The sequence below is a fragment of the Salarias fasciatus genome, chromosome 6 (genome assembly GCF_902148845.1).
Source record: "Salarias fasciatus chromosome 6, fSalaFa1.1, whole genome shotgun sequence".
Classification (NCBI taxonomy): Eukaryota; Metazoa; Chordata; class Actinopteri; order Blenniiformes; family Blenniidae; genus Salarias; species Salarias fasciatus.
In genome coordinates, this window is record NC_043750.1 from 33,648,959 (window position 1) to 33,721,047 (window position 72,089).

The 72,089-nt window shown below is 44.3% G+C and overlaps 2 protein-coding genes across 5 annotated transcripts in view; one reads left to right on the top strand and one right to left on the bottom strand.

Annotated features, from left to right (window-relative positions):
• Positions 1-191, top strand: part of LOC115390823 (tuberin-like) — a 25,744-nt gene extending 25,553 nt beyond the window's left edge. For 2 of the 4 annotated variants that reach the window (XM_030094836.1, XM_030094837.1), the window contains one exon: positions 1-191. This exon is cut by the window's left edge and continues 107 nt beyond it. In XM_030094836.1, coding sequence (XP_029950696.1) covers positions 1-61 — 61 coding nt within the window. In that variant the 3' untranslated portion in view covers positions 62-191. The other 2 variants (XM_030094838.1, XM_030094839.1) reach the window with 1 other exon arrangement.
• Positions 192-2,633: 2,442 nt separating this feature from the next.
• On the bottom strand, positions 2,634-49,611 carry LOC115389838 (polycystin-1-like). The gene is made up of 55 exons (XM_030093406.1): positions 49,520-49,611; positions 49,312-49,380; positions 48,386-48,457; positions 45,935-46,098; positions 45,130-45,383; positions 44,103-44,363; positions 43,262-43,439; positions 40,640-40,817; positions 37,865-38,079; positions 36,254-36,375; positions 36,017-36,167; positions 34,020-34,282; positions 33,490-33,870; positions 32,302-32,784; positions 32,069-32,200; positions 31,550-31,725; positions 30,598-30,728; positions 27,043-29,660; positions 26,401-26,595; positions 26,010-26,309; positions 25,460-25,890; positions 24,989-25,139; positions 22,659-22,811; positions 22,431-22,571; positions 20,384-20,705; positions 20,072-20,288; positions 19,646-19,805; positions 19,396-19,548; positions 19,166-19,310; positions 17,646-17,987; positions 17,409-17,497; positions 16,537-16,858; positions 15,783-15,960; positions 15,295-15,559; positions 15,013-15,208; positions 13,981-14,151; positions 13,645-13,788; positions 13,347-13,557; positions 13,136-13,262; positions 12,923-13,033; positions 12,764-12,813; positions 11,433-11,647; positions 11,133-11,211; positions 10,897-11,012; positions 9,984-10,186; positions 9,511-9,705; positions 9,077-9,216; positions 8,500-8,630; positions 7,795-7,909; positions 7,544-7,669; positions 6,289-6,460; positions 5,900-6,190; positions 5,623-5,757; positions 4,587-4,913; positions 2,634-4,497 (listed from the first exon to the last, which is right to left on the bottom strand). The coding sequence occupies exons 1-55, from the start codon at positions 49,609-49,611 to the stop codon at positions 3,532-3,534; spliced, it is 13,725 nt and encodes a 4,574-aa protein (XP_029949266.1). The 3' UTR covers positions 2,634-3,531.
• Positions 49,612-72,089: the final 22,478 nt, after the last annotated feature.

Sequence of the window (72,089 nt, forward strand, 5' to 3'; positions counted from 1 at the left end):
GGCCTCCGGCCAGAGGAAGAGACTGGTGTCCACCGTGGACGACTTCACAGACTTCGTCTGATCACGCTTCTCGACCTGGCTGACGCACTCGCATACACGCACACACAGACACGCTCCAGCACGGCTGCGTTTGTGTGTAAACCGTGTATGTAATAAACAGAATTGATGGAAAAGAAGAGTGAGATTAGTCTTTATTGTAAAAATTAAAACCATAACATTGTTTCATTCAGCTTGAAGCACCTATATTATTTCTTAGTCATCTATTAGAGGACTGGTTGGAGAGACGAATGATCCCGTAAATCCACGGTTCTGCTCAGCTTCGCTGGGTTTTATTGAGAGTTTCGGCTCTTTGTTCAGTTTTTCGTCCAGTAGTTTTATGATTTGAGTCCAGCCTCAGGGTGCTGCTTTCAGCCACTGCAGGATGATTGTTTTCAGTGAAAACACTCTTAAAACTTATTGAACACAACTTCCCAGAGCCAACAGCGTGCGCACACACACACACACTTTTCTATTTCCAGGTTTATTTTTTCCAGGAGCTCAGACAGGCCACAAAGTAATTAAAGGACAATAACAAGAGGACTGGGAACTGTACTGCAACTTAATGATAATGTCTTTCACAAACAGCTGCCTGCACACTTGCATGACTGCATATCATCCTAATCCTGTTTAGTGTTCCTGACTTATTAATCCTACTTTTAGATGTAAAGATAATAAGTTCTATGTTCTAAATCCTCAGTCATAAGCTCAAAACTTTGTAATTTTATAAAGGTCAAAACAGCATTTTTTCGTTTTGTTTTTTTTAACATTGAGGAAACTGTCAGTCCATCTTGATACCGTCCACTTTAACTCCGGCTTGCCGGGCGCCACAGCCAATCTGAGCTGAGGAGACAGGCCATCAGGCTCAGCACAACATCACAATTCACACTCCAGGCAATTTGTAGTTGTCGTTTGACCCCGAATACATGTTTTTGGTCCAAAGCTTTGAATCAAAGTGGATGCTGTAGCCGTGAGCCTCAATTATTCAGAAAGCTGAATCGACAGATGAGTTCAGGATTAACGCAGTTTTCTGAGTCATTCGGGCTTGGACAATAAACCATTTCATCACCCGGAGTTCAGCTGTCAAACCCTTTATTTGACTTTGTCAAGTGCAAAAGCAGGAGAAGTGCTACAGCTGCAAAACGCAAATTTAAAAAAGCACTGATGCACATTTTCAAACCTGGAACATTGATGTAAAACAAAATACAACAGAAGATGGAAGAAGACAGAGCAGGAGCGTAAAGTGAGTGAGACATAGATTACAGACTTGCTTGGAAATGTCAGAGATTAAATAGATTAAAGGGTTTTGGATGCACCGCTTCAGTAAAACCAGAGAAATGTAAAAACTTTGGAGTTTGCAACACCAGTGCTTGACCGATCCACGTGTCGCCGCAGCATCAGCAACACTGATTATGGAAGCAAAATATATACATCATAAAGCACCAAAATATACAGAAATCTACACAATCGAAATAAGATGGGTGTGTTTCCTTCTCAAACCTCTGAAGACGTACGGTGTCGCACCATGCTCTGAAGCACTGGCTTCATGTGGAAAAACAGATTTTGAGTGAACCTTACATGCCACTTTAGTACCAGTTTTTCATATTTAGTGATAAAAACAAGAAGCCAACGTGATGCAGATGGTTGAGAAAAGAAAGAAAAAACCCGGGCAGGTGAATAATGTATCAGTTCTGAAAAGTTTTGCACCCAGTTTTGGTTTTCCTGGACGTCTCTCCAGGTTTTAAGGAAAGGGTGGGATCCCTGAGATCTGCCCACTGGACACACAAGTGCGCATGTTGGTAAAAAAACAAAACAAACATTTAAAAAAAGAGCAGACAAAAGTACAATCAGCGACGAGCTAATGCTTCAATACTGTGATAATAATTACTAGGACATTATTTTTAAAATGATGTTGCCATAACGATACAACTTGACACATGAGAGTTAAATACGGTGTTGGATATCAGCTCCATTTAAAAAAAAAAACAAAAAAATAAAGTGCAAGTACAAAGTGATGGAAGGAATTACTTGGCATGGTAAAACGCACAATGCATAAATGATACAAAAGCTTTGGCAACGTTTATGATCACGATACAGTATGAGTGAAGCTTTTCTTTAATGGTTTGGATACCAAGCTTATAATTACTTTACAACACACCTCATTTAAAAAAAAAAAAAAAAAACACACACACACAAACAATCTACATCGGAACAAAAGTGCTTGTGAACGCCTCCTTTTTCAAACAACAATAACATTGAAAAATAAAACTCAAAAACATCAGGAGAGACACTCAGACTGGTTCTTTATAGCTTTATGATGGGAGAACTAAATGCTCAGCACTGTGGAAGTGGAGGAAACATCCTCCCAGGTTTCTTTACCTCTTATCTACTGTCTGCAGCTTCATCTGTACCTTCTCTTCTGCTCACTTCAATCTCCGTCTCCTTCTCCCGCCACCCTGGCAAACTGGCTGCTACGATCCCATTTCATAGAAAGTACAAGAGAGCAAGTATCAGCGAGGGATCTGAAGGGCTTCAGTTACTGTGAAGAACACAACCTCCCTGCAGAGCTCCTCTGAAAACCCGTGGAAGACATCAAAGATCTCAGAAGATCCATAATTACTCATCTCGCTTTTTTTTTTTTAACTGACTGAGAAACATTTTTCTGCTTTTGCAGCATTTCATCACAACTGCCTGAAACTTTCTGCACAGTACTGTATAGGTAGGTATGGGTGCATTTACAACACATTATAATTTGTTGACATGTGATTTACAGTGTACTATGTGACTATCCGTGTGTGTGTGTGTGTGTGTGTGTGTGTGTGTGTGTGTGTGTGTGTGTGTGTGTGTGTGTGTGTGTGTGTGTGTGTGTGTGTCCCGGCATGTGCGTATAATCTGTGAGCACCTACATGCGAATTTAGGTTCATAAAACACGACTTAAGACAGGCCGCAAGTAGCCACGCTGACTACAATATAAAATAAAACAACACATAAACAGACAACGTCACTGAGAAATCAACAGTTGTTTTTTTTTTTCTTCTGACGTACACTGAAAGACCAACTGCATAGTCTGCTTGCATTTCCTCGAGTCCTCTGGTGAGCACGCGTCTGCGCTCCTGTCAAAAACCCAGTGTGACCTCCAGGGTCACAGACCGGCGAGTTCGGGTTCAGGGTTGGGGATTAAAAGACCGTTTCTTGATTTGACTCCCCCCCCCCCCCCCCAACCAGCTCAGTTACTCTGCGGCGACCAGCACCTCGTTTCAGTGAAAACTGAGTTGGTATTCAGACGGTTGACAACTTATAAACCTGCTGAGTCTCTGAGTCTTTTCTCTTTTCCCCCCCAAGACTCTGATGCTTCTCCTTCCGTCTTGTACTTGCCTCAGTCCTGTTCAGGGAGGAGGATCTGGGGACAAAACCAGCTGCCCCCGTCCTCCACCTCCTCTCCTCCGGAACCCAGCTCCATGTTCCCACCGTCCTCCTCTCCTCCGTCGTCTCTCTTTAGGTGGGGTGTACCTTGTTCTTGAGTGGCGGCGGTTTGCGTTTCCTCTTGTGTGTGGGGATGGTGGTCGTGTGGGCGGGGTGGTTGAACAGGCTGGAGGCGGACAGGCTCTCCCGCTCCGTGGGAGGATCCCAGTCCCGGGCGGCGGGCGTGGAGCCGGGGAGGGACGGGGTGGGGGCGCGGGTATTGTTTTTTGGCGGCAGGGTGTGAGGAGAGAGGCTGTTTGCTGATGGAGCAGAGGAAGGGTCGGCCGCCGCTGTGGGCGGAGGAGCACCGACTGGTTTGGATGATGACTGGATGGAGGCAGAAGCAGGGCGGGGCTTTAAAAAAGGCACGGGTGTAGCCACGGGGGTCTTTTTGGGGTTGGTGGAGGTGCTCCCACAGTCTTTAGGAAGTTCCCCTCTTTCAGTCTTCTTACTCTTCCTGCCTCCTTTAGGCTTCTCTTTGCTCCCTTTCCGATCCTTGGAGTCTTTACTCTCGCTCTTCCTGCGGTGTCGTCCCTCGCTTTGCCCCGCCGGAGCGTCGTCTCCCCTCTCTCTCGCTCGCCGCCTCCTCTTCCTCTGGGCTCGCTCCAGCCTGCACTCCACGTGGTAGACGTCCTCCGTGGCCACCGTGACGCGGTCCAGCTGCTGCAGCAGGGCGTCCAGCGTGGGGAGGAGCCTCCTCAGAGAGGCTTCGGTCTCCGCCCTCTCCCTCCAGCTGCTGCCCCCCACCACCACGCCGGGGCCCAGGCCCAGGCCCAGCCCCAGCCCCAGGCCCAGGCCGATCCCGGGGGCCTCCGTCAGGCTGCAGGGGCTGGAGGAGGCGGGCCGCCACGAGGCCTCGGAGCCGGCGTCGACGCTGTCCGGGGTGGGCGGGGAGTCGGGGCTGTCCAGCGGCGGCAGGCAGAGGGACTTACAGTCGCTGGTGGAGGAGGAGCGGGATGGCGGCAGCTCCATGCCTTCAAATCGCACCTTGTGCCGAAACTGAAAAGATGAGACAAAAAAGACTCAGAGGAAGCGAAGACGCACTTCTTTGCGTTGCAAGGTGTTTAAATACGAGCCAGGCAGCGTACCTCCTTGGCCCTGCTCAGTCCCATCCACATCTTGAGCCGCCGGAGGAACAGCTCCACCATCTCGTAGTCCTGCAGGTCCACCGCCGGCCGGTACAGCTCGGCGCGGGCGCGCCGGTAGTTCCTCAGCAGCACGGCCGTCACCGCCCACAGCAGCGCCAGCCGCAGGACGGCGAAGCTCACGTGGAACGCCAGCGAGGAGACGGTGCTGGACGGACCGGTGAACGTCCAGGCAGGGCGCCACGACAACAGGCCACGCCCACCGGCCCCCAGCAGAGACAGGCAGGTGGAGGCGACGGTGCCGTAGCCGTCCAGAGCGGCGTGGAAGAGCTGGAGAGATTTGAAAACGTGAAAGGTGAAGCAGCGAGACGGCGACATGAGGAAGAATAAATCTTTAAAGGCTCGGTCTCTGGAGAGTCAGCCACAGCAGAATCAGCCTCCTTTTAACGTAAGATCATTACTGTCACCATTTTTTTGCTTTTCTTGTAGCCTTTTCCATTTAAATGTGAGACTTTTTCAACTGTGTGGAAATCTTTACAAAAAGCAACAAGAAGCCAGACAAACACACTTAAACCACGTCCAAAGAGGCATTTCATGAACCACATTCTAACAGCTTGAGTGTGTGTGGTGTCTGTGTGTCTTAGCTCTGTGGTGGACTCGCCATCTGTCCCGGGGGTTTCTGGCCTTTGGCCCTTAGCTAACGATCTGCCCCGGCGCACCGCGACCCTGAACTGGATGCAGTGGCTCAGAGGATGGATGGATGTATTATTTATTCCACCGACTTGAGCAGCCGCTTGACAGTAAATTGATCATATCGAGCGTCTACAGTTAGTCTGTCAATATGTTTGGCTGCTCAGTCAATACAGACGAGACGCTACTGTCACAATAAAGACAAAGCTGCACGCACGACGGGAAAATACTCTATAGAACAAAAACTACTGTATTTTGACAATGGAAGGACATCTGGTTTGTGTGTGTGTGTGTGTGTGTGTGTGTGTGTGTGTGTGTGAGAGAGAGAGAGACTAATGTAAAGACTGACCAGGTGTCCTGTGTGTGAGTAGGCCAGCACCAACACCAGCAACGCCAGGGCCACCCCCAGCAGCTCCCAGACGGACCGCCGCAGGGCCCTGCCAAACACGGCCCACTCCCGCAGGAAGCGCAGCTGGTGGGACGCCTGCAGATCCAGAGGGGCGCCGGTCAGCGCAGACAAATCGCAACAAACGTGACGGGATGAAGACCGTCAGTGTTTCAGGTCTGAATCTCGCAGAAATGCGAAGATGTTCACAGAGAGCTCGGATTCCACCGTTCGCGGTTACCTTGAGCACGAGCACGAACAGCAACATGGCCGACATGACGGTGTAGATCTGACTCTGCCGGGCCAGCGGGTAGAAGTCTGTGAAGGCGTCCTGCGGGTGACTCAGGTACGACGCCCACCTCTGCCTGGCCATGACGTAGTGGCTCAGGTGCAAGCCGCACACAGAGGCGGCCAGAGACAGTTTGCAAATCCCCAGCAGCCTCCAGGCCGACAGCAGGTACCTGGAGCCCTCTCTGAGGAAGCCCAGGATCCCTCGAACCAGAAAATACAACACCAGGCCGAGGAGGACGATCTGGGAAGCAGAGCAGTTTGATCCGAGGGAAAGGTTCAGACGCGGCTCAGGGGTCAACGGTTTTATTGAGCGTGCGTTATCGATCGGCCGGGGGTTACCATCAGAAGCAGCTGCAGGTCCGGGCCTGTGATGGGCCACAAAGTGATGACAATGAGGTCGAGGCTGGACTGAGCACGCTCAGAAACCGGGAAGTCGAACACGAAGGAGAAGACGGCCAGGAGGTCCGTGTTGACGTTGTAGAGCGAGAACTCGACAAACACAGCGCGAGTCCTGCAAACACGCGAAAAGAGATTTAGAAGAATAAATCAGACCGACGAGGCCAGGAGCCGCCGTGTTTCACACCCTGAAATCCGCTGAATCCAACCGAAGTGGATCACAATTGCATCTTAAGGAGGTCACGTCTGTCTCGAGAGGAGAAACTTTAGTTTAACATCAGTTAAATAAGACTTTACACTCGTTTTATTTTCCCATAATGAAAGACTCGGAATGTTTTTATGATAAACTGTAGACGAGTGTAGCTTTATGAAGTTAAACCCACCGTGGCGGCGCTCTACAACTTCCTCCTAATGGATTACAGATATCAGTTACTACTTTAACGAGCAGTAAATACTGATTACTCATCAAACAAAATCATCAGAATTTTGGCACTTTCAGAGTAATGCCAAAATTATTTTACAAACTTAACTTTAAGTTGAAAATATAAAAAAATAATAATAATAAAATTAAAAAAAAGGAAAACATCATCACAACCCTCTTTGATAATAACAGGTAACAAGCCTATGTTTTTTTGAAATATTTAGCAAGAAAAAATAAGTAGAACCCTACTAGTGTTCTCATTTTAAAGATGAAAGTAAACTTGGGCCCATTAAGCACTTCTAAAGCTGAGTGACTGTATTACACAATGTTTCTACTCAGTTTTCTCAACAACAACAAAAAGAAAGACTGATCACTGTTTCTCCACTTTGGAGAGAATCTGAGGATCTGTTTTTAATCACAGAAATCCCCCCCCCCCCCATCTTTGATATTTTAAGAAAAGCAATGTGCAACTTCTTAATGGCTGTTTAAAAGCTGTACTTGGAGATACAATAAAACCGAAACACTCCCAAAGAGCGCACATGGCTTTGCTTAGTTTCAGTCATTGTGAAATTTTGTGCACATTTATCTTCAGTCCAATTTCTATCAACTGTCCACTGGAAAAACTTGGAGCAACAAGCTCTAGAAAGATTAAACCTTCATATTGACAAACCTGCCCTGACCTCTGTATTAGTACCTTCCAAAGCACAATGCATTATTGTTTCTTTGTCATTCCTTGTGACTTGGCCTGACAGTGTCTTCACACATGACTCATGGTACCTGTGGTCCAGCCAGTGGAGCTGCTGCAGCCGCCGGACGGACCAGCAGGCCTCCTCCAGACTCCTGTTCAGCTCGTGAAGCACTTCTCTGTTGTTATACGCCCCGATGTGACCCAAACGCCAAACCCTACAAAAACAAGTGGGAGGATAAAAGAGGAGAAAAAGAACACCAGATGTTCACAACATGCTGAGTCTGAACTCCAAGCTAACAGGTGACTTTTCTAAAAGCAAGACCTTCCGTGTTGTTCTTACCAATCTGCACTGTTTGAACCAACATCTGTCATATTGTCCATGGTGTTAGCCGAAGACGAAGAAAAGTCAGTTTCCCACACAACTGATCCATTTTCCACCCTCGCAACACCTGCAGCTGACAGAAAAAGGAAAGTCTTCTATATATATGTGTGTATATATACAAGTGTGTGTGTGTGTCCAGAAGCATCCAAATGGTGTCACACCTGAATACATCACATAACTTAAATGCTGCATATAAAAAAAAAAAACACAGAAGCAACAGAAAATACATAATACAGTGAAGAAAACTATGAACATGCAAGGCAGCTGACACGGTAACAGTGTAAGACAGACGTGAAGGAGAGCGTATCCACCATGAAACAGAGGCTCTGTCTGCATGACAGCAATAATGTGATGAATGGGAGTAATCAGACTTTTATAACAATCCCATCTGCCCTTCAGAAATGTTTAGCATGATTATATTTACATTGTCAGGCGGGTTGAGCTGAGGGTTATTTTCTTTTAAATGCAGACAAATTAAATCAGAAGGTTGATTCTGATTGCTTGTATCTTCTAAAGTATAAGATACATCCTGATTAAGCCTGAGTAATCTAATGTCTAGATTAGCGGGATCATGACCAGTTCATGTAAATGTGCTCTGGAGTTTAAAGATCTGACCACCAGGTGAGATCAGTACAGAAGTTGAAGACGGCGAGCGCAGCTCACCGTGTTTGTCTCGGATCTGTCGGAGCCGCAGCGTGCCCAGCAACACGCTTCCCGTGTCTCTCAGGAGGACAGACTCATCCAGTAGCCGTGGCAACAGCGACCCATTCAGCCACGTCAGGACATCTCCACGGCTTCAAGACAAAGAAGACTATTGTCTGACACTTGGAAAAAGAACGAAAAAAAAAAAACCCACATACACACACACACACACACACACAAAAAACAGCAAACATACAAAAGTGGCTTGCACAAAGTGTTGGACAGCACAATGCGGTGCGAGAAAAGCAGAAACGCTTCATTCTATTCAGTCCTGATCTCCCCAAAGTCAGATGAAGGTAAGTTTAAAACAAGACATTCACATGAAGTTTGAAGACAGGAAACACAAAAAGCGGAGCTTGACGACGAGTTCACGCAACACTTCATTCTTCTCCCCACACAAGACAGTCTGCCAGTGTTTCTCAAAGTGATTCAATAACACCACTCAGCCTTGAAATATGAGAGCAGTTATTGTATGAAACAACGATGAAAAAAACACAATGACGTGTGTGTTTTTGTGTGTGTGTGTGTGTGTGTGTACCTGCTGATGTTGTGGTACTCGGGTGTGTGCAGGGCTCGCTGCAGCTGTGTGCGTAGTCTCAGGCTGTGCGTGTCTTTGGCCGAGTCGGAGTAGTTTAGGAGCAAAACGATCAACAGGAAAAACATGTAAACCAGGAAATTCTGAAAGCGAGAAGCAAAACAATCAGTTGAAAGTCAGAAGCAGTTTAACTCTTGATCAGATGAATCACGACACGGCAGGAGGTCATCGAATGATCAGAGTGAGGATGGAACACCTCTGTGTGCCTTTCGCACAAGCTAAATCACACACATTTAACATGTTTCCAGCTTGCAAAGTCTCTAGACTGTATATTTTGGTTTATTATTGAACAAAACCGTCTCACTCTGTATCGTTTCAAAATAATGGACCCAGCACTGTTGGAGAAACGTTGTTCCCATTATTTCCACCGACCGTACCTTCAGCATGGTGTGCAGCATGTGGACTTTGCGGGCCTGATGCCGGGCCTGAGACAGAGCGAAGCCCTGCGGCGGTCTCACTCTGTGGACTCGCTGGACCACCCTCTCCACCCGCGGGAACTCCACCAGCACGTCCTGGTCCTCCGGACGCAGCCGGCGCACGCACAGCGCGTAGTAGACTCCTTCACACAACACCTGCGTGACAGACTCGGGAGGTTTACTCAGCTGAAGACAAACTGTGTGCTTTAGACTGACAGAGGATGTTAATAAGCCTCACAAGAGATTCAAAGGGCTTAATTTTACTGGAGTCTGCTGAAGGTCAAGTAAAGACCAAAGGAAGGAAGGAAGGACGTCTCTGACTCCTGGACGTTGGCTGTTGGCTGAAACTGCTGTTTTCTCAATAATTAACATTTCTAGTCTCGAAATAATGATTAACGTAGCTCATAAAAAGCACTGAATGTTGTGTACGTTACCTTCAAAGGTTCCATGACCAGGCAGGAGCACAGGAAACTGGCAAAGCAGGAGATCAACCACATCATGGCCACGCTCTGGCTGAAGCTATGGCCGGCCCAGATGGAGACGGCGCTGGCCACGGCGATCCCGGCCCAGCTGCCCCACAGGGCGGCGCGTCCACACCAGGGAGGGAACCGTCTGGGACGGCACACGTCGGTCACGACTGGAGGGAGGAGACCAGTCCCACACATAAATGATCGCTGCAACGCCAGACATGTGAGGGCCACATGCTAACCCGCTAACGGCTTACTTCACGAGTATTATGGCTGCTGAAGTAGTGTAACTGAAAAAAATCAACATGCATGCAATCGAAAAAACAAATGTTAATCAAGAGATATTTGGAGCGAGTGTGTTTAAAATGACTTTTCTCCTCCCTCCACCGATAAAAACTGACCTCTTAATTCTTATAGGTTTATCAAGAACTTGCATGTGGAAAAATGACACTTTCAAACAGAAAGATGTGTAATAATGAAAGTGTGATTAAAAAAAAAAAATACTCTAATTTCACAACAAAACTTAGCTGTAATGACTTCATCACAAAGTTCAGGGCTGATTGTCCTCTCTTGTTTTTGAGAGCAATTACCAAGAGTATTGATCCTCATCTTAGAAACAGGAGGGAGCGATTTAAGTGACAGTGTCTCTAATTACACCGAAAACAAAACAAAAAACAAATCGAAGCACACAGAGCATTGGAATCATCTCATCTAGGGGGTGACTGAATTGATAATGTGCTTTATGTTGGGTTGTATGAGGTGAAATAAATGTTTAATTTTTGAGTGGTATTTTTGCAAAGTGCTGCATTACACAATGGAATGAAGTCACTGCGTCAATGTAAGAGGCTTTTGGTGTTCTATTGTACGTCTCAAAACTGACCTGTGTTGGAGGTGAAAGCAGTTTTTGGAGGATCTCTTCTCACGGATTCAAGAGGAAGCGGCTCATTCAGCTTCTGGAGGAGAATCACTTCAGTCTTGTCTCCGAAAATACTCGACCTGTAACACGAGGAAACGCTCATGAGCCACAGTAAACCCTGATTCTGCTCGAGCATTTGAAGTTGTAGATGAAGAGACTTTTTTTTTTTCCTCTTTCTTTCTCAGAAAAAAACAACTTACAGGTCGGCCATCTCGCTTTCATCTGCTTGAGGAAAGAAGTTCTGTCCATCAGTCAGGATGTGCTTGATGAGATCTTCGTCTGAGGAAAGCAACACAAATCCAGTCATTTATTATTTTAGAAGCTGTGATGAATGTGACACTTCCCAAATAACACAGTATAATTATATACAATTAACAACATATCCAATCTCAAATCAACTTTATCCTCAATACTAAACTTCATTGCCAAACTCGACGAGGCGGTCATGTCATAATCTAACAGACTCGGCTGATTTAACCCGATCTGTCCTGCTCCGTTACCCGATGAGGTGAAGTATTTGTTGCGCTGGTCTGCGCCCTCCTCGTCGTCGGGGTTGAAGGTCATGTCCACGCCCAGGTGCCTGCTGCCCTGGCCCCTCTTCAGCCGGGGCATCCCGGCCCCGTGTCCCGCCCCCCCCACCACCGACGCGTCGCTCAACAGCTCCGGCCAATCCCGGTCCTCCACCTCCTCCTCCGCCATGCCCCAGCTCTCCTCGCTGCGAGCACACAGTGAGAGGTTCGTCATGGAGTGTAAAATATTCATCTTGTATTAATACCGAAGACGGTTTCATATCAAGTGTGTCTCAGTGGGATGTAACAGACTGTCCTGCTGCCGTCGATGTGCGCTGATTATGGAAATGTGAGTGGTTGAGGTCACAAAGTGTGAGGAGAGCTCGCGCGTGTAGAGACAGAGAGAAGAGAGTCATTATCTCGGTAAAGTACAACTTGTGACTGAGATCAGCCCGATCGTGAGCAGCTTCGGTGGGTCGCGGATGTGCCGCAGCGCTCAGACTGAGCTCCTGTTTCCACCTGAACAGTATATGAAATGTTCAAAGAAGTTACATAGAGCCGTTTAGATAGGATCAAACAGGAGGCTGGTTCCTCAAAGGTGTTTTGAATCAGGTTAAGGTCAAAGGATTGTTGAATCGTATTGTACTTTAATAGTTTATCATTATGTCACGGAGCAGAAATCAGAAGCAATAGCGCACAAAAATCAAGGGAACAACTGAGTCCACTTTGGAAAATGTTGCTTTCAGAAAGGCACAAGGTGCAGCAGAGTGCAAACAGACACGGTTCTTTGAATTCATTCAGACAGAGAGAGAGAAGCACCTGTGACCAACGGCTAACCTGCTGCTGCAGATATGGAACATGTCATTATTGTCACAGATGGAAGAGGCGCTATATTAAATATTGATTGAATTCTGAACAGTGGTTAAATTTCCGCCTGAGCCGCACACTGCAGGGGGCCAGACATGATAACGCGAACATCAGAGAGTTGGAGCGTGAGCGTTCTGCAGCATCCGGGATTCAAACTCCAACATGCAGAGGATTCCAAACAGCATGACTCACCTTCTCAATATCAGGCTAATTAAAGTTTAGAAAATTGCAATATATGAATACAAAACACCTGATCAAGTCCTGTTAAACACACTGAAGCCAGAGGAGAAGCTTGAAACACACACCGATACTCTTTTTTTTTCTTCTATGCTCATTTATCTTCTGTTCTGTTTCATGGGATTATGTCTGAAAGCTGTTTAATCACACTGGGTGCTGGTTTTCCAAAATATTGTCTTATTATCTACAATAACGATCAAGGCAGCAGAGTATGTTACCTTTTGGTGGATGGAGTGGGCAAATCCACGTTGGTCTCCTCTGAGTTGGTCTGGGAAACAGATGAAACCACGCAGAGATAAGACAGAAATGAATGATTTCACATGAGGGAAGAAACCCAACAATTTCTCACGACAGCTTTTAAAATCTCTCAGTTTTACCTCGCCGTTATAAAAGAGGAAGGAGCTTCCTGCCATGGAGTTGTCCAGGAAGTCATCGATCTCCACCGACTCCTGGTCGCTCTGTGGCGGCACCTGCTCCACCGTCACACACTGACAGTCACAGCAGCACACACACATTCACGGAGAAAACAATCAGCTTCATGTTCGAGCAGAGCCTGGACGGAGTTGGAGTTTTGGGAGTTGCTGCGCTACCTTGCTGCGGCTCATTCTGAAGACGGTGAAGACGAGCAGGTAGAGAGGGTAGACGACCAGACAGCTCACCACGCCCGCCGCCACCGTCTCTCCGTTCAGCGACAGAAACCTGGACACGGCTCGGGGGCTGCGGGGCAGAACGCCGGTCAAATCCCCCACAGCGGAAACGGGAAAACTCACAACAGGCGGTAACTAACTCCGTGTCCTTCACCTGTATCTCCTGTCCACCACGACGCTGTGCCACAGCGTGTTGGCCAGCAGGAAGAGCTGCAGCAGCACGGCGCAGCAGGTGGCTCGCTGCAGGCGGGTGAAGGGGCTGCGGGCCGGCCTCTCCCACAGCGACAGCCACAGGTGGCTCTCGCACAGCGCCCTCTGCAGCTCGCAGCGCAGGAGGCGGGGCCTCTGCAGCAGGACCGCCTCCTCTGGAAACAGACGGGAATATAACCGACGGCTGCAGCGGAAGAACAAGGTCTTAACCTGTACCGCGCGGTGTGACGGCGGCGCCTTACCCGAGGCCTCCACCTCCATCTCCACTCGCCCGTCAGTTCTCTCGTTGTCCACCGACAGCCACTCCTCAGCCAGGAAGTAGTAGCTGCTCCCAGTCTGCAGGTCTTTGACCAGGACGTACTGCAGCAGCCACGCTGGAGACAGACCTGAGAGACGGGCAGCAAGGGACGCACTTTTTATTTTTATTTAACATTTTACCAGGAAGTCTCTTCTTTAAAATAGACCTCAAATATATATAGAATGGATCTATATGAACACAAATAATTTACACGATTTAAAGCACGTTGTGCATCGCTTGTAGCCCTCTGTGATCGCATGCGTTCACGGTGTATTTTTACCCTTGTTGTCGTGCCAGACTCGTATTTTCCAGATGCTACCCAGGCTGGTATCGGTGGCGATGTGGAAGATGTCGAGCGCATTGCGTGTGAAAGCCCCTCTGCTGTCGAGGTGGCGGTGTCCGCTGCGGCTCTCCCGTCCGTACAGGCTGATCCCGACATGAGCCGTGGTGCCTGCAGGGAAAGACGGAGGCCACAGCTTGGTTTTAAACATGCAAGCTGGGATTTGATTCCTTGGCTTCTTCGAGCACTGCAGCAGGTCTGGGAAGTGAAAAATATCATCGCTTGTGCGCTTTGGCACATATTTCACTCTGCAAGCATGCTTCAGTTGGAGGACAGTCTTCAGTGTTTCAGCTCTGCACAACATCAGTACGGATTTGAACCATAAAGAATGTGCTTTGTGTGTGACATTCAGTGACAACTCATACAATCGGTTGTGACTGCTACAATTTACCTGTTTTACAAATAAGAGCTGGAAGTTCATTCTATGAGCATATCTTGATTGTTTCACAGCTTTTCTTACATAAACTGCATTTGTTAATACGGTTGTGAAGGTTTTAACTGACAGCGTTATACAACAACAACCTTGGCTTCATGTTTCTGGCTTGTTGAGGCTTCAGACTCTGTCGGATGGATTCTGCCTGACTGTTTTTGAAAAGAATGAAATCTAAAGACGACCAAAATAACGAATGACTTTTTGACTTCTATCAAATAGTATTTAACAGTTACGGCTAAGTAATTAAAAAAAAAGGCTGTGATTCAGTATTTTATTTCAGTTCATTTCTCAATCCTTTTAACTATTTTTCTTTATTTCTATTCCTATTTTCTATTTTTTGGTTGTTATATTAAGGTTGTTATATTCATTTTATTCACTTTGTTTGGTTGTTTTTAATGAGCTTAATTTTCTAATATTGCCTTTTTCTGCCCTTTTTAGTTTTGCATTCTGATGTTAAAAGTTTAGACTTACAGTCTATTCTTGATCTTTGATGAATGTTTTTTTCAATTGCTCCAGGGATTTAAATATCTTCCTCTCACCTGCCCCACGACTCCAGCCGGTTTTGACTTGCACCTCGTACTTAAAAAGTCCATCGCAGCCGCAGAGAGGAACCACACCGGCCCGCCGCAGGTCCAGCTGGTCCAACTTGTGCAGAATGGCCGCAGCCACCACATAACTTAGCAGGCCCAGCACACACACCAGCAGCACGACCAGGCTGGGAGTGCCAGAACGCTCCTGCGGGAAGGAGGGGGAAGTGTCTGAGCGTGCGTCTTAATTCTGTAAATTTATGCGCAAACATGGCGTGTTTACGAGGTACTGACGGGCACTTTGAAGCTGATGGCGTTAGTCGGCACAAAGAGTCCGGCGGCGAAGGCTGTGAGGTGCCTGGTGCGGCAGACCGCCCTGCTGGAGTTGGTCTCTGCCAGCGGCACCATGCCGTCTGTCCGCCACTGCTTCTCAGTCTCACTGAAGTACTGGCAAAGAGACGCAAACACCCCGACCTCCAGGCGAACCCCCACGGGGGGAGCGCTGGGCCGGCAGGGCGCGCTCACGTTGATGTAGTAGTCCAGAGTCGTGTCGTAGAACCTGTGAGACAAACGAGACAAGAACAGGAGATGAACTCATAGTAAAAAAAAAAAAAAAACCTGAAAGTTCCAGTTCGGGTTCAGTTCTGGTGACAAATGTTCGTGCTTGTTTAGTGCAAACCACTACACCACCGTGCATTTCCCATTCTTCTCGTATTGTTTTACAGCACTTTGTGAGTGACTCATATCTGTTTAAAGAGCTATTTAAAAAAAGATGTTCTCACTCTGGCGACAGGAAGAAGGTGTATTTCCTGTGATCCGGGTTTTGCCCTCTGGTCATACTGAGTGTGATTCGCTTTCGCTCAGTGCAGTTAAACTCATTGGGCCGCTCATGGGAGTGGAGGTAGGCGGTGATGTACGGCTCCTCTCCTTCCTCTTCGGTTTTATCCTTCGCATTTGCATCTGGTGAAGTGGAGAAAAATACAATGGAATCAATCCAATCTCAAACACAAGAATCAACTGGGTTTTCGAAGGAAGTAAAAGTACTAATTTCACTAATCATATAGAAATGTCATGTATGTATTATTAATTTTACTGTAACATATTATTAGCTGTATCTCAATTGCAATGACTTGCAGTGGTGACTCCCAGTAAAAAAAAAAGAAAAAAAGAAAAAAAAAAGAAAGAGCAGCTGAATAGACTCTCTCAATCTCCTTTATCATTACATAACTACTCAGTCATCATTTTTCCAAAATAAAGATATATGCTGAATCAAAACTGACATTGACAATCTCTTGTACTGCTATTAAAAGAAAGCAAGTCATAACTATTTATTATTTGTGGCAGTGAACCACATTTCTTTCAATTACACAGAGACCGAAGTGGATATAAATTACACTGAGTGGCTCTTCACTGAACCCAGATGTGAAATTGCTGAATTACAGCTAATTAAACGCATCACGGCGGCACAGAGAAGAACGTCTCCGCTGAGAAAGCGGCAGCAGCCAGTGCATGTCTGCGATGAATGCCAGAGCTCACCTTCCATAGAGGTGAAATTGAGCTGCACAAAAAGCCCGGCCCGCCTGTTGCTGTTTCCCGTCCTGACGCTGACGGTGACGGAGTCACAGTGGCTGATGTTCACCGGTCCGGCCGTGGGGACGCCTCCGCCGCCGCCGCCGGAGCCCACGGCGCCCACTTCTCCACCGGTGCCATTGTTTACGGCGACAGTGATGGCCTGGCTGTCATCCAGCCCTGAAATTGGGATCTGGGTGCCGTTTTCAGTGCGAAACTCCATGGAAGCCACCTCGGTGGACACGGTGTAGTTGGCGACATAGTTGAAGGGGAAAGGGTTGGACTCCACCTGGAGACAGAACGTAAAGAGAAATGAGGACTTTTGTTTAACAGCAGATCACTGCTCCGACTGAAATCCTGTGTAAATAAGAAAGCGCGTGCTGTGAAGACTGCTGCAGAGCTAAATAAAAAAAAAAAAATAGATTAAATGTAAGTCAGAAAAAGTGGAACACAGGTGTGGTGAAAGTTGCACTGACAAATGAATTTCGCTTGTGCAGCACATTTTCATCATGTTTCACCTCACAGTGCTTTACGCTGTGGGTCACAAGCAGCTTTTCCCACACAGTTTACACACAGCAGCAGCGTTCAGCTGGGACATTCCTGTACATCCCACTCCATCTGCTGAGCCAAAGCAGCCCCATGACCTCCTGTCATCAAGTTGTTTGCCAATAGCACAAAGGTAAGGCAACATTTTAGAAATCATTAATGCCTTAGTAACAAGTACAAAGAAATATGTGTCAACCGGTCTGCATGGATAAAAAAAAAAGGTCCACTAAAAGCACTGTAAGCCTTTGACCTTGGCTCAGTAGTTTCCATCATTTGAGATATTTTCTCATCACCTGAAAAAGAAGCTGCATGATGCTGTTTCCTGCTGCAGCTCTTCCCAGACTTGTGTTGAAAGCCCGAGGGATGGAGAACCGCTCGCACTCTGGAGGTGTTCAAAACACAAACAGGTGGCAGGAATGACAAGATGAAAATAAAATTCTTCAGAGTCTTGGTTATTATGACGCTTGAACTGATGAAACGTATCACAGAGAGAAAAATAAGTCATCCTCTCAGGAGGCGGACAAGCAGACCTGGGCTGTTGTTTCCATGGTAGCAGAGCAGACTCTGCGGGTCCGCCAGCTTTCCGGTGGCGGCGATCTCGGCCCCTCTGAGGACCAGCGGCTCCTCGTTGAGCACGCGGGCGTGCATGAGGATCAGCATGAGCACCGAGGACAGGCTGTAAGCCTTGGCGGCCACATGCAGGGGGTGCGGCTCCAGGGGCGACGGCGCCGCTTCCAACAGGGCGTTCCCGTGCTCCTCACCCGGGGAAGGAGAGGACGAGGAGGCGGACGGGGTCAGAGGGGGGTCCACATAGCCCGGGTGGAGCTGGGAGGAGTAGGAGGCCGACTGGCTGACCTGATGGATGAGATCACCTGGAGAGGAGAAGATGTTCCACGGCGTTACTAACTGGGAAGAAAATACTAAAAAACATAGATACACATCACGCTGGATAACTTCCTTTGGTGTAGTTTCTTTCAACCTGCAGTCATGCTACTTTTTCATTATTAAATGCAGATACAATCATTCAAGGTTTTGCGTCTGAGGGAAAACACATTTCAACGATAACGCAAATCAAAGTGCTTCACAAATACAGACATAAAAAGAGAGAAAAACAATGACACAGGTGAATAAAAGCAAAGAAATATGAAAAGACAAATGCATTAGAATAAGAAAAAAAAACAAAGAACAGGCGAAAATAAAACACGTCAAAGCAATTCAAAAGAAAAACATTTAAAATAAGAGCTAGAGTAAAAGATGCAGCGCATCACGAGATAAATATTTACTTTGATGAAAGGCAGCAGCAAACAGAACGATCTTCACTCAGAATCAGCCTGACGTTTTCAGGTCATTTGTTTCAAATATTTGGAGCCTAAAAATTAAACGCAGCTTCTGGATGTTTTGGTTCAGACTCTGAACAGAAAGCAGGTTTGATCCAGAAGACCGGAGAGCTCTGAAGGAAACCATTCAGAGCTTGGTGGATCAGACACAGTGCAAAGACCTGAGGCATCTTCTAACAGCTGCAGCTGTCTGATAGATTTTTGTTTTAGGAAAAGCTGTAAAGACAGCAATCAAGGCAAGAGAAGACAAATGCATGGATTAGCTTCTCTAAAGTCTTTAACTCTTGCTCTATTCGTCAGGAGGCAATAAGCCGTCTCTGCGGTAGTTTTAATGTGGCTGCTCAGACTCGGGTGACACAGAGATTTCTGGCTTTGTCACTGCTTTTAAACCTCACACTCTGAACCACAACATTCACTTTTAGTCTCTCCTATTTGGATTAAAAAACAGCTACTTCAGTCTTGTCCCTCTACAGAGCCTTTTCTCAGCCTTATATTAAACTAAGACACAGCCAATAATTTCAAAAAGGGAAGATGTTTTCCTCTTTGTTTCAAATGTTCCTCATTTACAGACAGAAATGAAGCAGCATTACTGTTAAATGCAGATAAATATGCACAGATCCATGCTCCTCTGTAATTATTGTTACACTGACTTTTTCTGGAGAGTTCCAGGTCAACATGACCGGAGACAATCGCAGCCTTTCGATGGTTCTTACCCATGATGTTGAGGATGTTGTCAGCGATCTCTGTCGGGGTGACGGTGCCCTGCTTGGTGTCCGTCTGCAGGATCTCCAGCATGGACTCCAGCTTGTTCAAAGTGCTGTTTTGACACTCTTCACAGATAAACTCTCGACTCACCGCCTGCAAAACACAGTTACAACCCCTAAGTTCCTCTCTTTTACGTTGATCCTTGACCGTCCACAGCTTCTCCAGGCGCTTCACTCACCGTGCACTGGGCCAGAGCGGCGGAGGTCTGCTGGATGTCACTGACGGTGGTCAGGTCCAGTGCGGTCAGAGCTCTGGTGATGTTGCTGCGGACCCGGACTCGGTAGTTGATCTCCTTCGGAGACACTTTTGATAACTCCCTGATCTGCTCATACTGGAGGGAGACACAGAATACGCCTCATGTAAGCTGCTGACGAGTGACTGGATGGGAGAAGCATGAATGAACGCAGGATTGGGAATGTCTCTCTCACCTCGTTCAGCACTGTGATGAGAGCCAGCGATACTTCTCGGACCCTCTGGGAGTCTCCCTGCTCCAGCAGCTTTTTCAGCTTGCTGTCTGTCAGCTCAGACAGCCAGTGGGGAAGACTGCTGAACTCTGGGGGAGGATCTGGCAGCCCGACCTCGATGGTCCTGGAGACAAACACAACCAAACACACTGGTGTCAAGTTTTAGTTCAAGATTTTTCATATTCATATTCCAAACTAGGAGAATAATAATATACAGATGTTCTTTCAACAAAAAATGAAGTTTAGTCAGTTAGAGGATAAACTTGTAGAAACATTTCTTTTAATCAAGGTCTTTTTTCCCAGTTGTGAAGAGATCCAGATGCAGATGTTGGTACAGATGTTCTGTTCGTCTTCTGGCTTTTTTGTTGCAAGTGAGTGAAATGTCCTCACTTGTTTTGTGCGATGATGGCTGCCCCCTGGTGGTCTTCCACTGTGATCACAACAACCACGCGGTTCTGTGCGACGGCGAATCCCGGCGGCAGGAAGGCCGCGTGCTCCGGACTGCTGCCCTTGTACACACAGAAGTCCTCGCAGTAGTCATCTCTGCAGCGTGTCACCAGCAGGCTGTAAAGCAACGGCGTCTCCGAGATCCCACGGTCACGGTAACCTGCAGGGCGGAGACAAATAAGAAAAAGACGACGCTCACAGAGACTTTCTTCATAGCAGTGAAGACACTAATGTTACGTCTTGGGTTTTTCCTACCTGAGCAGTTGAAGTAGACCCGGTCCAGCAGCGTCCGGATCCTCCAGCCATCCTCCTCTCCGTCCCCGTACTCCACCCCGGCCTCGCCTCCACCTCTCAGGTGGCACTTCCCACCCGCCGGCGGCATGTTGTGGTGCAGCGTGATGGAGGCGGCGCCTTCGCCGTCCAGGCTGCTGTCGGTCACGTGCAGGGTGAAGATGTAGGGGTCGTTGTGGCGCAGGACGCCCTGCCGCAGCACCAGATGCATTCCGCCGCTGCCCGTGGTGGTGGAGGACAGGTCCAGGACCAGGGTCTCGTTCTGCAGCGTCACGGCACTCCAGCGCTAAAAGACAAGAGGGAGGAACAGAGTTCAGAGTTCACGAGTTACCTGAGCAGCAATTAGCCAGCCGGGAAGTTCTATTACGGGCAGGAACAGGATGCTTCCTGCTACAAAATCTGTTCTCTTTTGAATAATTTGATAAAATTGTTGGAGCCAACAGGCACTTCCAGTCAGACTCATGAATAGAAAGATCCAAATAAAAAAGTTATTGTTCTGTTGAAAAACTGATAGCTCATCTACATACTGGGCAATAAAATTGACCAGTATGAAAATGGAAAGAGAAGTCTGCCGTGTCCGTTATAGCCAGAGAACAAACAAATGGTGAGCAGCAACCTGCAGATGCTGTGCTGCAAACATTCTGCTGCAGTACTGCAGAGCTGAGAAATTAAAAAATGCAAATAAATGCCTAAATATCACCCCGGGGTGTCAAACAAGGTCCATTTCATCCTGGAGGATGACCTACAACCAGAGCATTAACTTGATTTTTCAATAAAGGTAACTGCTGTTTCCAATTTATTCAGTGGAGATCACACTGTTTTAATTGGAGTAGTGGACCTCGCACAACACCGAGACATGCTTAAGGTTCAATGGCACTACGGTGGAGGGAAAAGCCCTTCATTAGCGTCTGATCCACATCGTGTTAGTGAGTTTGTGAAAACAAGCAGAAAAGTGGCAAACCCCCGAGAAGCAATATTAGTGGGACGAGAAACACCGTGGTAGATATAAATGAAGATGTTTCTGCAGTTTCTGAAAGTCAACAAAAGAATAAAGAAAAGTAATTTGTCTTGGATGAAGCTACATTTGAAAAAGTGTAATATACAAAGCACGGGAAGTTTTTGGACACGTTACTCTATTTTATATTGTATGCAAGACAAGCATTGTGGGAAACTGCATCATGTTAAAATCTGAAAAGTTCCTTCATTATATTTTACTTACAACGCAATAATTTAACCGTTAGGCCACTTAAGATCAAATTGAGTTGTTTGCTAATAATACCGTTAAATAATTAATTTGAACCTTTGATTTTTAAAGGAGGAAAAAAGGGGGTTTCGAATAATATTCTCAAAGGTCCTCAAAATCTTTAGCAACTTTAACCTAAAAATTCAGGATTTATACTGCGAATAAAGGACGTCCTACATGCTCCTTTTGATATTTTAAAACAAAAAATAACCCTGAACTCTGAGAAATGTCCTACATTCATAAACTTTATTAAAATAACCCATTATTTATGTGTTCATGCTATGTTTGTCAGCACTGTTCTTCACTGAGTGCTTCAGTGAGAAGTGAATCATAGTTTTAACCCGAGGACTACTTTTTCTTTTACTTTTCTGAGAGCACTTATGTACATTAATGCATGTGAAGGTAATCACATGTTGTGTAACGATGATGGACTGACTCAGGCTGAGCAGCAGTTGGTAAGTGCAGTTTCAGCTCAAGTGACTCAACAAGTGTGGATTTTTTTTTTGAAGTGAAATTGTTCCCATACGTAAGTTTGAACAGAATATAATCGCTCTGGCTCCACTCGCACGATGACCTTATCCTCACTCCCACACACACTCCTGCAGGCCTCACCAATCCCAGGGAATTTCTGAAGAAAGGAGGATGAGCAGGAGAAAACGGACGGGAGGAGAGGACCTGGAAAAGCTTCTCTCATCATGCAGACACACAGGGAAGCAGGTTGTGTGTCTGAAGCATCTGGGTGTGTGTGTGTGTGTGTGCACGACTTACCCCGCGGTGGAAGCCCTGGCAGTTGGTGCAGGTTCCTTTGAGGTAGACGTACGAGTTCAGGCTGACCTCGAAAATGGACTGAGCCTTACAGGACACACACTCCAGGTACACCATGGGGATGCGTCCGCTCTGGACGAGCACCTGTCGAGTACGCCCAGAACAAATCAGCGGGTCACGCCAGAGGCTGCGAGGCATTCGACATGAATTACGCGAAGAAGCTCGACTCACGGTCTGCGTGACGGATTCTGGGGCCATGCCGTCTTTGCTGATTTTCAATTCGAAGGTGTATTCCACGCCTACCTCCAGCTCGGAGCCGGAGATTCCCAGAACGGGGTCGTTGCGTCCCAGACCGAAGTTCAGAGTGGAGCAGTGCTCTGGGCCCTGCAATCAAAAGTCACACACACGTTTGCTAAGCCTGTTGATAAAGAGGCGACATATCCTGATACAGCCAGTTAGTGATTTATTCACACACAGTCTGGGAGTCCCAGAGCCAAACTCAGCTGGCTCTGTGTGGAGGCAGTCTCCACCTGGTCAGCCCATCACAGGACCACCACACACACACATTCACAATTTAGAAACACCGCTTCACTAAGGAAGCCTGTTTCTGGAAGAACATTCAAATTTGCTCTTATATTATCAAAACGCAACAAATGAAACAAAGAAGAAGGAAAAACAGACTCCAAACTGCTCCTGTTTGCTGCAGCATTTGGTTTTGCTGACTGTACCATAGAGAAAGAAACAATATTTCATCACACCGAGCAGACGTACAAGAAAATATGAAAGGAAGGAAAAAAATGTGCACATTTTTCTTCCGTTTTTAAATCTCTACCATCATTTATTCTTCAATTTGTCCTGAAGGATGAAACTGTGCAGGAGATTTGAGAAACAGTTTCTGAAGACTTCAGTCCACTTGTCATGTCTTTTTGCCAAACGGTGTCCTCCTTTCTCTTTATCAACAGCACTGCCCAGCTGTGTGTGTGTGCGTGCGTGTGTGTGTGTGTGCGATGTTGTTTATGAGTGTGTAATCATCAGGGTGGAGAGCAAAGCACCAGCTGTGGAATGCTGAGTTGATCTCTGAGCGTTACATAACCCTTGAAATGCCTGCGCATGTGTCCAAAACTCACTTGCTCGGAGCTGTGAGGTCCAGCTTCACAGCCATTTCTCTCCATTACTGTAACCTTGACCATATGAAAGTCCTCACTCCAACTCTATCTTTGAATATTTTCCTCTAAAACAATCACTCAGTAAAAGGGAGACGCAGTAAAAACGAAGGAAAGGACAAATAAATGACTCACACTTCTAAAAGAATAAAAAAAAAAATAAATAAAGGTTGAAAACCTTTGCTCATAAAAATGGACATGCAAGCGTGCACACACGCTTTACCCTGCTGGACACACCCATCCCGTTGAGTCTTACACTGTGGTGTTTTGCTTCTCCAGCAGAATGTGTTCCAACCCAGCCGAGGAAGCAGTGTGTGTGAAAAACACTAAATGAACACCAACATACTCGCAGACTTTTCAATCCCACATTCATTTCCTGTAGAATTTGACCAAAGCGTAACGTCACGACAAGGAGTCACCTTAGAATGCAATGATTTTCCGACCAACAGCTTTTTGTTTTGTTGTCTCCATGTGAGGATGTAAACATAATTTACCCATCATTCACTTTGTGCAGAATCACTGTAAACTGAAACATAAATACTACTTTTCTGGACTTTCTCCCAATCACAACTAACCTTAACCTTAGTCTAACCTTAAAACATGTCTGAACCTAAAAATGGAACATGTTTTCTGACTAGGATGAGACTAATTTGTTACTACAACAGAAAACAACAGGATTAAACCTCCCTCAAGTACGTTTTACCATCAGTGCAGCCAAACTTCCCCTGAAGCCAGTTACAGTATCCAGGACCAGATGACCGTTACATAATTTTTCCACACTATCCTAAGGAAAAAAAAAAAAAAAAAAATCTGTCTGCCAAACTCTGTTTTATGAATCTGACAATAAAAGAGCGCAGTAAAACTCTCTGAGAAGGGAGCTTGGTTGACAGTTTGATGCTCTTTCAGCAGCAACACATGGACAGAAGATCCAGCCTCATCACAGGAACGAGGGAAAAAAACCAACCTGAGAACAGTTTTATTGCTCCCTTTTCTTCTTTACTTAAAATCGTATTTCTAGGAAAACATCTGTTATTAATATAATGTGTAAAAATCTGCTGTTACTATTACACACAAATATTTTTCACATTAGATGACAGTATATAACCTACGTACAAAAAAGTGACGAAATGTGTGGTTTCTTTGTTGGAACAATGCTTTTCTGCAATAAATCTCATACCATTACGAAGCCTGTTGATTTCCTTTGTAAGTGCTGCCACGTTGGTAAGGAACATGCATGTGTGGGATGAGCAGAGCAAATCTTCCCTGCTAAAGCCAAAGACCAGTTTAACTTGTTGACATTTCCTGATGTGCACAGCTTACTTTAATTGATCCTCTGTTTGCTGCATTTAGGACGAACAGAAAAGAAGTAAAAGCAGCCTGTTTCCTGGCCGTTCTTACCTTGGAGGTACTTATACAGTCCCAGTAGTAATTGAGCAGCGACTGGCTGTCTGGATCCATGTTGGGGTCGTAGGACTGCTCTGCACTGAGCTGAAGGTCCTGGGTGCTGGACCACACCCGGTACGTCCCCCCTTCAATGATGGGCACCAGCCTTTCGACAAAAAGGGAAATGCAGGTTACGCTCTGACAAGCCAGGGTCCCTGAGCATGCATGGGATCACTCAGAAAAGCCACTGAGAAAAGATTCAAACAGGAGATAAGAATGTTCATAGATGCAAATGCGAACAACTACATCCCAGCCATGAACTGCTAAAACGATGTCACAGTTTCCAATTACAGCACAACCTAAAATTCACCCAGAATAAAGTGTCCATTGTTGTCTCATGACTGAGTATTACACATGACTGAGGGATGTATAATCTAGATTAAATAAGTGTCCCACAGCTCGACTGTTTGGTTTTGCTCTGCTCACCTGGCAGCCATGACACTGAGCTGCAGACAGGCGGCCTTCCTCAGCGGCACGCCTTCGTACGACAGAGAGAACACCAGGGTGTAGTTCCCTGCTGCTAAAGCCCTCTTTGGCAAAGAAAGCTGCAGCCGACGCACATCCACATCCATCGGGAGGCGGATTAACTGAGGAGACCGAGTCCCGGCTCCAGGGGCCGCAGGGTGGTCTTTCCGCACTTCATCATCACAGGAGGATGCTGGGACGATCTCCCACAGGTACTGCGCTCCGTAGCGTATGCAGCCCTTCAGGTCCACGGTGGCCTCCACCAGAGTGGGCTGGGAACGCCAGATGGCCAGACGCGGCGCAACCTGCACTTCGGGTTCTTCACACTCCAAAACGCTGATGCTCACCTCCACCTGGGCCCACACCCAGCTCACCAGGTTGCTGCAGTTTGCCTGCCAGGAAGGAAGCGAGCTGGTGAAATCAGAAGAACTGACAGGAGGCCAAATACAACTTCTATGAGTTCGCCTTGTCTTAGAATTACAAAATATTTCACAGCTTCACAGAAGCATACCTGGACCAGGTAGTGTCCTGGGTATTTGTACTCATAGCCCACAGTCGGGGTGTCGGTGTGGACTGGAGTAGAACCATCACCCAGATCCCACAGGCAGTGAACAGAGTTAGATCTGGGTGTGACCGAAGCCACCAGGGTCACTGTCTTATTGACGAAGGTGTCTCGTGGCGTTGCAGACAGGCTGGCGGTCCTCAGCAGGTGCTGGACCTGGACGTACCTTGTAATGTTCTGACCATGCAGACTGTTCAAGGCATTCAGGTAGATGGTCAGTAATCCTGCTACTTCCGGGGTGTAGCTCACCTGGAGAGCATCATTCAGACATTACATCATTGTATTATAAATGTAATTATTAGTGTTAACAATTAATAAGATTAAAAAAAAAAACACAGACCTCTTTTCCCAACTGTGATGCTTTGAGATGCTGCAAATCGAAAGCCCACAGGAAGCTAACTGGTTTGCCTTTGTCAACGCTGGCCTCAAAGACCTTCTTCACACCCACAGGGATGGCTGCGCAGCATCCCTTTATAGTCAGTCTGCGCACCGGCTCCATCACTTCCACCTGGTGGTTCCACCTCATGGAACTCACCTGAAGTGTTACACCGAGACATAAAATAAGTTTCGCTTTAGAAATAAACGTATAAATAGAACAACTATATAGACACAATCAACATTTACGAAGTTCGATTGACTCGATCCATTTTAAGATACACTTTAGTGAATTGATTTGTTTGTTTTTTTTCTCAAAATTTTTTTTACTATTGACTTCTTCAATCGTAGCAAAGTGAAATATACGCTTTGGGGTCAATCAAAGCTTTTCCTATCATAAAAAATTCCCAAAATATCTTTGTGTATGAGAAGTCAATCTATTTGGATGCTTCTGTGCCTTTTGTCTCATGTTTGAAAATAGAGTTACAGAATTTCCACAGTAAATATGCAAATTAATCTATAGATACCTGATAGCAAAACTGGACAACTATACAGAAAAAGCTCTTCATTTGTTTTAACTGGACTTCAGGGGTAGCCTTGTTGTTACCTTGTTGTAGGCGGTGAGATTCACCATGTAAGTGTCCACTCGGGTGAATACGTGGCTGAAGGTTTGGTTGGGCTGAGGATAAACCGTGGCGTCGCCGGTCATGCTGAGGATGAGATGTACGTCTGAACCCGCCGTCATGGAAATGGTGAAGTCCACCCTCTCGTTTACTGCGACAAGTTTGGTACTTGCTTTCAGCTCTAATCCCTGAATTTTGTCCTGTACAAAGACCTCCTTGGAGAACACTCGACTGCTGACGTCGTTAGTGGCATTCAAAGTGATATTGGCCGTCTTTGGTTCATGGAAGATGACGGACGTTCTCTTTCCTGTTTTTGTTCTTCCGTCTAGCAGCCACGTCCAGGTTACATTTGTCCCTGTCGCTGCATCCCCCTCGAGCGTTACATTGTCGCCTGTGGCGACAAAACTCTGCTCGGTCATGTTCGTAGCTGAGAACGTCAGCCCTGAAATGACTTCCTGAACACTGACGATTCCCGACGCAAACTCTGAACTGACTTCGTTAAAGACCTCCACAGAAACGGTTTTGTCCCCGTGACTGCTGAAGGTGTGCGTCCTCCAGGGTTTGTTCCACTGCAGACTCTTCCCATCCACAGACCAGCGGTACTGCAGGTCGGAGCCTTCAGCTGTCTCCACTGTCAGGTTTGTCGGAGCACCAACTGCAACCGGGTTGTTTGTAATCTGCAGGGACACTCCGCCGGCTGGTTCAAAAAAGTAGATTGTTTTGTTGACGACCAGCTGGCCGAGGAGGTTGACTGCCCGGAGAAAGATATCACATGGACCCGGCTTGGAAAAAATCAGCTCCACAGCCTTTCCCGTTTTGTTTACTGAGCTGGCAGGCTCCAGCTGTCTGATCAAGTTCCAGGTGAACGTCATGTTGGTGCCTTCTTTTAATCCCGCTTGCAGGTGGAGAACGCGGTTTGTAGGGAAGCAACAAGCCTCCAATGCTGTGAATCCAGCTCCTTCCACCTTCTCTGCTAAAATCTGCAAGTCCTCCAGTTCACGCTGGACAAACAGGAAGATGCTGGCTTGAGCGGTTCCTACGTCATTTTCTGCTGTCACGATGATGTTGAACGTGCCAACAGATCGGAAGGTGTAGAACATCGTGATGATCCCTGGGATGGAGGTGCAGCGGTCACACAGAATCCAGGAGAACCGGACATTGTCTCCCTTGTCCATATGAGCCTCAAAGTCCACCGAGGCATTAAGAGGGACATTTATCAAGCTGGCGTTCACCGTCAACCCACGAATCGGTGCCAGCACAGTAACAGGCAGCACAGTTTCATTCTGGCTGACGGAGTTGACGGCTCTCAGTGTTATGTTGTACCTCCCGGAAACGTTGTAGGTATGGAGAGTATTCTGGCCAGTCAGCACTTTTCCATTTCCAAAGTCCCAGGTGTAAGTAACACTGTCGGCCAAGGAAGAGGTCATGAAAGCATAAGGAGCTCCAACTGTCAGATTGTTGAACTTTGTCCCATTGTGCTGAATAAGAACTGGTCCAATGGGCCTCAGAACCTCGATGACGGTGCTTGCGTTACTGGAAGAAATGTTGTTGGAAACACTGACTGTCACGATGTATGAACCTGGAGTTTCGTACGCTGTGACAGTGTCCCCAGAGCCGTAAACCAGCCGAGGGTCTTCCTCTCTAGAAAAGTCCCACTTATAGGTGTAGTTAAAATGGGGCTCGGCTCTAATCTGGAAGTGTATTTCCTCTCCCGTGGCATAGTGGGATTTCTCATGAGAGAGGCTGATATTGGTCAAGGCAGGCTGAACACACACCCAGCTGAAGAAGTTAGGCTTGAGTGCCTTGTTGACGCCACTGGAAACAACCAGAGAGAGGTGGTAGTTTCCACTCGTCCAGTACGTGTGTGAAACCCTGGGGTTTCCCTGGTGAGTCTCATTGGGGCTTCCATCCCCAAAGCTCCATTCATAAAGGTGGAGTGATGTGTTACCAGAGACCCATGCCTGAAAGTGGACGGTGGTCCGCTCCTGGACGCATCCTGACGGCTCCATTCGTATAACTTGGAAGACAAACACCTGAATTGGGAGACTTATGGAGGCGGAGCTCACAGCATTCACCGCAGTCACATTTACTGTGTAATTGCCTTCTTTGTCGTAGCTGTGTGACACATTAGATTCAGATGTATTATAGATGCTCCCATCCCCCATTGAGAAGGTCCACGTGATGTTGTTACCCGAAGAGAAATGCGCCCACACCTTGGTGGGACTGTGCAGCTCTGTGGGAGAGGAGCTCTGAGCTGTGAGATTCTCAATCTCCTCATACACAAACATCTCAGCACATGCCTCCTTGGCGCTTATGGTGTTATTCACTGAAACACAGACGGTGAAGTTTCCACTCTGTGCAAAGGTGTGTGCCACTCGGCGTCCCTGCTGCTGGGCAGAACCATCTCCAAAGTGCCAGTCATAGTGAATGCCGTAGGGTGAGGGGAGAGGATGGGCTTCAAAATCAACGGATTTGCCAACAAGGAGGAGTCGAGGCTCTGTTTGTATATCCACACGGGTGAGGATGCTGTAGACACTCATGTTGATACTCTGACTGATGTTCTCGTATCGATTGGACACCGACACAACGGCTGTGTATATACCTGAAGAAGGAAGGAGGGAAAAGAAGGAGAATAAGATGCTATTTGTTATTACTTTCCTGTAGCCTGCAATCAAAATTGAACATGTCTTGAGTCTTTACACTCCTCTAACTTCGGCTGATTCGTTGCTGTTGTAAGTATTTAGAGTGAAGTTCAAAAACAAAATACTAAAATTGGAGTTGCAACATCGAAGCTGTCACCAGTTTTCCGATTTGAATCATTTTTGACATTTGTTTTGAGATCGGAATCAAAATGAACATAGTTGTTTGGAACAGAATCGATGCTAACAGAATGGAAGCTGCTGCCTCGATGCAGCGCAGACTGATCTGACACCTCTTAAGCATGTAAAGATATTTTATGCAAACAAACTTCTCATGAACTTGTTTTTTGTTTTACTGTGAAGTGAACTGTTTTCCATATAAATAAACTTTTCCTACTTAAAAGCTAAACGCAACAGTGACTTAGAGAAGCATCTGCAGGGATTTTAACAGGTTAAACTCTTGCTTAGCCAAACAAACCAAAAAGCACACACACAAAAAGTCTAATAAATGTTAACTTTTCATAAACTGTTTCTCCTCTCCACACCTAAGGTGTAGGAAACATCCAAACCACTGAAGTAAGAGATCCAAATGTTGATGAGAACTGTTACTGCAGTTCCCAGTGGCTAACATCTGTATTTACTTTAAGTGTGACTCATGACCAACTGTTTAAAGGTTCACGTAAAATTAGCTTTTGTGCAAAGCTATCACACTGTCTGCATTGTTGATGTGAGACTCTGCATCTTGTTCAACACCTTGCCAAAGCCAGGCTGACTTATATACAGTACCTACACAATACAGTTCATTAGACCTGCAGCACATCCAAACGAGCAAAAACTCTGCTAAAAACATTCTATCTTTGCATAGAGACGTTTTCACAAGGTTCCAGTGATCATGGTTACCTGGCTGTGAGTAAATGTAGGTGATGTTCTTGCTCAGGAGAACTTGATTTGGGGAGTCTGGGCAGAGGATGGAAGACGGGTAGGGAGGCTTGTATTCAAACTCCTTATATCCACCATCACCAAAATGCCATCTGCAGCAAAACAAAGAAATGTTCAAGCACGAAAAAGGCAATCTTCAGAGAAAATGTGCTGTTTGTCCCTTTTTGGTCGCTGCAATGTGATTGCATCAACATTTTAAACCCTCTCTAAAGCAATACTAGAGCACGCACAAAAACCTACGCTCTGAATGGAAAGCTGGAAAGAGAGAATCTTTTCTGACGACGCAATACAGGGTTTGGAAGAGAAAAGCTGGAAACTCAAAACTCAGGAAGCCTCGCTGGAACCAGAATTGTGAGTATGGAGAAACTAAATAAAGGAGTACTGCAAAGCCCGGAGGTTTGGAATTAAAAAAAAAAAAAAAAAAGAAAGAAAGAAAAAAAGGATCGAGGTAGCCGAGCGAAATAGAGAGAGTGGAAGAAAAAAGTGCAGGGGAAACAGCCGCGCAGAAAGGAAAATTCTTGTCAGCAATGTTCCCAAACCACACGGTTATAAATCGAAGGCACTGCTTTCACTTTGTTCACTGTGTGCTGCCATTACGGCACACGGGAAGACAAAAAGAGAGAGGAGGAAAACAAAACTAAGATTGAGGAGGAAGATAGTCACACACAATCATAAGCAATGTGTGATGAGCGAGCGCTAAAGCTCTTAACTCTAAAAGAAACCAGCAGCCATTGGAAGAGGCGTAAGCTATTATTTTCAACTGATCAACCATGTTGTTAAAAACGTAAAGAAATAGTGTCAAACATACGGCATGTGGGCCAAAACCAGAAGTTTGGTTGTCATTAGTTCTAAGTTATTATGCCATTAGGATCAATGTGTGCAAGTCAAACTCCGACAATAAAAACGCTGGTACCTGAATGTGGCGGCAACGGCCATGTCTACCAGGACGGAGGTGGTGAGAGTCTGAGTGGAGCCCTGAGGGACCACATCCGGCACGCCTTTGACCGTGAGGTTGGCCATGTGCTGCAGGCGGTCCACGGTGACGTTGAAATGCTCTGTGAGCGTGCTGACATGGTTCATGGCCGTCACCTGGGAGAGACGGTACAGGAAACGCACAAAGTTAGCAATAGCAGCAACAAGAAACTGATACAATATTCCCTAAAACTCAATGGGAGATTAAAAAGTACAAATAATGACAGTTACATCGTTAAAAGCTTTGCAGGTTTTAAGCTATTCTGTATTTTTAATCCATTCATTTAAAGACACTGTTTTGTAATGGTCACTTCTATAAACATTTCAGTCCACAATTAAGGTTCAAACAAAAAAAAATCCTTCCAATTACATTTTTTCCATCATTTCTGGATGCTTCCATGGAAAGTCAGATATTGCACAACAAATCTGTCACAAGTAACAGGGAGTAGCATGAACTCACTGTGAGCTTGTAGATGGCAGCATGCTGGTAAATGACATTGAGGACGGTGTTGTAATAGGTGAAATAGGGCTTGTCATCCACCGTCCATTTAAATGTTGGATTAGACCCTTCAATCACTGAGGCTGTGTAGCTCTAAAACATACAAAGATCAGTGCAGATGTTAATACTCATTGAGTTTAAACATGATTTTTTTTTCATTAAAGTGAAATACAACCTGCAGAAGACACACTCACCACCACGGACTCCATCAGTACTCTGTGTGCCGGGTCCGGCTGCACCACCAGAACCCTGAGCGGCTCCTCGACATGGGCGACCATGACCAGGCTGGCCTCCGTCACGTTATTGTGAGCATCCAGCTCCACCTGCACCGGACTCTTCTGCTCCTCTTCTCCCAGCTTCAGATCCAGCACCGCATACAAGCTGGGCTCTGCGGCCTCGACCCACGACCCCGAACCGGGCCCAGGCTGGCATAGAGCCGGGCTGGACAAAAACTCCTGAGGACATTCGGGCTGGAAAGTCACGGTGAGATTAGTGCCGCGGCGAGACAGCGTCGTAACGTAGGAAGACTGCACGCGCAGGAGGAGCCGGGTGTCGTTGGGTTGGAGGTAGATGCTGCCGTTCCGTGGAGCAGGGTGGAGAACAGTCAAGCCCAGAGGCGGCACAACCCGCAACGGGCAGGATGCTGAGGCTGGGTACGACGGATCAGCAGAAGTAACCTGGAAGTGCAAGAAAATTATTTCAGAAGTTTCATAATAATAAAAAAAAACAAAAAAAAAAAAAAAAAACATTTAAAAGACAGTGCAAAAAATGTTGAGGTAAATATTGGTTTCTAGAAACAAATGTTTCTGGACTTATGGAGCAGTGAGAGCCGACAACACAGATTCCACCTTAAGAAAAATACGTTTGTCTAACCAGTGTTTCCACTGCTCGCTTCTAGATTTACCACAGCAGATCATAAGATATATGTTGCATGCCCTTCCAGCTTCAACTTGCTCAGGCACCCAGTTGGGATTTAAACCAGCAAACCTCAGATCGTAGGCTTTCCCCTTTCACCTCTACAGTCGGCCAGACAAAGACAATTAGGGAACCAATTTTTTTTTTCTTTTTAGGCATGTGAGCTGATTTCCCAAAAAAAGTCACAAAGTTTGTCAGACAAAAGTAATTTCAGGCTCATTTGAACCTCACTTGAGAGGTGCTCCGTCACAGTTTGGCCCCTCTGGAAGTCGGGATGAAGTTTTTGCGGCCATCACAAAAATCAGTGTTCATCTCTGCTTCAAAGACTATTGTTTGTTTCTAAAAACTGCTCTATAAACGACCCTAATACAGATAACACTCCGGGTCCTGCATTCCTGAGCGGCCTCCTCTCTGTATGTTGAGATCTGTCGCACGCTGGGTTATGACACGCAGCTTTGATGACTTACCAGCAGGCTGTAGACGCCAGGCTGCGGCAGACCAGTGGACAGCTGGGCTCCCTGCAGCAGGGTCTCACTCTGTCCTACATAGAGCACTCTGATGGGACAGACCGCCTCGTCCAGCCAGCCTCCCTCGCCGTCCAGCACCAGCGCCTCCACGTCCAGCTCAGGGTCACGCAGAGGGTCAACGTGGGGGTCAGCTGAAGTGCCTGGGAACCGCCTGGTGTTGTTGAGCCAGAACCACTCGGACTGGTTGAGGGCTAAAACAGGCTGCTGGCCCTGGGATTGTGGAGAGGACTGGCAGCGGAGGAGAGAGGACGGACCACCGTCGTGCTGCAGGGCGATTACGTCACCGCGAGACACAAGGATGTCCTCCAGCTGGTCTTGTATCTGGGAAGACAAGCATCACAGGAGCTCAGGTTGGAGCTAGTAGATCACCTCCTTCATGTACCTGAAGCTTATTGTAAACTTTGCACAAAGACTGCAGCTCCAACCTTCATTAGAAAATCACCCTGAAAATCAAAATGAAATCCCCTCACCTGCATGTGAGTGGCTGGCCCGGCTGGAAGAGAGAAGACCACCTCACTCCGGAGGGAATACCGAGGCCTCTCCGTCCCAGGTGGAGGGTGGTGACCCTGGGTACAGTTGGGGCAGGAAGAGGGCTGGCACGGGCTGGAGAGGGGCAGGCAGCGGCGCTGGAAGGGGCACCACTGCTGCAGCGGCGGGCAGGAGGGGGGATCGCCGCTCCGGGTGACGTTGGGGACGCAGGTGGCGAGCGGAGAACACGCCGGGCCTCCACAACCTGTGGAGTGAGATGTGCTTTTTCATGTCAGCGTTCCGTCCACCTGAAGGCCACAGACTGCTGCAGCTGACTGCAGGTAGAAGGCATTATTCAGCCTGAACACATCGCCTTGGAAACCTTCATACACACAGGGAGAACAAGCACGCCAAATGGTGTTTTCACTGTGATAACCACTGTGGTTATCGCAGCGTTTTTACTGTGAATTACAAAAAAAAGACATAAATGCAACAGTTTTTCTGTCAACACAATTAATTAACTTGAGATTGATTATTAAAAAAAGTTCAAAATTGCAATACGTCAAAAGGGAATGAGGCTCCTGTTGAACAGTGGCACGGTGAAAGAAGACGCCATCAAGGCAAAAAGGCAGTAAATACCCGATTTTGCAATTTCCAAGACAGCATACTGACATGCACGAAACAAGCACTCGGTCATCTTATCTCTCTCTTTTTTATGAGAAAGTTTCAAATTGGAAATGAAAATCATGCTGATTTGAATGAGAAAAGCCATATAATGATTGTGGAAATGAACACAGAAAAACATGGGAGGAATTGTCGCAGTTGTTTTGTATAATGAAGCAAAATTGCAGATGAAAGTAATAAATTACAGAATTTAAGAGATCGAATCAAACAAACAAATCTCTTTAAATGTGTGCTGCTTCTTTACAGCGCTATCATCTCCGCTTTCAGTGTCATTAGATCTCCAGTTGTATTATGATAATATACACATCATCTCCTCCTCCTCCTGCTGCTGCTGCTGCGTTCACAAAAAAAAAAAAACAACTGACGGAAAACAAGCTGCTTCTCTGGAATTGTTCCTCACGTCTCTCAAATGCGTCCTTCTCCTCCATCTGTTACACATCTCCGCTACCACGTCGCAGCGAAACCGAAAACACACGCTGTTGTGTGTTTGGTGATCTTTGTTTAGCGAGCTTTGACAAGAAGTGCTGAGAGCGAGGGAACACGGCTTTGCTTTTCTTTTTATGACTCTTTTGTTCTCCTTTACATCCGCACTAATGCTTTACTTTCATGTCCACCTACGTAACATTTCCAGGCAGGGTTGGTCGTTGCATGGACACCCCCCCCCCAACAGAGCTAGAAACACTCTGCTTTCCCTCCAACTTACACACTGCACATGTCTCGTATCAAACAGGAGCTGCTGGCTGTTTGGTTTGGAGGGAAGCATCAAGCAGACTTCTTCAGTGGTAGATCAAACTGAAAACGTCTTTAATTAACCTCACGGGGAAATTCCTTGTCCGCATTGAACCCTCCTCCTACTCAGAGTTAACCCTAGCATAGCAGCGCAGCAGCCGGGGAGCTGATGGGGGTTAGAGGCCATGTGGGATTCAAACTATAACCTCCAGGCCACCACTTTTCAAATGATACAATGGCAAAACGAGATCAGAGCAAAGCAATGACTGAACTGCAATAAATGAAGTTTCCTTTAAATCTGTTGAATGTGCTTGAAAACTAGAAAATGGCTAATTTTAAACATGAAGGAACAGTCATTAGTATGAAAATCAAGGAGAAAGTCAACCTGTCCTGCTTCTGAAAGCGTACTAGTCATTTTCGTAACGCTTGACCAGATTATTATGCTTAACTAATATCCTGCAAGAAATAGTCAGAAACTGTTAGACTTAGCGTTTTAAACTGAAGCTGTTTTTTAAATTTAAATTGCCCATTGTTAGACATACAATAAAATGTGTTTGCTCAGTTTCTGGAGTGTGTTGCAGCTCACCTGGCAGCAGCAGATGCATGTTGGGCTGAGGACAGCGCGGTCGGTATATCTGGAAGCGAATGTGGACCTGAGCCCTGAGCTCCTGAGCAATAAACTCCAGCGAGGACAGACGGCCGTCCTGGACAAAGCTCAGCGCAGGGAACAACAGCGTCTGTCAGAAAAAGAAGAGTTTCCTCGAAAAGGGCCTTGTGGAAAACCACATGGTGGGTAAATTAGCATGCTGACATGCTTCCTTACCTCGATGGCACCGCTGGGAGGCCGCGGTGCAGATAGGGGGGCCGATGGAGCATGGTGCAAAGGATTATGGGAGGGAAACACAGCCATTCCCACTGCGAAGACCCCAGCATCTGGAACGTGTACTGAAGAGGCAGAACGAGTCAAAAGAGGAGAAGAGAATAACAACAGCAGAGAGTGGAAACAAAGAGAATACACCTCCGAAAAGACAAACAACAACACTTCGGCGCAAGACCTGTCTGTGAACTGGACTCTGCCGCAAACACCGAGACAACATCAAAGACCGAGCACAGCCAAAAAAAAAGACACCATTAGAGAACCGGGCAGAGGAGATCGACATGACAGCCACGCTGTGTTGGCTCCTGTGAAGGCTCCTCTATGGAGGAATTCAGCCTCATTAAAGCTGCTCCTGTGGAGCAAACTGACACACTTCATTCACTCCGACCTCTGCTTGGCGCTTACGTCTATCAGTATGTGTTCCACTCCATCAGACTGGATGTGCAGACTGTTTCTTAACAACATTAATTCTTAAGGTCTGACAAGAAGTTGAGCGAAATGAGTGTTTATAAAACTTTGGCCATTTCTATGACGTACCTGAGTTTGGCAAAATATCGGGAACAGATTTCAACTGAAGGCAGTCCACCTTGATAACACCTCAAACATTTTAATTTGAAGCACCTGCAACAATGCTTTTTTTTTTTTACAATTTCGTACCATGTTTTGTTTTCCCTACTGATTTAAGTTATGTTGCATCTATAACACTATTTTGAATTTACAATAAAACAATGACAAACAATTCAATTGGATCCACTCAAATTCAAGCACCACTCTATATTTTGTCCACCTTGTCTACTTGTCCACAGTCAGAACAGCATTATCATGTCGAAATAAAAAGAACTTTTTAGAAATGTAAATTAATTCAAATCCCAAAGTGAAATGAATGGCTTTTATGTTTAAAGCATGGTAAAGTCATCTGCATTCCACATGCTTCTGATATGGAAGACCCTGAAGAGCACAAAATGCGATTCTTTTTCGGACCGTTTTTTCAGATTGCTCCTATATACTATCGCTTTAAGAACCAAGCCTCAGGCACTGCGGTCTGCGGAGGTAGACGAGAGAATTAAACAAACAAAAAAAAAAACAACCTAAGATTGGAGATTCAAGCATTACATTTTTAAGGATTTTTCACTCATGATACAGAAAATCTCAAGTCTCAACACAAAACTCAATAAAAGAGATTCAGAGAGATGACCGAGAACACAATCCTCTCACTGGTTCAATACTCAGTCGCCTGTATGGACGAATGAATCGACTCAATGGAAAACTATCAATTCGGGGTCTCAACAACAGTAAGGTGATTACGGCGGAGCGGCTCAACGTACGGCACTGCGGCTGAAGCTCAAATGACATGTTTACTTGGCATTTTGTAACACTGCAATCATAAAAGGCAGTTATCGGGGACAAGTGCAGCATCAGTTTAGTTCTGTGCTGATTTTTCGCTCCTGTCTTGTTTCAGTGAGAGTTCAATCTGTAGAAAACTGAGGGGTCACGTTTCCTTGGGAAACAGTATCTTCGGTGTGTGTGTGCGTTACATGTGTTAGTGTGTTAGCCTACCTTGAGGCGTGTACTGGCACATGTAGGCTCGTTTGGAGTCGCACAGGTGTGAACTGGTCTGGCCATTCTGGTCGAGGGAAACGCACAGGTTGCCGTGGGAGATTGGCGAGTGCGGCGGCAGGCCCGCCTCCCCGTCCTCAGCCTCCGATCCGTTCACCCAGCGTAATTTGCCCGGAGTCTCGACGTCGCTCAATCCCAGCCACACGCCTCGTTCCCTGGTGCAGAAACAAACACACACACACGCCGTATTACTTCCTACTTGACATCTGGCTGGCTGCCAGCCTGGCTCCTTCACTTGAAGTGCAAGATGTTTTTCTTTTTTCTTTTTAACAAGCTGTGAATGTCTGTGTGTGTTCCAAACAGCCACAACAATGAAACCACTGACAGATGAGGTGGAGTCATTACGGCGGCATGCAAACTTATGGTTTTTCAAGAGAGAAAAGAGAGCAACAAAGGCTGTCATGGCTGATGGGAAAAGGCCAAATATAATGGAAGTATGTCCAGATTTGACATGACAACCACTACGAACGCAAGTTTAATCCCGACTAAATCATCAAAGGATTTTCTTTTGAACTTTTAGGGGGACAAGCTATGAAATAAATAAGTCAAGGAAATGATGCACAGATGGTATAAAGGAGATTAGTTCCCAATTGCTGAGAAATAAACCACCCTGTTTGTGATCCTGAAAGCAAAGAAGACCAATCAGACCACCACTGATATTACTGAGTCCAACTCAGACACATCTTCTTCGTTGCTGAGAACTGGAGAAAAGCTGATAAAGCTGATAAAATAAATGCTGAGAAATTTGCCTCCTAAACACAAAGGCAAAGATGCGAGAACATAATAACAAGTATGAACAATATATATTGGTGAAAGAAAAAAATCATTCGGTTGCTCTTGTAAAGGTTATCACGCTATGCTAGTTTACAAAGATTACATGTACACATAATGCTCCACAAAACATCCAGATCTGAGAGACCCAAGTCTCAATAAATGACATTGAAGTCAGTGACTTCAGCTACTCTTCAGCAATCAATGATTGCAGAGCAGAAGCCAGAAAAGAGGCTGTGATTGAAACCTGGTGAGCTGGTCCAGAGGCAGCGTCAGATACTCAGTGCTTTTCTCTGATTATGTCGGATAAAATGGATTTTCCCTCCATGAGTTGACTAATGGACTGCACAAACTCTTCCAGTTAACGGAAATCAGTGTGACTCAAGAACAGCTCTTGACGGACGACGGACAAGAAACCGACAAACATTTTAGTCAATTTGTTTGATGCTTCACTAATAAGTTCACCAAAACATACATGTACGATGAAACCCTCTTGATTTATTGGATTTGGACGAGGAGTTATAATTTCAAGAAGAAAGCGGGGAGAGAAAGGGTATTTGCGCCAAAAAACAAGGACTGATTACTGGTCCTTATATAAGTGAGGGGGTGGAGGAAAACATGAGCGGAGGAGGAGAGAGGGGAGAAAATCCATCTGCGGCAGCTTTCGTCTTCTCTCATCTATCTCAACGCATGAGGCCAAGGCCTCTGCCCTCACGGACACACATGCACACGCACTCACACACACACACACACACACACACACGCTAATGCAGCTGTGCTTTTACAGATGTGTTTGTGTGACTTTCATCCACCTCAACACTTTACGCTCAAGAAACTTTGTCCTTGGACTGCAGCCAAACAGAGCTCCTTTCACATGGTGTTCATACACAGCGCATCACACACACATTCACAGTGCGTACATGAAAGATACGTGTTGTTATGATGACGAATGTGAACGCGTCAGTGCTGTTTGGGAAACCCATGCAGTACGACTTACCGTATTATACACATTCAGAAAATAAAGAACAAACTGTTAGTTGATTATATTATCAAATGACAACAAAATCAGCATTGCACGAATGGCCTATAAATAATAAAGAACCTGTTTACACTAAAAATACATGCAAAAAACATGCAAAGAGTTGAAAGAAGAAAGAAAAAGGAATTTGCATGTAACTGTTTCCAATGCTTATATATTTTAGTCAGTGAGTGACAAATCAACAGCCAGTATTTTCATGTTTGTCTCTTGTGCTTTTTGTTAGATTCTAACTCTGTCTCTTGTCTCTTGCTCCTTGGCTTCACCTCCTCGTGTTTCATTACTGACGTCCTTCACCAGGGCCCGTCGTCACCTGGTGCCTCGGAAACGCAGAGGCCAGTCGTCATGCGTTCTCAGTCAGATCACCTGTGTTCCTGCGTCTCTGGACTCCTGTGCGTTTTTTTTTTTTGTGAACTTTGCTCCCGCGCTGCAGATTCTCAATGCCCTTTGTGGACTTTGCCACTTTGAACTGCGGGGCTTTTCGTTTGATTTTGTTCCCGTGTTTTGCAGCAAAATGAGTTTTTCCTTCAACTGCGGTGGTTTCTGGTACACTGAGTCCTCATCCTCCAGCTGACACGTAACCGTTGTCTGTTTGAAGGCATCTTGCTACTAAAATCATGGTCACACAAACAAGGATGACGCACCATGTGGAAAAAGTTGTGAGCTTATTGTATTTTCTATCTGAAATCTTCCTGCAGGAGTTGGTGAATAATACTGCCAATGTTTGAACAGAGACATTTATGCATGAATTGTTGCACACCGCTTATATATGTGAGAACGCACAGCAACATTGAGACTTCATAGAAATGTTTTTTGGATTTTTTTTTTTTGAGGATATACACCACTGTAAGTATTTTGCAAAACATGGACACCAATGCTGAAACTACACAGAAGGAAATGAAACTCACTGTGTGACTTTGGGTGCCAGCAGGCCACGCAGGGCGTCACTCCTGACGATGGCCAGCTCGCCGCTGCGATCCAAACACTGCCGTCGAGCGTCGGTCCAGCTCAGCTCGCCGGGAAGGATGTGGAAGCAACTCGAGGACTCGGCGAGGAACACGCTGTCCCGCGGACAAAGAGGAGACGCTGAAAGAGGACAGAAACATTGACATAATTCCGACTGTGAAGTCACGCTGCTAAAAACCATTACAGCTCTTAAAATAGAGATAATTGAACTGAAACTGCTCATCGAATCAATGGCACTCCAACTGTATGCATTCATTTTATTTACTAATTAAGACCTTGATCATGATGATGTATTTTAATACCTTATCATAAATCTTAACACTACTATAATATTACTACTACCTCAGTATTATTAATACTGAGGTAGCTTGAAATTTAACCAATTAAAAAAAAATCCCAAACTGTTTCAAGTCAGATTGTTAAAAATATTTACAAGTCCCGAAGGAGAGTTTAGAACTTGCTGATCATTAAAGATTGTAAAATGTTCTCAAAGAGCTGGAGAGCTGGAGAAATCACTAATATTTTCTACAGAACATGCAAAATTTGTTCTGAATGTTTGACAGTACAGTACAGTTAATGTTCACTGCATTATTTTTTTCCTCCAAACATGAAGAAGAACCGTGTGTCTGATTTCGCTGCTATTAGATAGATAGATAGATAGATAAAAACTTTATTAATCTCCCAAGGGAGAAATTCAGGTGTCCAGCAGCACACAAATCATTCACACGCAAATAATAAATAACAACAGTACAATAAAAGTGCTCGTAGTGTACTTAGTTTGGCTCAGGCACATCTGTTCAACAGCCTGACTGCTGAGGGGATGAACGACCTCTTGAAGCGCTCAGTTCTGCAGCGCAGTGACCGGAGCCTGTTACTCTGGTCGCTTTTTTGAGCTGCAACTGTGTCGTGCAGTGGATGTTTGGGGTTTCTCAAGATACTCTGCATTAGAGTCCCCATCCTCCTCTCCAAGACTGCTCCAACAGAGTCCACCTTCCTCCCCATCACAGACGCACACTTCCTTATCAGTCTGTCCAGCCGATTGCTGTCTCTTTTTGTCATACCGCCACCCCAACAGACAACCCCAAAGAAAACAGCACTTGCAACAACAGACTGGTAGAAAATGTACAGCATGTCACCACACACGTCAAAGGATCTCAGTCTCCTCAGGAAAAACAGCCTGCTCTGACCTTTCTTATACAGGGCCCGAGCCTGCTCCGACCAGTCCAGTTTGTGGTCAAGGTTGACCACATTTTGACTGGTGATGCACCGGTACACACTCTGGGCTCAGTGTTAGACAAGGCAGGATCCAACTTCTTCCTGAACTTTGGTTCAGTAAAGAGAATGAAAGGATTCCGTTCCAGCAAAGCACCTAAAATATGAGGCCTTTAAAGATTTGGATGTGAGAGGAAAACTTCATCAACCTTTCTTCCCATTATTTTCTATCATCTTTATATTTCTTCTGAAGTCACATCTGTGGTGCCGTGGAAATTAACAACAAAATACCTCAAAGAATCTAAACACTGCATACATCAACCAACAGTGAGACTAGAAATTAGAAATAATTGTCACGGCAGATGAGTCGCGGTGTGATAAATGTGGACGGGTGATAAGTTTGATCGTGTGTGAGCCAATAGCCGCTCGGCTCCGAGGACTTTAAACAAGTGTAGAAGTCAAAGTTTGACCTCGATGTCTTTACTGTGGTCACGCTGACATTTTATGCTGCGGGAGGCTGCTTTAATTAACAAAGTACATCTGCTCAGAACTAGAAGGACATACCCTCTGTATTCCGAAGACATGACCAGAACAAAACGCGAAAATATGTGGATTTAAAAGATGGTGGAGTCAAACCACAAGCAGAAGAACATTCGTTTTAAGGGGAAAAAAACAAACATTTATTAGGTGTACACAATTAGCCTGGGCAGTGCAAATCTGTATACTGTACACATAAACAGTTCGGTGAGTAAATCTACATGTATGTATGCTTGTATGCATGTTTGTAACTACAAGGTTTGTTTTAAATTAATAACTGATGGATGAATATTGCCTGGAGTAAAACAGATGGCAGGAGAATTTTCACAAACACTGACTGGTGGAAAAGTGACTCAAATTATTTTAAAATACAGATTTGAATGATACCATTTCTCAATAAATTATGGACCCTTCACCTTCTATGATTACTTATGAACCTTGTTTATGAGCGGTGAGTACACTGTAATACTTTAAGAACAAGCTCAGAATACATTATACTGTGCAAAGCGTTAGTGTGTCAGGTTGCTGTTACTTTTATGCAAATGCGTACTTTTTGGCTTTAATTGAGTGATATTAACAAAGTTCTCCCTAGGATCTGGCACTTAATAGTGAAAATGGCAGGTACACGTGGCTCTTAGGCTGTTCTTTTTACTTTTTTGTGTTTTCCAGGCGACAGAAAGCCATTTTCCCTGATGCTCGGCCTTCCATCAGCGGAGCACAGACTAATTGGATGTTGATTACTCGGAGAGTCCGACGCCACGCTGAAAATGCTTTGATTGTCCCTCAGCGGAGGGGAGAGCGCTGATGAGTTTTACCTTTGGCAACCTGGACGCCGTCCTTTGTAATCTTCCAGTCCACGTCCAAGCCCAGAGCACCCCAGCTGACCAGTCTGACCTCCAGACTCTTATTCGCCACAGCAAGCGTCGGACAGTGCAGCTCCAGTTTGGGGGGGAGAGTCACGATCACTTCCCCTCGTGTGGAGACCTTAACAACCTGGACAAGTACAGGCAGACACCGTCAGTGCAAAGCCCTCAAAATTCAACAGAAGTAAAACAATGTCCTCTTTTCAGAACCTCTTGAAAAACAAAACATTCCAGTTTCCTTTGTGATACAAGCACAGCTAGAAATCTATTTTTACACATGGTTTGTAAGAGAAAACAGAATTCCTCTTTAAAACCGCAAGGAACCAGAAAATGACCACAGGAACAAATGAATAACACACTTGCATTACGAAATGTTTACAGAAATGCAGTCCAACAGTCTCACTGTCCACAATAATCACTGACACTATTGGAACTGCGAGTTTGAAGCTTGTTGAACTGAATTCAATAGGATAACTCAAATATTTTTAAAGTTAGAGTTGGCTTGAAAGCGTAGCACACGGGAACTAATTATGAGGAGTGAATTTTAAAATGTCAAAAATTAGTTTCAATACATTGATTACAAAATAAAAGCAGTTGTCATTATTAAAACAGAAATAAAACCTCATGTATTAATCCTTTATTCCTCCAGTTTTCTTGCAGAAACATGAAAAACTGAACTTGAAAACAGTACGGCAGATTTTCAAATATAAGTAGAAGTAAGTTATATTTAGGGTCATTTCTCTGCTAACACATTCTGTTTGAGATCGAATTTCTTTCTTCCTTCAGCTCTCACCTCCTTGTGTTCGGCCCAGGCGGTCACCGTCACCGCGTAACGTCCCGGAAGTCCGTATTTGTGAGACGCGGCGGTGATTTCCGCTCCCGTGGTGTTGAACCGCGAGGAAGCGTCACCAAAGTCCCAGGACAGCGTCACGGGGGTGACGGACGAGGCGGCGGAGAAGGCGGCGAGGTCGTGGACGTTTTGCGGCGGGGGCGGCTTCAGCGTGACGGAGAACTTCACCACAAACACGTCATGCACCTCAGTCCACTCACATTGCTGTGAACCGAAGGAAACCGTATCAAGAGGAGGGATGACTGGCAGCATGCGAAAATGTTAAGAATGAAAACAAAACATTCTTTTTAGTTGGGTGATTTCAACATTGCTGTGAGGGTCGTAACTTCACAAAGGTAAAATGAACTACAGGTCTTAATCTGCTGTTTCTCCTCACACTGCTGTAGGGAGTCTGTGGGCAATAAGGAAGTCATTTAGACCACAGATGGAAGCCGTTTGTCGGACACCGGAAGGTTTAGAGGAAATCCTGAACGTCGTGCATTCAGCGGGTAAAAGGCTACAACACAGAGGAGGTTTCTATCAGAAGAAAAACTTTAGGGAAACGTTAACTTAATTAACATTAAAGATTTGATTGTTCTACCTCTGTTCAATTTGTTTTCAATTTCTTTTGCCATAAATCTCAATTTATTTCAATCTCATGCTTTAATCAACATTGTGAGTGAATTTTCTTTCTGTTCTGTTTTGTTTTTTTTTGTTTTTATATAACACATACTTAAATATGTTATTATTAATAATATGTTTTATTTATCATGTTTGACTTTGTTTTCTTGTAGGGTGTTAAACACTTTTCCCTCCGTTTGTTATTTCAATTAATCCAATGGTTTCATCCATTCATTGGTCTGCCCATTTTCAATCATTTCAACTGATAACTATAGATATTCAGATGAATATATGTGCAGGTGTGTCAGGGTTAATATGGAGATTGCGCAATCCAAGAAGCCACAGAAATATGAGGACCAGCGAGGATTACCGCCATGACTTCTGGGTCGGTGCAGGCGTTGGAGCACTGAGCTTTGCTGATCAGGTTCGGTTGGGAGTTGGTGCTGCAGAGACACTCGTGTCGCTCCCCCAGACCGCCGTAGAGGTGTGACGCAACGCCGAAGCACACGCTGTTACACTGCTCGCGGGTGAAGTTTCCAGGAGTGGAAGAAGAGAAGATGACGAGCTCGATCTGTCCTCCTCCTCCGCTGCTGCTGTCCCTCAGACAGCCGGCGTAGGTCGGACCTGAAGCCGAGAGAGACGTTCAGCCGCCGTGTTTATGTGATTCATGTCCTTTTTCTGTCTGTGCTGTTCGCCGTCTGCGCCCAGACCTGCGGTGAACGGCTCAGACCGGTTTACTGTTTGTTGTTTGTGATTCCTTCCTGTCAGTATTGTTTTTCTCTTTTTCGACAATCACTTTCAATTTGGTTCTGCAGGAGGTTTGATCATGGAAGAGGAGAGTTTTTTTTTCCTCTACAGCTCATGTCTGGATTGTTAAATTGCTGTTTTGGTGTCTTGACTTTATTACACTGAGAACAACAACAACAAAAACTTATTCCACAATGTCTGCATAAGAAAACCTAAAATTCTGTAGCAACATTTGTGCTCTTTGGTTGGAGATTCAATCTGAAAAGGACAAAGCAGTGACCTTTACAAAAAACCTTTCCTTAGTCAAGACTCTCTCGAATGACTTACAAGGCCCGTACTTAAAAAAAACACTCTCCCGCTGTGAGGTTGTTGCTTGTGTGTGTGTGTGTGTGTGTGTGTGTGTCTCATGCAGCAGCAGTCATTCATACCACAGGTGCGGAGGCTGGTATTGAGCAGGGGCTCTTGGCGGAGCTTCGGGGGCTGGCTGCAGAGCATGGCGTGTGGGCGCCGAACTCTCACCCCTTTCTTCTGGAGCTGGCTGACCAGTCGAAACAGTTTACAGTCACATTTAAACGGGTTTCCGCTCAGATCGCTGCAAGACAAACAGACGAGCGGCGGGTGATGAGGGTGAAACACACTGTAACTCAATACGATGACACACAAGTGTTTGTATTAATAAACTGCCTGAGCAGAAGGCAGACTCTTTCGCCACAACGCCATGCGGTTGAGATGGACACAATATCTGGGCTCGCATTAGCTGATATACATGTAAGGCCTTTTTTTCTGAGGGCCTCGATGTTTCAAGCCCTCCATGTACTTTTTGATCGATAAGACGTGTGAGCTGTTCACACCACAGGCCCGAACGCAGCCTCATGCTACCAGAGGTGCAGGCATTCAAACTCTGCACTGATACCAAGACAGATGGTTCCTGTTCTCTTAGGTCTGCAGAACACAGCATCCATGCTATTGGAGGAGGTGTAGATTTAGTTTATCATACCACGGAATAGTTTTAAATTTCCATGTCGTCAATTTTAAATGAGCTTAGGTCCAAAAAAAGACAGTTGTGCTGTCAGAGCATTTGTGCAGAGATCCACGACAGTAAACTTTGTCGAGGGTCTCTGGGTGTTTTCCATTGCAGTGGTTTCCAGTACAGAAAGATGCACATTATTATTGCAGCGCTGCCACAGGGCTGCCCCAGGCTGCAAAGAACACGAGCAGCCACTATTGATTATCAGCCTTATATATGGTGCATATGGACTGTGTTCTCTGACTCATCCCATCATATGATGTATCTTCAAACGTCAAACAGCTTGATGGTCTTACAAACTGTCATCACTCACACAACAATGAAAATCAATAACATATTACTTTGGGTACATTAGAAATTTGGTTATTATTTTCTAAGTTTATCTTCCGAGAGCATCTGGCCCTTGGAAACGATCCAGCTGATGACCTCCTGTTTGACTGCCGATCATTATGGCTTCATGAAAGCTGCAAATCATTGTATTAAACGGCAACTCACATTTTACAATAAGCTCTTTGATTTGGTGTCTTACAGTAATAACCACTTTCACCTTTTGCCATGCCGTTACAGAAGCCCACAGCAGATCTGGTGTCAATTTAGCAATGTCTAAAATGTAGTAATGTATTCTAACATGCTTAAAACCATCATTCAGGCTTTTCAGAGGAGAGGAAAAAATGTCTTGAATAGATGACAGTCATACAATATACCGATATATATAATGAAAGGTAATTTATATGGCACAATGAAAGGCCTGCCAAGTTGAAAAGTAGAAAGGAGAAAAATATAGGTGGTGACAATGTGAGAGAGGAGTGAAAAGAACAATTATATTACGTAGCATGTGCCACAGTCTTTCAGACGTGTTCTATTAGTGGGGAGGTTATTTGGTTTTGCTGAATTACAGAGTTTGCTGAGAAAGGAACATTTTCTAATTTTTGTAATTTTCTCTGTGAATAATCACGACTCTATTCCACCATGAAATCAAGCTTTAATGTTCTTCTGTGACATGACTGAAAATTTCCTGCTCATTGAAGCCCGTTTGAATCGCAGTTAAAGACGCCTCCTTTTTGGTCTGCTGGTTCCACTGAGACCCTGTGCTGTACGTCTCAGAGAAAATCCGAAGGCTTTAGATCCTTCCTGTACATTTTTATCTATTCTGTCGTGCATTTAGAGTTCAGCACTCGTAAGGGTCTGCTTTTCCCGAGGGCAGCGGTGGCCTAGAGGTCAGAGAGGTGGGCTCTTTAATCCGCCGTTGGATGGCCCGTTGGTCAAAGTGCTTTTAATTGTGCGGCCCCGTCACGATGAGCAGTGAGTAGTTTTGGGTGCCTGATGTGATTTCTGCTACAGTAGCCCCTCATTCACATCTCCCACAGATCATTCTCTAATGGCGACATCAGAGAGCTTCGGTAACCTTTAGCTTCGTTGGTTCACTAGTTGCTCAATTTTGAACCAATTTTGGTGCAGACTGAGAACACTCTACCTGCTGTTACGGAGACGCTCTGACCCAGTCTTCTAGTCTTCTAGACATCACAATTTGGTCTCTGTCAAAGCCACTCAGACTCTCACACTTGCCTTCATTGATTACAGCAACATCCATAGCTCCTCTGCTGCCTCTTATTTTCCACCTACTGACAGGTTGGATATACTGTAATGAGGTGCGCTTCATCTACCAACATTTTAAATGCTGTCTGATCAATAGATGTGTGCTGGTACGAATAGTTTATGGATCAGTTTGGCCTTTCTGTGAGGAGCTTCCACATTCTTCCCATTTTGTTGTAGATGAACCAGGCATTAAAGAAGAAGACAGTTTAGAGACAGACACACGGACAGACAAGAAGAATAAATACTTCAGACTTACATTTGAGTTAAATTACACAGGTTGTCACTTATCCGCTCATCTATGGCGGCGATCAGGTTGTTGCTTAAATCACTGAAGAAGAAAAAAATGCTGACATGAGAAAAAAACAAAAACAACAACCAAAGATATCCTTGAACTTTTTCAGTTACACTAATTCATGGAAGCTACTTGAATACTGAAGTGACGGCGTTATCTTTGTTGAAGCCAATACTTGAGTACACTGCATGCAATTAGTTATCCAATTTTCCATGAATTTAAATGACTTTTTGAAATGTGTTCATTATTCTCTCGTTACACACACAAAAAAAAAATGACCTGGATAGCTCAGATAAAAATCAGCTTCTGTAAAGGAACAATTAATTGAAATTCAACCTCAACCCGAAACAAGAAATTCAGACTTCTGGTGTTTCTTTTTTCCGCCGTCTCCGTCCATCGGCACTCTTTCCACACTCCTGCCTTTTCCTTCAGCTCCCTCCCTCCTCACTCCGTCCAGAAGGCTACATAATGGGGCCGTTGTGTGGCGGTTTTGGAAGAGAACTGATGGAAACCATCAGAGTGCTCTCTCATCACACACACACACATGCATACAAACATGTGCTTAAACGCCCATTGAATGGGTGGAAGAAGTAAGGTAATGGATGGAGGAAGGGGGGGAAGTCGACAGATGGAGAGAGGGAGGTAGTGGGAGCCTGGAGCAGCAAGCTGTAATTGAACTTAATCGTGCTGTGATTAGAGTGTGTGTGTGTGTGTGTGTCTGTGTGTGTGTTTCTTTCCTCTCCTTTTTTTGTAGGAAGCTTGCTCCTGGGATTTCTGCCTACTTAAATCCAGAATACACCAAGTCTTACTCTCTTTTCATCTCCTACATTTTTATCTCCTCTCCACTTCAGGAGTGCCTGCTCCTCATTTCCCCTCTGCTATATACTCACAGGATTGACAGCGGCCCCCAGCAGAAGACTCCTCTTGGGAGAACATTAATCCTGTTCCCTTGAAGATGCCTAAAGTAAATACATATATTAGCTGAGTGAATGATCTTATTCAGTAATCAGACTTGCTGATGTGTCCATAAATATTAGCCTGATTTAAGTGAAGCTACATGAGAGCATGAACATGCAGGGTATCCGGATGTGTACTTACAGCTCCTGGAGACCAGGGAGACGTTCGAGCAAGCTGGTTTCGAGGGACGAGATGTGGTTCTTGGACAGATCACTGTGGGAATAAACCAACATGTCCACATTTACAATGCATACGGGAGAGAAACATGGCAGCGTGCAAACACAAAGAAACACGGCAGGATTTTATGAATCCTGTTGGCATTACTGGCTGTCTGAATAGGGAGCTAACGGAGAGGCCTGTGAGTGTCACAGTATCATTTTTATGCTATGAAGATGTAAATGATTTCACTAAACCAGGCATGACTCAGCGACCCACCCCTTCCTGACACATACAAATGTTCCTTTGTTTTTGATCATAGTTCGTAAAAAGTAACAATAAGTCTCAGTAAGTCTGTCTTTAACCCCTTTGTAACTTTACTGAATTGCAGCTGGAATTCAGAAACCTGGAATGGAAAAAATTGGTACGACACTAAGCAAAGAGAGTACTGCAGCTATTTAGTGCTGCACATCAGTTGAGATGCTTAACTCACAAGTCAAAATACAATGAAACTTTCCAATAACTTAAAACTCTCTGATTTTCAACTGAATTGTTTAAAAAAAATAAATCCTAGGCTGAATCAACTCTGGCATTAAACTCACAATATTATCTGCTAGACAACTTCTCACTCACACAGAAAGTAAAATGAAAATTCATAAAATATGTTAAAATATGACAGTCCTGCGAAGCCGACTTCATTGGAAGGAAAGCTTTCTCATTAGGAAATAGGTGCTTTTCAGCTTGAAACTGTCCCTGAGAAGGAGTACTAATGTGACGCCTATTAATGTGATCTGTGGCTTCATTTTTAATTGAACAATGAGGAATAAAGCCCGGCGTGTCACACGGGCATTGAGGAAGGTGAACGAGAGCTTCCAGAGAATAACAATGGAAATGTCAGCCGCTCACATTAATATATCTGAACGGTATGCGTCACAGACGAGCTTCGTTTAACATTTGGCAAAGCAGCACGTGTTGAGACTACAGGAAGTTTGATCTCTCTTTTAGCCTTTCCTCCTCACTTAGGCACTATCACACATGCCTGACAGAAAAAGAGTGAAAATCAGCAAACTGAGCTCAGGGTTACATAAATAGAAGAAAAATACTGTTAGTGTTGTCAAATCTGTTCAAGTTGCAAACAAAGAAACCTTCCTAACTGGACTGAAGCCAGGAATCTCACGGTGAGGCGAGAGCATTAACCACCACTTGATAAGACATTTTGATTGCATAAATACTAAACGATGAATACAGCTCAACCAAAGCTCTGAAGATTGACCAATCTGAAGAAATGTCATGAAGCCGCTAAATTTGAGACTAAAATGAAGATTGTACCATGCTATATATATATATATATATATATATATATATATATATATATATATATATATATATATATATATATATATGTATATATATATATATATATATATATATATATATATATACATGCCTTCTTGTGCATATTATCTGACATTTCTGGAGATCATGCTTCTTAAAGATATAGATATGAGTTATTGGTCCAGCGCTAATCAGGAAACAGAAACAGGCCATACATGACAAACTGCTAATGGGGTCTATAAAACACCCACCACGACTTAACACTCACACATTAGAATCTCCGCGCCGGAGTTTGAAGAAGTAAGAAACAGCAAATAATTACTAAGGAAGTGAGAAAATTGGACCGGTTAAACCGCGGAGGTGAGCTGCCAGCTCACTTAAGTGGCTTTGGTCTCTCCTGAGTGTCTTTGTAACAAAGTCTCCACTGCACATGGGAGAGATGAAACAAGACGAAATGAGGGAGGGAGAGAGAGAGAGAGAGAGAGAGAGAGAGAGAGAGAGAGAGAGAGAGAGAGAGAGAGACAGCACGGCATTGAGAAAAGCAATACACCACGTAAAATGCAAACAGTGGACTGGAGCATCGATCCGTCTTTCTATTCTCGGATAGTTTAATCTCAATTGACACACAAGACCGACAAGACAGTCTGAAGCAGGGAATGGATGAGTTCCTGTAGATGAGACTGCATTCTCCCACAGTGTGTGTGTGTGTGTGTGTGTGTGTGTGTGTGTGTGTGTGTGTGTGTGTGTGTGTGTGTGTGTGTGTGAACAGACCAGGACGCCCGTTCCCAAAAGGAAACATCTGTACATTCCAGACAAGCTGTGTAAGAAAGATGGAGCCTGAGTGAGAGAGAGAGAGAGAGAGAGAGAGAGAGAAAGACTCTGCTAAACCCATCAGAGGATGAGACGGGACGGCTAAAAAACACTCCACCCGCCCGCTATCATTCACACATTAGACTGACACTTGGTCTTATGTAATGATTTCAGAATCAATGCCAGACGTACGTGTGTTTGCATGTGTGGGTGTTTGTGTGTGTGTACATTCTAAATACTACACAGAGAAAAGTAGAGTAAATAGAGATATTGTGTGAGTGTGTGTGTGTTTAACATGACCATATAATGTGACCTTCACCATGTCTATTAGCAACAGACTCCCGTTCTCTCAGCTCCTGACACACATGGTTTCACTCGTGTGTGCGCTCACACACACACACACACACACACACACACACACACACACACACACACACACACACACACACACGAGGTATAGGCATGTGCACAAGCGAATGCGAACACATATGGTTCTGTTTTACTGACAGTGTGGCCAATGATCTAACAACTCCTTATACGGCCTGTCTGGTGCCACTTATTCTGAGCTGGAGGTGGAGAATGAACACAGACACACACATACACACACACACACACACACACACACACAGACACACACACACAAAGACACGCACGCCCATGCGCACACACGCTCACACTCTGGCAGAGGGAACAACACAGGAGGAGCGGGCATGAGCTCTGGAGACAATCTAAATACAGGAAAGGATAAATCTGCAGCAAAACGAAGGAACGGATGACATGAGAAAGACAGAGAGCCACTAAAGAAGCCCAAGCGCGTCTTTGATTTTATCGTCACAAAAATCAGAAGAAAACGCTGCGAGTCGGATGATGTAAACTGTGGCGGAGGTCCGACGGCAGCGCTGATAGGTATCTGTTGCAGTGCAGTGGCAAAGTGGTCCCAGACCGAACCAGCGTCGGTCTCCGCTCCACTAACCCACTAAACACAGTCTCCTCTGTGGCGGCTTTCATCCACTCAGCCTCCGCTGCTCCCTTCCTCCCCCACCTACTTCTCCTGCCGTCCCTCCTTTCTCTGGTGACGGGTCCAGGTCTTAGAAACCCGAGTGTCTGTCACTGATTGAGCTGGTCGGCCGGAGGCAGCGTGACTGAGGTTCTAAACTGAAAGCCCACCATTGTTTTCTCTTGCTAAGCACAAACTCGGGACCTCGTCATGCTTGGGTATAAAACAGCAAATCACAGAAACATATAACTATTGCTTAAAATCTTCCTTGAGTTTTAAACTGTTTTATTGCTAAGTCACAGGAAATATCAACCAGCAGCTGCTGGAAAAATGACTTTGTTTTGGGTCAGAGTAAACATGGTGGAAAGCGGAGCTCAGAAACACTTTCCATCTTTGATGTGGGCTTATTTTATCTTAAACTTGATTTTGATGCGTCCTGTATCGAGAGAGCAAAGTTTCATCCAAACTGAAACATATGTGCACTGTGTACACACGGTGTTTCACTGCCTTTTGTTTTTTTTTTGTTTTTTTGTTAACTAAAAATTAGGGCTGTCAAAAATAACGCGTTAATTGCGTTAATTAATTAATGTAATCAATCTCTTTAAAATTTTTAACGCAGTTTAATGCATGCGCATCATGACAAGCCTCACCTCTACCAGCGGGTGGCAGTAGTGCACCCGCGTGGAATGCAAGCTGCCTGCAAGCTGCCAGCAACGGAAGAAGAAGAAGCCTCACCTCAGCCTCGGCTGATCGAGAAGCTTTTTCGGCACTACAGACTGTTTATCTGCTCCTTTATTACGGATTATTTAGAGAAAATTAAGCACATACACTGTCAGTACATTATCATTAAGTATTAAAGTTTATTTAGCCTTTTTTTTCTATTTCTGAATCGTGGGGGCGGCGCCCAAGCGATTAGTTAGTCTGCAAACCTTGTCCTCCCTCCAGACAGAGTCTGCTCTCTCTTTCCACGAGTTTTTCACTCTTTCGGTGTCTTTAAGTGGAGCCATCAGGCTGGAGCTCCGTCTTTCACTTTTACCGTCATGTTTTGTCTGCTGCGTGGACGTCCGCGGACCCGCGGATCAGTCCGCGTGGAAACTAGCGGACAGGAATTCATGATGATTTTTACGTCACGCGGACCAACGCGCAGCGCACACCCACGCGGACATGAGAAGCATGGACGGGCAGCAGACAGGAGGCAAAGGAGGCCTGGCGTCAATTCATTTATCAAAACGGAAGAAGAAAGCAATATGGAGGGAGATAAGCCGGCTGGCCCCATGGATTCTACTTGTTTGGTTAAAAAAATGTTGAAGCAGTTTTCTGTTTTCCACACAAAAAGGAACACTGGTTTAAGAATGCCCTGTTTAATTGTGTAAGAATAAAGTGTGGTATCTCTTAGGGCCAATCCCAATTCTACCCCTTACCCCTACCCCTTAGCCCTTAGCCCTACCCCTATCACTCTCCTACCCCTTTTAGAATAGGGCTGAGGGGAAGGGCTATCTTTGCAGCACTATGAATTGGGATACCCCTTGGCCCTTTAAGCCCCGCCGCGCTCCTATAACAACAAAAAATTATGGATATTAGAAATGATAGAAATTACATTAGAAATTACTTTCATTTTTTAATAATGGTATTATTATTTACCTTATATTTCTTTTTGAGGTTCTCCCACTTTTTTGAAGCTTGCTGGGCTGTAACTTCCCCTTCCAAGCCATTTTCTTTTATGAATTTCCAAAAGTAATACAGATATATTTATATAAACACGTTTTATTACTGACATATTATAGCTTAGACGAATAATATAATTTACTCCCAATGTGTTTTGGCGCTGTATTTTGATTTCAAAAACTTTTCTTCCTTTTTATCCTCTAAACCAGGGGTCCTCAAATACAAATCTTGAAGGTCCACATTTGCTTTTTATATACAAGCATGGGTCCGGACTTCAGCGCCCTGTGGGAGAGGGGGGGCAGCGATACCGAGGACTGCCGAGCAGTGCGGTGCGACGGAGCGCGCTGGATTACACCACGCGCAGAGCGGCGCGGTGCAGAACGGTGCTCACACGGAACATGGAGCGTTTAAAGAAAGATTTTTTTTCTTTTTTTTTTCCATACATTTGCCCTGGGTCCGCAGCGAGGTGTGCCGCGGTCCGGTCGTGGACCGCGGTCCGCTAATTGAGGAACCCGGCTCTAAACTGAATCAGCAGTCGGGTTTCATCGGGGGTCCCTGTATCTAACATATTACATTAAAAACATGATAAAGGATGACGTTAATTCAGTGATTAGTGCTCTAAAGAAGTTACAAATTCACGATTGGAAACAGTGCTGCGCAGCGCTAAAACGTTAATCCATGACTGGGACACTGTCACGCTAGTTTATCTATAAATTCAGTGAAGCAAATACACTTTTTATAGCTTTTTTAATAGTATACAGAAAGCAATCTTACATTTGTGCGACTCCGTGGTGGGCGCCATGTTGTTTTTTTCTGGCCAATGTGAAACTCCGCCTACCCCTATTGAGAATAGGGAGCATCGATGCAGACTTCGCTGAAAGGGGTGAAATAGCCCTTCCCCTTACCCCTACCCCTATTCAAAAAGGAGAATTGGGATAGCCCTTAAGCCTCGTGAACGCGCATATCATAGGGGTAGGGGTAAGGGGTAGGGGTAAGGGGTAGAATTGGGATTGGCCCTTAGTTTTACTTTTCTTGTGGTACTACATTTGTTACAGACCTAAAAATGTAACTCCTGCCAAAAGCCAACTTTAGAGGGACTGCAGAGGGAGCACTGCACACACACAGACATTATGTTATGGTGTGCATGTTTTAGTTTTTTTGAATATTTATTTTATTTGGAGCCTTAAATATAAAACACATCACGTGTTAAATATATATAATCATGTCCTGTCGTTTTTTTGTTAATGCAATACAGGAAAAAAGGGTATATTTCAGACATAGTTGGACATTGCGATTATTTGTGATTAATCATGATTAATTAATTTGGAAGCTGTGATTTATCTGATTAAAAATTTTAATCATTTGACAGCCCTACTAAAAATTCATTTTTGCATCACAACTTCAGATATGTTCTATTACCATAAAACAATAACATAGCATGTAAAGCATTTAAAGCAACATCTTAGGTAGGAATGTTTCTTTTTTAGTTTGATGCACCAAATTAAGCAATGATTATTTGTTGTTTTTTAATAAAGTAAGCGAATAAAGGATTTGAAAGTGCAAATCACATCTTATCAATAAGGCTGATTTATTTTCTTCTCATAGTAATATGAAATCTCTGCCTCATCTGTTTCTCCTCTCATGTGGATTCAAAGCTTTCCCTACGTTTGAAGGCTCATCTGACCTTGAAGTGTGATAACAATGAAAGATAATTAAAAAATTATGATGTTATAAAGAATAAGGCAGGTACGAAGAGGAGAAAGGTGTTGAGAATCACTCCAGACCAACGTTTGTCGGCCGCCAGCCACCGACCCGTGAGTAGGTTCTCAGGGGAAAGTCGGGTACTTTCCCCACTGCTCGAAAAGAGCATGAAATCGGGGGAATAGTCGGAGGAGTCGGGGCAAACGAGGTGTTGACTGAAGAGGTTTAGTCTGAAAAGTCTGACAGTTTGCCTCACAGTCTGGCCCTCCTCTCTTTTCCTCTCCTCTCTAGAACACTTTGTCCATTTTTCCAGCTGCTGCTGCCTGGGTTGAGTGGCGTCCAGCTGCGTGCAGCTTTTTAATACACTCACTCTAAAGTATGATGGACTCATGCGTTCGACATGTCGTCGGCGCGTTGCATGACGACAAAACTCATTGAACACTCTTTTTCTGGTCATGCTTTATCAGATGATGAGAGATTATGAGAAGCTGGATGAATGCTTTTGGAAGCATCATCTGTTTATAAAAGCTATAACCCTCATAAATGTCCAGAAAGCTGTGAAATTGAGCTTTGTCTCAGTACAACCATCTGATTACAGAGTTTTGCTGTCCTGTGACTCAGCTGCGACATGATGAGCTTCTCTGGACTGTCAAAAAAGCACAGTAATATCGAATAACCGCAAGTCTATGAAAGCTGAAATCATTGGGGGGAAAAACACTGAAGAATTTGCACATTGTTCTGACAGTGTTATAATCATAAAATCAAAATAAACCCAAACAACTTAGTCATGCGAGAGTTGTTCTTCAGTGAAGCATAACCGAGATGAAACTACTGAACCGTAAAGATGAACTGTAACTGTAAAGAAAGATGCACTAATGAAACACTGAAGGATTGTACATGTTACCTTGTGATTTGCAGATGTTCCAAACACACAGAACAACAACACCGTACTGTCTCAGGACCGGGCGTCCGCAATTACTTCAAGGACTTCACAGGAGGGACAAGCTTTAACTTCCACTCACTTCTCCTCAGTGTGAATATTTCTTTTATCAAAAGCTCTGTGCATCACATGGCTTTGAGAAAATACTTTCCCCGCTCAGGAACAGCTTCTTGTGTTTCTTTTTTTTCTGACAATGGTGAATCGAAATGTCCATTCAACCATCTTCTATACCGCTTTATTTATTTCAGGGTTGCAGGATATTGGAGACAATCCCTGCGAGCTGCAGCTGAAGACATCGTGGCTGAGGCTCTCTTCACAGAGCTGGTTGGAGGTTAGTGAGCACGACACTGAAATCGCTCCCATAGGTGTGGACTGAGTGTCCTGCTTGGCAGCCGTCACCATCGTGTGTGTGTGAAAAGGGGAAGATGCTTCTTTAAACCTGCCGAAGCACTGAAAACGCACTGTGAACATCAAGTCTTATCACTATTTAAAACTATAAGCCTTTAATTTAACGCTCAGTTTGAATAACTGGTCCAGCTATAATTTCTTATAAAAGCTCCTCTGCATACAAAACAGTAACAACAGTAGCAGGAATCATAAAAACTGGTGATGCTCCCAGGAAAATTGGCAGCAAATGGTAACAAATGTTTTGAGTGAGTAATGCTGAATATACTTAAAATTTTAATTTGTCTGGTTTTATTTTGTGCACTTTTTTATCCATACACGCTGCAGTGCACGGATAATGTCAAATTAAACTGTATCTTATGCCAAATAAAATGTCACCAAAAACACAAAGGTACTCCACTGGTCAGAGCTGATTTACAGAGTATTAAACTGTACTCCCCAACATGCAACATTAAAAAAATTAAAATAGGTAAATGAAATATATTAAAAAATGACTGCAAACACAAGAGTATGAGAAGTTTCTGCAGTCTTCACTCTGAAAAACAAGCATGTTGTGTCTACTGCCTACACATGGACTGACTCTTGTTCCTTTACAGAATGTAATCATAGAAATTCTGTTAGATATCACAATGCTGCTGCTTTTAAGTCTCTGGTGCCAAACAAAAAATTATAGCTCAATAAATAGAAAGCAGTTACAAAAACAGGGTCTAATATATCCTTCAGTGAACTGTTTGGTTCTTTATTCCCTTGACAGTTGGTGTAAAGCAGAAAGAGCTTCTTTGTAGCCTCATCAGATCATAAGTTTTTCACTGACAAAGTGAAAAAATACAATACAGGATGTGAATTCAACCTATCAGGTTTCAAGTGACATTTTACCTTGGGAGTTGAATGCAATGTGAGCGAGTAATGCCAATGTTTTCAAGGCTCATGCTTTTTAATTAACTGAAATGCAGAGAAGTAATAATCATGCTGCATCCCTCTCTCAATGCAGGAGGGAAGTATCGTCACTCCCACGTAATGAGCAAAGCATCTTGGTGGGCTCCCATATGAATTACTGATTGTCAGTTTCGATGGTGCACTGATAAAAACACTAAAAACAATTAAAAAATTGCCAATTAATACAACATGTTGGCCGGTTTTAATAAATGTTTTTATCTGCGCAAGCTGAGTAGAAGCATATAACACAATCAAACTCTTTAGAAACAAATGAGATTCATCCTGAACGGCTCCAGCGATGCAGAAATGCTCCATAATGAAAGTCCGTCAATACCATACAACCCGAGCTGAGTCATACACATTAATCCTTGGGGTTGGCATTTACAGCCCCATCACAGCATTTCTATTGCCAGTGTATGCATCGCCTTTTCCTTCAGAACGAGGCAGTGACAATAGTGTCTCTGAGCGTATAATCATGTTCAGCTCTCGGTTTCTCCCATGGGTGAGGGACACACTCAAAGAAAAAGGCCCTTTAACTGCTTCTGTCTTGAAGCAAATCTCAGCGGGAACACACACACACACACACACACACACACACACACACACAGGCATACACTGCAGCGACACCTACACGGAGACAACACCAGTATACAACATTATATATTTCTCTTTTAACCCTCCATTCATTTCACTTCCAGGAGTCACTGATATTTTCACAGAATTTTCCGCCCGGTCTTAGCTGTGCATATCTTTTATCAATCTTCTGTGAAGCATGGAGAACAGCACTGTTCTGTATGAAACGTCATATAGATGGAAGATACTGAGTAATGACCCTGACATTAATGACATCCTGACACGCAGGAGACTGGCAAACATGACGGCAGGCATCAAGAGCAAAACGAAGAAAACCACTTCCTTCATTTGCCCTCGACCATGTCTCTGCTCTCCTCTCACTCAATCAGTCTTAGGTTTACGTGCATGAAATTAGGAATGAAATGATTCCGGCCCACTGATGAACTACATTCCCATTAAAAATTCTAATTACCATCAAAGCCTGTTTAATTACCCCGCTTTAGAAAACTCACAGTAAACATGATACGGCCACACCTTCTAGGATGCAGGCACAGACCCAGCCTGTCTGCTTTTGATAAATATAAACAAAAACAACAATAAAAAGACTGAACAGATAAGTCTATTCTCTGTCAAGATAAATTTCAGTCACATTTTTAAGATTATAAAGGAATTTTGACCCTGAGCTGATGCCTGCTTGCAAAACGTGTGAAGAAAAAAGCTGGAATGAATATTTCATCACTTCCTGCATCAGGTGATCGTTCTTTGTATTTTCACGAACACATACTGTACATTATTTTGAATTTTCAAAAAAGAGCAAATTTGCAGTATTCTGTGCAAAGTACCAGTCAATTTAAATTAAAGAGTCTCTTGAAAAAAAATCAAGAACACCAAATGTTGATTGGTTGGTTGGATATAGATAGATACACTATATTTAAAAAAAAAGAGTTAAACATGGACATGTCTGGGTAAAAAGAGATATTTGGTCACTCGATATACTTATCTGGTTTTGCACTTTGGTTATTCTTACTTAGGAGACTTCCTAGTAGTCTTGTGATCATTTCATGACATGGAGATGAAATCATTTATTGTTTTTCATGTTGATGCTGGTATTTAAAACTGCATTTGAAAAAAAGAAGCAAAAAGGAAAACTAACAAACTAACATATACAAATTCATTAATAAATCAATTATTCAAGCATGATAAATGTTAATAAAAGAAAACACTCAGCTACATCAACAAACTTGTACTCCCAGTTAATTCTGGTGGATAAATTCTCCTTGGCTTTCACTTATCTCTCTTTTTTTAACTACTTCAGTGTTAGTCACGTTCCCCCATTCATATGCATGACGCTCAAATCCATTCACGAGGGACGGTTTGGGGTTCGGTGTCATTCTGACCCACACTTTGTCATGTGGACAGAGAGGAGACGGAAGCATTAAAGCTGCAACCTTGCAAATGAATTAAACTGACACGCGTCATAAATGATATTCCACTCAAAAAAAAAAAAAAAAAAAAAAACCTAAATGAAATTCATTCAGAGGTTTAAAGATCATTATGAACTCGTCATTCTGTTCTTTCGGGACCTGCTGGATCCAGCTCCTGTTCGCCACGACACCATCTCCCTCTTAATCCTGGTATGGGAGTCTCTATCATTATCATCAGCCGTCCATCCCTGCACTCCGCCATGTGCGTCCACATTTCAGGGGATCACAGATTATTCTACCATCGTCTCGGTTCACACTCATTTACAATGCTTTTAAATCCTGTTATTAAAGGGCCCATTTCCTGATTTGAGATGTTATCCTGCTCCACCACACCTGATTGTGAAAAGCTCTGCTTTCTGCCAATGATAACACTCCGCGAGAGACCCTGCAGAACCAGGACGATATGCACCACTGCTCTGTGGTTTCGTTTAAGAAAGTGAAAGTAAAGTGACTTTTCGCTAAAAGTTAGAAGTGTGTCAATAAATGAACAGTGAAAAGAAATACTTTCTGATTTGCATTTCATGAATTTTCAACAAGGTTGGTTAAACTTTTCAATTTTGGCCACAAAGATCCTCATTATCATTGAGCTCATGCAGCACACAGTGTTTTCCTGAGATATCTTTCGGACTAACAGCATCAAAAGTGAGCAGAATAAACAAACATTGGCCGCATGTGAAAATCTCTCCATCTCAACAAAAAAAAAAAAAAAAAAACGAAAAAAAAAGAAAGAAAGACAAGCGACTGCAACTCTGCAAACTTTGTACACACATCAACAGTCATGTTCTGGTGTTTTCTGTACCGTGTTTTCCACTTTCACTCAGTGGCAGCACAATAAATTGGCTTGAGGTTATAAAATCAAGACAAACCTCCAACAGGATTTTTCTATTAATTTAACCCCATCAACATCAAAACATGACAAACATCAAAGTTTTTACCAGAAACATCCATATAATAAACTTCTATTTCAAGATGGGTATATATATATTTTTTTTTTAACCAATTAAAACCTTTTTGACCCATGATTGTGTTTGTCTGAGCTGTAATTAAATGTCAGCCATGATTTGCATTAAAATTACTGAAATACTAATGCAACTGTATCCCTGACTGACTTAATTAGAAGCACTCGGGTCAGAAAGTCCTGCATTCACCGTATTAAGCATACAGAGCAGCTGTTACCATGTGATTAGTGCATGAATCCACTCACTGGAGTTCTCACTTGAGTTCTGCTTTAGATGTGCATTCAATACTGTCCAGAAGTACTGATCCACGCTTAATATGTTTAGGGTGGATCTAAATACCTAGTAAATAGTTCACAAGGAAATCCATACATTTCACTTTTTCAGATTTTAATCCGTCTGCCTCGTAGACAGCATGCCGTATGCATGCAGTCCTTTTTTCCAGTGGGATAAGTTACCAACAGGAAAAATTTGAGTTGATAATTTAGCTCAAACACATGTTTTTGGACTGTGGGCAACCAGAGAAGATCCACCGCACATGTACAGGGAGAACATGCAAACTGAGGACAGAAAGCCCAGATTCACTCTGAAGAAAAAAAAGAAATATATGGCAAACTATATCTCAAAGACGACTGATTTCTATGATCTACTATAACACCTGCATAGCAAGAAATTACAATGAGGTCACAGAAAAGGTCAAGCATTGTTTGTATGCACCGTTCTCATTATCAAAGTAGTTTAAAATGGAAGACCTGACCATGAAGTGAAAAACTTAACCTGCAGACAGAAAAACACCAGCACAAATCTGGATCCCGCTGTTGTTAAGATAAATGAGAAACGACAGGAGGGATCGCTTCAAAGGTGAACAGAAATCTCAAAGTCTAACTCAGTTCACAAACCAAAACAGCTCAAATTAAACCAAAGAGAGAAAGAGATATGAAAAAGCATTTTTTTCCAGAACTCTGTTCATTTGTCATGAGTCCAATTTTCTGCATCATGGACCCGGCGCCTGCAGAAGTCCAATTAAACGGCACAAAGGGCACAGGAAGGTGTGGAAGTGGAAAGGTCACACACTCTTTGTGATGGTGGAAGTGGAACTTCATTCATTGATGGAATTTCGTGATTCTATCAGAGCAAACCTAATTAGTCACCTAAAATAGTCAAAACAAAAGAAAAGAAAAGTGAAGAAGTGGTTATCTCAAACAGAATTATCAGCAATCTGTTGCATTAAATATTTTGATCAGGTGGAAACCACAGTGACTTTTACCTGAAACAACCGACTCCAGTCCGGACAACACTGGCAAAGGTCTAGTTTGTTGTCCGCATGCAGCTGAACCAGAAACACAGCCAGAGGCCACGAAGCCAAAGAAAACATCTCTGCCTGAGACGTTGGAGAACAGCAATGTGAATGACAGGACCACATCAAGTGCAGACAGGGAGCCGACACAATGGCCAGAGATAAGAATCCCACACCGTGTGTGGAAATCAAACCAATTTAGACAATAAGTACTTATCTGAAGCCCACGTCAGCAATCTCATCGTGCAGGGCTTACAGACAGGCACTTGTTGGGAGCCGATAGACGAGACGTGATCTGGAAATGGAGCTAACCTGCCAAACACCTTACAGCTCAGCGCGTCGTACACTGCTTCTGCCTCCCGGAGGCAGACTGTCAGGGCCGAATGTAATTGATTGGCAGGGAATTCAGAGCGAGAAACATCTCACTGCAACGAAACACACCACTCCAGCTGGACCTTGCAGGGAGACGAACACCTTGAAATACTTCTGGACTGACAGCAGTTACTGTTACCAACCCCAGTGATGCTTGAGCAAACTCGAATTTCCCTTTAAAAACAAAATTATTAATGCTTACAGCAGAGACTGGCAGTAAAAACACGTTGTCACAGGCTTCTGCTGACCAGAACGTCTTTATGAAGTTAGACTTCAAGACCTAAGTTCGTTATGTTGGACAGATTTCATCAAATTGAAGATCGAAGGTTAAACGCTGCCAAGGATGGCGTGAATGGGCCACAATATAAATTGCATGTTACTGTTTCAGGGTGTCTCGGCTTGATTTGTCTCTCTCAGTGGAGTTTGCATGTTCTCCCTGAACGTGCAAACACTTTTCTCCACATACTCCAGTTCCCTTCTGCTGTATGAAATCATGCGTTTGAGGTCAGCTTGCTAAAATTGTTCATGTGTGTAAATATGAGTGTGTGTGTGTGTGTGTGTGTGTGTGTGTGTGTGTGGATGTGCCTCTGTGACGGATGGTGACCTGTACTCTGCCTTCTCCGACAGGGATCAGCTCAACACAGCGTGACATTAAACTAGATAAAGCAACACAAAAGAAAGACGGCTGTTCTTGAAAAACACACACTGATCCCACATGGGAAAATTGAAACAGCACAGTACTACAAAGAAAGATAAAGCCCTCAGGAAATGAAAAACACATCAATAAAAATACATTCAACAGTATTTACAACATAAGAAATAAGCAAACCGTAGACTATAAAACTATTAGTGCTTCGAAAAGAATGGCTGTTACATTTTTGATCTTAATTACATAGTGAGATGTGTTGTGATCTCAAACACGCAGGACAGGTGATATCCTGCCTTTGAGCTGCTGTGTACACGGAGAGCAAAAAGGCCCCTGTGAAGGCAATGTGAACATTCTGCTGGTCAAAACCTGGAGGAAACCAAAGTTCTGACGATAGACACTAATCAAGCCCATGCCCAGGAAGCAATTCTCCAGCAAACACATGGCAAAATATAAACACAAAGCAACCACTTTGTGTTTACTGTAAATCCTTCACCAGCTCCATGTTGAGTCAAATAGCAGTTTTGTTGAACTGACATTCAACTTGTGCAGTCTTAGTAGAAAATAAAGACTTCTTGATTTGTTATTTGACTGGGGTTCCTCACAGAATAACTACAACACAGATGAAGAGAAAAAAGCTCCATGTGTCTCATAATGAACATACAGTGTAGTTTGCACCAGAGTTTTAGTTCCTCCCTCCTCTGTCAGGTCGTCACTACTGCTCTGTTTCAGATAAAAAACATCAAGTGAGCCGCATCCGCTGAACTCTCCACTAAACTCACTGGTAGCAGTGTTCATGCATGATTTGGAAATTAATCATCTGAAACACGAGAATTAAATCCAGAAACATTAAAATCTGAATCACTTCATCATCCTTTAATTCCCTCCATGCATGATGCTGTGAACTGAGCACATCCATTATATGATAGAGACTTCTGAGATGTGATCAGAGAAATTAAACTAAAGAAACTAAACTTTAACTTAACTCTGACCCTTTCTGTCAAAGCCTCTCTTCTCCACTGGTTTAAGAGCAAAATAAAAATGCAGAATTTGTGTTTACTGTGCATGATTGTAGAGACAATCAGCGATGTTTCAGTTACCTGAAGAGAGAATCAGGCAAAGAGGCTGTAGAGAATGTAGAAATTTCAGACGTGGATCTTCAAGGTGAAGCAAATTTTAAAATATACTGAATAAAAAAAAACAACAAAACAAAACAGAAACTTGTCAAGATCAATTGTTATTAATTTCTTTAAAAAACACAAAGAATTCATCCTTTGAGTCTTGGTGTTCATTTCCAGCTTCCAACATTACACTGGAGAGAAGCTTTGAAGGAATGATCGCAGCTAAATATTAAAGCGATACTTCAACAATTTGGCATATTGGCCCATTTAGCGCAATTCCTTAGTCATTTCAAACAGCGTACTTACTTTTTTTGTGAGGACGAGCTCTCGTTTATTCAGAGGTGAGTCGGGGAAGGTTTTCGGGACGGACACAATGGAAGTGAATGGTATTTTTGTTCCCCCTCGTCAAACTCATTAAATACACAATCCAACAACCCCAAAACACTTTGGTGGACTCGTTATAATCCGCACATTCACTACGCTGTGAAATATTAATGCAAAATTACCAGATTGAGTTGTTTATGCGAAGATTGCAAAGACGGAACTACTTACTAAACATGGCGTCTGGGCGTAGTGATTTCAAAAGAAAAAGTAGTTCCCAGTATTTGCTTCAGTGTTGTAACGCTACAGTATTATTTGTTGGTGTTCCACAGCGTAGTGAATGTGCGGATTATAACGTGTCCACCAAAGTGTTTTGGGGTTGTTGGATTTTGTATTTGATGAGTTTGACGAGGGGAATCAAAAATACCATCCACTTCCATTGTGTCCATCCCAAAAACCTTCCCCGACTCGCCTCTGAATAAACAACAGCTCGCCCTCACAAAAAAAGTAAGTATGCTGTTCGAAATGACTAAGGAATTGTGCTAAATGGGCCAATTTGCCAAAATGTTGAAGTATCCCTTTAAGATGATGCCTACATGTGCATTAGCACAGTTTGAACCATGTCAAAGCAGCGTATTTACACAGGATTTAGTGAGTTGAGAAAAGGCTAACTGACACAACTTTAATGAAGAAAATGAAGAGTGGATAACGTCAGTCTCCACCATGTTGCATCACCCATACTCACACAACCTCACTGGCTTCCTGGAGAAACTTTTCTTCTTTTTGGCCATACTTAACAGTATTCCTTACAATTTCAGAGTTAATAATGAACCAAGCACACTGGAGAAGACGCTGGGAGCTGCCTCGCACTACCTTTTTCTTGCCTCATTCTTATTTATGACCTTCAGGAATGTCCACACTTCCCCGAGTGCCGGGTGACGTTACTTAGTTTTGCTATGGTAACACAACAAATTCTGTTCTGCAAACGGCCGCTACGTTCAGTCCTTCCTACCCCGCTTCATTATCGTGTGTGTGTGTGTGTGTGTGGATGATAACCACTTCTGGAGGAGGACAAGGAGAGGACAGACGGGGGCATGAGCAACATAGTGAGAGGATTTTACATTAGTCCGGCCTGTTCAACAGCTGTTATGAAGACTCCAGACCCAAAAGCCAAAACTCCTCTCGGTAAATAAAAGCATATCACCATTCCTGCAGAGTGTGTGAGTGTGTGTGCGTGTGTGCGTGTGTGTGTGTGTGCTACCATAGTAACACCATAGAAAATCCTCCTCAGTCAGACAGATATAGCCACGGCTTCAAGATATATTGCAAAGTGATCAATGTCAACATTCACAATAGAAACTCATTTTCACTTTCACTTGAAAAAACTGATCCAACTATATTTAACTTTACATAAATGGTGGCAACTATCCCGACATAAAAAAAGCATCAAAATGAAGGAAAAATAACCAAAACCAAGAAAGCCAACAAGCTGCACGTGCAAGAGTGGTGGAAAAAAAAAAAAAAGAGAGAGGAAAAGCAAATGGGGTGAAGACACGCCTGATTGAAATTGGGCCAAAGAAGTGAAAGAGCACAGACACATCGACATCACAGACTGGAGAGTTTACGTGTCACAAGATACACTCGGAAAAAGCACATTATCAAGTAAAAACAGGTCAACTTTTTACAAGACGCAATCTTTCTTTAACATGTTGTATTGCACAGCAGCAGCCGATGGTTTTTGTGCCTGCACTGTGCTGTCTAACAGATGGATCAAACCCACTGAATGAAGTGATCGGATCAGGTATCCGTCATCCCACAGGGCGCAGGTTGGACCAGCTGATTAATGGCCAGATCACATTACTGCAGCAGCCCTGATTTTCATTTTTCCAATCATGCCAGTCTGGGGAGAATTGCCTGTGAGGGTTTTTTCCCCCCTTCTTCTGCTTGATTATTCTAACTGCATTTTTGATCAAACTGACTTCACTAGCCCACAGAACAGACATAAATTAAACACTGTAAATAAATTTTAAAAAAAAGAAAAAGAAAAAGAAGAAGAAGAAGAAATAACCCAGGGTAATTAGTGTTTTAATGCATCGAGGATAAAATGCACAGGATTCCCTCTGAGATAACGCTCTTAGTGTTTTTGTGCATCAAAATCTAGCGAGGTAAATGGATGTTCAGGTACTATAGCAGGTATTTTTAAAGCCATTGAGGCTTTTACTTTTACATTCAAGCCTTTACGTGAAGCCTGCACAATACTGTGACTCAGCGTTTAATTTTAAATCCTCATTTATCACATTATTTAGCATTCACATGTACGTTAATTCTTTGTGCCTGATTAAAAATAGAAATAATGAGTAATGCATTTCTCCCACTCCTTCTTCTCTCCTTTATCATTACCATCAGCTCACAGCACCAGGAACACCCTCCTGCTGGAATCTTGGAAATTCTCACACTGATCTCAACCGACCAATAAGTAGAGGCATAAGTTGTGATTCAGGCTCTTTATCGCATTTAACATTGTCAGGTATTTTTTTAGAAAACTCTGAGCTTGTTTCTGATCATCTATTTCACAAACTAATCATCAAGGCTTTTACGGGAAATTGCTTTCTGCTGAACGAAAACGCCGCTGGCAGAGGAATGAGTGTGCGTACCGCGCTGCGTTGCACCGACCTCTCCTCTGAAAATGGACAGCTGTTTAAGTGTGTATGCATTTTGTAACTCCCGTCCTCTGCCCGCTGTCCCAGGACTACCGTGCAATCTGCATACTAAACAAAGGCGCTTTCGAACGGCCGGGTTTCATCCCGCGGCATTTCCTCGAAGTGACTTCAGAGCTGAAAAACCCGCCACATGAAGTGTGAAGACATTTTATTATGTGTGTGGGTTGGTGCAGATGGACTGGTGTGTAACGGGAATGTTTTCCTCCCACTGCACTCTGCAGTGTGTTAAAATACTTCCTTGCCACTGGATGTTTTTTTTTTTCTTTCTCTTATTTAACTCAGGGTGTGTCAACAGTCTTGCGATTAGGGGCCAGATAGAGAGAAGGATACCGGCACTCAGTGGAAGCTGGGATTGAATTGTAGCTACAAGGGACAAATCCTTGTTACTGTGGTGATGAACGACTATGATTTAAAAAAAGGAGCTTTAGATCAACATATGTTTCTCATTATTCAGAAGAAAAGCTGACATGAGAAAGAGTCTCTACACCATATGTTCATAATAGTCTGGCATCATCCAACTTATATAAAAATGTTCAAGTGCGAGCTTCTTCTGAAAGAATGACGTGGGGACTGCTCTCTGAAGCCAGCCACAGCTTAGTCAAGATGACAGACAGAACGGCGTAACACTGCCTCACTAAGACAAGTGTCCAGGTTTGGCTTGAGTGAGGTTCTTAGGAAAAATTTGTTTGTAGCTATAGGTGGTTACATTGAGGAAGGCTTTTTTCAGAGCAATTGTTTGATCACTGAAGATGCCAAATGCTCATTGCAACACAATGAACACGTGGAAGTAAAAAGAAAGTGACGTTCCCTATACATGTTCTGCACATATCTGACTGAGCATCTGGCATTCAATCCACCACCGAGAACCACTCTAACCCAAATCACTGGTCAAGCACAGAGGAGCAGAGAACAGCTTCTCTACTCCAGAGAGAATAAGATAGACGTCAATGATAGCTACAATGATCACAGCAGGAAGTACCACTGATGTTCATACTGAGGAAAAGGCTCAATTACGGTCTAAAACACCTTGAGATGTCATGCAGTCGCTCTTCACGAATTCTTCAACCATTTATTTGCTTTTAATCTCAACGTAGCCGCTGAATGCAGAGTACACAGGCTTTGAGTGTGTACGGATGTGGATCTGACGTCAAAAGCACAAACAGGCCTTCCTGTTGGATTCATCAATATATGGATGTAACATAATGAAACCTACAGGAAAAGAACCACTGTTATGGTCTGTAACCCATTTAGAGAACTGCTCTTAGTTGATGTTTAAATGGCAGCCCTGTTGTTAGAACAGTTTGACAACAACAAATCAAACCTAGATCCACGGTTTGTTTATGTCTCCCGGGGTTTTAAATGCACACAAACAGCAAGAGCCCACAAAACCCTTTAGAGAGTGTGAGAGAGCAGAAACACACTAGACTACTACTTACTGGTCTGGTAACAAATGAAAGAATAAAGTCTTAACAAATCAATGATGGCCTAAAATAACTGCCTTGAGATAGAACAATTATAACCAGTATAAAACCATTAAAATCCAAAGCAACTCCAACACTGTGAATGCTTTTGGAAAACATTTCACTGCAGCCTGTTGAACTCATGCTTTCCATAAGAAAAGGAGGGATTTCGGAGAGACAACGATCATATCATCTGAACAAATGAGTGGATGGGAAACAAAGCCTGAGTGTTTCTTCCAGCTGTGTGATCAATGTAGACTGAGAGAAAACATCTGATTTCATCCTCTTTGAGTCGTCCCGTGAAGCAGGGCCACAGGTGACAATTGTTAAGTACAGTTATATTCACAGTGAGTCACGGCAATGCATTGTTTCTCTGGTAGAGGACTAAAGGGGGTTTATCTAGAGGCGGATTAAAACTGATCGAGACGATTGCCACACTGAGAGCGGCTGACGGGACATGTAAACACATTACAGTTCATTAGAGTCAGATTCTCCTGCAGGATCTGGCTATAATTAACGCAGCGGGTAAAAAGGCTCTCCTCCTCTTCTGTGCCACCGTTAACTATCAAGGGACATGAAGGAAACCTGTTGGTTTTAGACATCCTCCTCAACAATAACTGTGACCAGCATGCAAGCCAAATACAACTGAAGCCCACATCTCTATTCACTCGTAAAAACTTCATCCAAACGACATCTGCATGCTTATTTAGTGAAGTCGCTGAAGTAAGCAAGGCCCAAAATAGTGTGCATTGATTATATGGCTGGTTTACATCGTAAGCAGTTGTGTTAAATAAAGAAATAAGTCTCAGTTGAAATAAATAATGAATAACATATGGCCTCCATCGGCACAGAACAGAATGTTCTCGCTGCAGCTGCAGCAGAGGCTGAAGACTGATCTGCACCGCAAACACCAGGTTCGTGTTTCTGGTGACCAACTCGTTCAAACTAAAAACTGTAAGATGCTCGAGCTAAAACACAAACACACAGTCACATAGTGGCACTGTGGCCTTCAGGAAGCCGGTCTTAATGTACCTTACAGGTCATCCGCAGTCTCCTGTCACTGTATTCAAACAGTGGGCATCTTTCATCTCATATTAATCTACATTATTTCAATCCAATTTATTATTAGAAGCTATCTCTGTGGCCTGCAGTTCTCCAAAAAATGCCTTAATCCAATCAGCAGTAATGCCAGGATGCCTATAGTCAACTACCTTTTGATATCATAAAGTATGAACAAAAGATTTTCCAGACTTGATTTATTCCATTATTTGGGTTTGATTGATATAAAGTCCAACAAGTAATGATCATCAGATTGCTGCCATGTGAAAATAGAAGCCGGAAACACTCTTGATTAGGAAACAAGCAGACCATAATAAGAGGTTTTCATGATTAGGCCAGACTGTTTCATTTCAGTCAACTGGTCCAAATCAAAAGATCACTTCAGCTCCACTCATGGTGGCAACAGCAGGAAAAGTTACAGAAAGAAAGATGATGATGTGGAAATTATGGGCCACAAACACAGGAGATGCAAACAAAAGCATGTGATGGAGGTGAGACTGAAGCTCCAGGAGGAGAAAACATCTGGAGAGGCAACCATCAACTGGCTGTGCAGGTCGATAGATGAGTCCAGAATAGTGGAGAGGAGGCAGCTGGAGAAAGACAAAGCAGACTGCTTCCAGCACGTCTCCCTGCCTTCCACTGCAATGCATCACTCCAGGTTCAAACCATTTCTCGGGCTCTGTACTCACAGCACGCTGGTGGCCAGCGGGACGTCCGCCGCGGCGGGGGCCCTCTCCAGCCCGGAGCCCGAGCAGTTGACTACGCAGGACGGCAGCGGGCCCGCCGCCGGCGCGCAGCTGCAGTTAACGGGACAGGGGCCGCACAGGCCGGGGCCGCCGTCCCCCGGCGGCCCGGAGCCCCAAGCCTCCAGGCAGCAGAGCGCCGCGAGCAGACCGGAGAGGACGCGGAGCCTCGGGACGCAGACGCCATGTTTTCGCTTGGATAGAGTCTGTCCATTTCCACAAGGCATCGCTCACTCACATCTCATCGCCCCGGAGAATTTAGTCCTCTCAGTGTGCGAAGGAGCGACGCGCGCGCGGCTCCGGTTCCACGGCTCTCATGTGAGCGCACGAGCGCACAGGCCGCACTTTTAACACTCTGTTCTTGCCTCACAAATGGATACTTTTGTCTCCCGTCAAGTTCGCTTCCTTTCCTCTGAAAATGTAACGGAGCTTCTCCAGAGTCCTTTCAGGGAGAAAAAAAAAGTTTTGGAGAACTTCCTTACTCCTCCTCCTCTTCCTCCTCCTCCTCCTCCTCCTCCTCTTCATGCAGTTCCCTGAACCACCGCTCAGATCTGCTTCCTGCTCTAATGTGAACCAGACATGAGCTTAATTCAATATTAAGTTGAAACCTAAAAATAGAAACCTTCCATATGAACAAAAAGTCTGGACTATAACTGCAAATATATATATATATATATATATATATATATATATATATATATATATATATATAGATAGATAGATAGATAGATAGATAGATAGATAGATAGATAGATAGATATTCCTTTATTTCATTGTCACTGCAGGTGGACAATAAATAAATAGAGGAGTTGCCAAAGAAAACAATATGAACCATAAATAATTATGTTAATCCTTTCAGAAAAGGAAAAAGGAGCAGCCGTGTGGATCATTTGCTGCCTTGATATTCTCTGGAGACAGTCTGGTTACTACAGATTTTGTGAAAGATGAGTGGCTCTTCTGAGTGTCAGGATGAACCTCTCTGAGATTCATCTTGGACACTTGACTGGGTTGGGG

What these genes read in the sequence shown, in the direction of transcription:
- LOC115389838 (XM_030093406.1), bottom strand. Translation starts at nt 49,611, where the DNA reads ATGTTGGTTTATTCCCACAGTGATCTGTCCAAGAACCACATCTCGTCC. An exon ending in GGTTCAAACAGTGCAGATTG is followed by an intron (nt 7,670 to 7,794) that starts GTAAGAACAACA and finishes TTGTTTTTGTAG; the next exon opens with GGTTTGGCGTTTGGGTCACA. An exon ending in GACTGAGCAGGGCCAAGGAG is followed by an intron (nt 4,498 to 4,586) that starts GTACGCTGCCTG and finishes TCATCTTTTCAG; the next exon opens with TTTCGGCACAAGGTGCGATT.